Genomic DNA, 72,089 nt, shown 5'->3' on the forward strand with positions numbered 1-72,089 from the left:
GAGCTCAGGTTATGGTTTGAACGTGGGACTGGGATATCATCGGTATTATAGAAATATGACTCAGGGATGGATGTGACTGGCAGCTGTATGTTCCAGGGTATAGATGCTATAGGAAGGATAGAAAGGGGGACAAGAGAGGAGGACGAGTGGTGTTTTTGGTTAGGGATAGCATTAGAGTTGTGCTTGGGGACGATATTCATGGGAGTAAGTTCAGTGAAATTATTTGGACGGAACTGGGAAATAAGAAAGGATTGATCACCTTATTGTTAATATCTGCGTGTGTTTCATCTGATTGCTCTGGTTTCCTCCCACTATGTAAAGATGTGCAGGTTAGGTGGATTATCCAGGCTGAATTACCCACAGTGTTCAGGGATGTGCAGGTTGGGTGGATTATCCAGGCTGAATTACCCACAGTGTTCAGGGATGTGCAGGTTAGGTGGATTATCCAGGCTGAATTTCCCACAGTGTTCAGGGATGTGCAGGTTGGGTGGATTATCCATGGGAAAGGCAGCATTACATGGGTAGGGTGGGAGTCTCTGAGGGTCAGTGCGGATGTGATGGGCTGAATGACCTGCTTCCCCCACTGTCTGGATTCTCTGATAATTATAATAGTTTTAAAATAGTTCCAAAAAAGAATAGACCAGATCTAAAAGTTGCTGTTCTAAATTGGATAAAGGTGCATTGTGATTGAACAAGATAAAATCTTTCAATACTTCTTTGCTATTCCCAGGTAAAGGGACGGCTGAAAAGTGGGAACGTAACATAAGGAATAGGAGCAGGAGGAGGCCATCTGGCCCCTCCAGCCTGCTCTGCCATTCAATAAGATCAGGGCTGATCTCAGCTCCACTTTACTGCTCTCTCCCATAACCTTTAATTCCTTTCCTGTTCGTAAATCTACATTTTGACCTAAAGACATTCAAGATGAAAGTCTCAACTGTTTCAATCAGCTGGGAATTCCACAGATTCACAACCCTTTAGCTGAAGAAGTTTCTCCTGAACTCAGTCCTAAATCTGATACCCCCTTATTTTGTCGCTATGCACCATAGTTTGTCCAGTCCACAGTGGAAATGACCTCCCTGCTTCTATCTTATCTACTCCTTTCATAATTTTATATTTTTCCTATACAATCTCCCATTATTCTAAATTCCAATGAGGATCATGCCAGTTTTGTCAATCTCTGCTCAGAAGGCAACCCTTTCAACTCCAGACTCAAACTAGTGACCCTGCTCTGCACCCCCTCCAGCGCCATTACATCCTTCCTGAAGTAGGGGACGAAAACCTGTACACAGTACTCCAGGTGTGGCCTCCCCAGCCCCCTGTACAGCTGCAGCATAACCATCCCTCTAGCAATGAAGGACAATATTCCCTTCACTGCCTTAATTACCTGCTGTACCTGCAAACCAGCTTCCTGTGATTCATGCACAAGGACACCCAGCTCCCTCTGTACAGCAGCCTGCTGCATGTTTTCACCATTTCATCATCCAGTTTGTTGTTAGTCCGACCAAAATGGATGACCTCACATATCCCAACATTGTCCTCCATCTGCCAGACCCTTAACCACTCAATTAACCTCTCTGTATCCCTGTGCAGACTGACAGTGGCCTCTGCACACATTGCTCTACCACTCATCTTAGTGTCGTCCACTTTTCATGAATCCATGCTGTGTCTGCTCGATGAGACAATTTCTATCCACATAGCTCACTACTTCTTTCTTGAGAGATCAGACATTTCCCCACTACAGAAGTTATGCTAACACGTCCATTTTAAAATATTGGCATCACATTTGCAGCTTTCCAATCTGTTAGAACCGTCCCAGAGTCAGCAAATTTTAGTGAATTATCACGAGTGTATTTGCTATTTACCCACTGCCATTCCTTACAGTCCCCGGGGATGCATTCCATCACGGCCAGGAGACCCATCTACCTTTCGGCTGGTATCTTTCCCAGCACTGCCTCTTTACTGAGAATGATTGATTGTTTCTCTGTCTTCATCTGCCATTGCCCCCATAGGCCTGCGACAATGAGTATATAGACAGTATGTTCCTGTTAAGGCCGAGGCTGGGAGGTGTAAGGAATGCTGCTGTCAAGAGGAATTGTGGCTCTGGTCAAGAAAATGAAGGAGGGATATGGCAAGTCCAGACAGCTGGGTTTGTGTGAATACCTAGAGGTATATAGGGGCAGTAGAAGTATACTCGAGGGAAACTAAGAGGGCAAAAAGGGGACGAGAGAGCTTTGTGAAATGGGTTTGGGGAAAATCCAAAGAGATTCTAGAAATACACTAAGGACAAAAGAGTAACCAGGCAGAGAATAGGGACCCTCAAAGATCAACAAAATTGTCTATGGATCTGAAGGAGGCAGGAGAGATACTATCTGCGTATTTCATGTCCGCTTTTACTGAAGGAGGATATGGAAGTGAGAGAGTTTGGGAGAAATAAATAGGGATAACTTGACAAGTGTCCATATAAGTTATGAGGCACTGGAACTTGTATAATGCATCAAGATTGATAAATCCCTGATACATGATCAGGTGAATCCCAGAACTTTGTGGGAAGCTAGGGAAGTGATAGTTGGGTCCCTCGCTGAGATATTTGTATCACCGAGGTGTTGGAAGACTGGCGCCATTATTTGAGAAAGGTGATGAGGAAAAGTCAGGGAACAATACACTGGTGAGCCTGGAGTCAGGTAAGTTGTTGGAAGGGCTTCTCAGGGATAGGATTTAGATGTAATTGGAAAGGTAAGAAATGATTAGGGACAGTCAGCATGGCTTTGTGTATGGAAATCACTAACTTGGACTTCAGAAAGACATTCAAGGTGGAAGAACTAGCTATTTGGATATAAAATTGGCTGTAAGGTTGGAGACAGAGGGTAGTGGTGAAGGGTTGCCTTTCGGACTGGAAGCCTGTGATGAGCAATATGGTGTAAGGATCGGTGCAGGGTTCACTGCTTTTCATCATTTATATCAATGATTCCTATGGTTCGTGACTTTACATAGACACCAAATTGGATCTGGAGGAAGTGGATCGGGAAGAAGGTTACCTCAGAGTACAATGGGACTTCAATCAAATGGGCTGGGGAGTGGCAGGTGGAGTGAATTCAGATAAATGTGAGGTGCTGCATTTTGAAAAAACAAATCAGGGCAGGACTTATACATTTAATGGGAAGGTCCTGGGGAGTGTTGTTGAACAAAGAGACCTTGTCGTGCAGGTTGATAGTTCTTTGAAAGTGGAATCATGGATAGGCAGGGTAGTGAATGAGGCGTTTGGTGTACTTGGTGAGTGCATTGAGTATTGGAGTTGGGACATTGTTTTGCAGCTCTACAAGACATTGATTCAGCCACATCTGGAATTCTGCTTTCAGTCCTGGTCTCCCTGCTGTAGGAGTGATATTACAGAACATGAAAGGATTCTGAAAAGATGTGCAAAAGTGTTGCCAGGGTTGAGGATTTGAGCTATAGGGAGAGGCTGAATAGGCTGGGGCTGTTTTCCCTGGAGCATTGGATGCTGAGAGATGACCTTCGAGGTACATAAAATCGTGAAGGACATGGATAGGGTGAACAACCAGGGTCTTTTCCCAAGGTTAAGTGAGTACAAAACTAGAGGGCACAAGCCTAAGGTGTGAGGCAAGAGATTTTAAAGGGATCTTAGGGGCAATGTTTTCAAGCTGAATATGGAATGAGCTGCCAGAGGAAGTGTGGAGGCTGGTACAATTACAACATTTGAAGGCATCTGACTGGGTACGTGATTAAGAAAAGTTTAGAAGGATATGGGCAAAGTGCTGGCAAATGGGACAAGATTAATTTGGGATAAATGGGTGGCATGGATGAGTTGGATTGAATGGTCTGTTTCTGTGCTGTACATCTCGGAATTTAACTATTTGAGGACAAATTTGGAGTGCTACGGGTAAATGGGAGGGGAGGAAGGGCAGATTGGCAGCATGTCCAGAGGGAGAGAGTATAGCCGCAATGGGCTGAATAGCCCCCAACCCCTGTGCTCTGTGATACTGCCCCATTCACTGTGAATGATGAAGCTCATCCCAGGGCAGAGCCACAGACATATACAGCACGGAAACAGACCCTTCAGTCGAACTCGTCCGTGCCGACCAGATATCCTATCCTAATCTAGTACGATATGGCAGCAGTTGGCTCATATGCCTCTACACCCTTCCTATTCATACACATCCAGATGCCTTTCAAATGGTATAACTGTACTAGCTGCCACCACTTCCCCTGACAGTAGCTTCCATACACGCACCACCTCTACATGAAAAAAGTAGTCTCTTGGGTCCCTTTTATATCTTTCCCCTCTCACCTTAAACCTATGCTCTCTAGTTCTGGACTCCCCCACCCCAGGGAAAAGACCTTGTCTATTTATCTCATCAATGCCTCCCATGATTTTATAAACCTCTATGAGGTTACCCCTCAGCCTCCCACACTCCTGGGAGGATCCCACCACTCATGTCACAATGGGGCCTGGCTGATTGACGGCAGCTTCAGAACAATAGGAGACTAGATGTAATCCTCCAGCCAATGGGAGTGAATGAGGGGTGTTGCCAACAGGCCAGCATGTGACCATGAGCTGTGCAGGTGCAGTGTCACTGGGCAGGGGTGGGGAAGAGACCCAGTGAGTGTGAAGGGAGTGGGAGAGAAATGGAGTTAGTGTGGACTGGGAGGGTTTATAAACTCATGATGTAGGCTGCTAGACCTTAATTAGGAACTCCCAGTAAATGAAAACCAAAAGAACTGTGGATGCTTAAATCAGAAACAACAACCAGAAGGTACTGGAAAAGCTCAGCAGGTCTGGCAGCATCTGTGAAGAGAAATCAGAGTTAACATTTTGGATCCGCTGACCCTTCCTCAGAACTGATGTCACTGAGAAAAAATGTCAGTTTATATGCAGAAGGTAGGGGTTAAGGAGTAAATGATAGGTGGTGATATAGTCCAAAAAGAGATATAGCAGCAATTGGACAAAGGAATGAATAATGATCTGGCTGGGGGAGAGTGAATAGATGTTAATGGAGACTGTTAGTGACTAACCATAGGTAATGTGTAATGGCAGGCTATGTAATAACAAGGCCTGGTGTGTGGGGTGGGGCACTAGGGCGCAAGGACGTGGGAGACTTAGGACCTAAAATTAATGAATTCAGTTTTAAGGTCAGAGGCCTGAAGGGTCCCCCAAGTACAAAATGAGGTTTGTTCTTCCAGCTTACGTTAAAGTTTGGCGCAGGAGAAGTACAGCCGGTCAGACAGTATCCAAGGAGCAGGAGAATTGACATATTGGGCCTGAGCCCTTCAGCAGGATTCTGAGTGGGGAAGAGGGTTGACAGACAATAGGATGTGTGTGTGGGGCTGGCGAGAAGGTAGTTGGGAAGGCGATAGGAAGATGCTGGTGGAGGGTAATGGTGAGAGGGTGGAGTGGGTAATTAAGAAGGAAGATGGGCAGGTGGGACTGTTCAAGAGGGTGGTGCTGAGTTGGAGGGCTGGATCTGGGATATGGTGGGGGGAGGGGAAATGATGAAACATTGATTCTGTACTTAAAGGGTCCCAAGGTAGAAGATGAGGTATTCTTGCTCCAGGAGTCATGTAGCTAGGATTTTGTGGTGGAGGTGGCCCAGGACATGCATGTCCTTGGCAGAGTGAGAGGGTGGGTTGTAGAAATGGTTGACCACAGGACAGTGGGATTGATTGGTGCACGTCTCCCAGAAAGGTTCCCTGAAACATTCTGCAAGTTGGCGTCCTGTCTCCCCATTGTAGAGAGCAATGAACACAATAGATGAGGTTATTCAATGTACAGGAAAATCTCTGCTGGATGTGGAAGGGACCTCTGGTGTCTTGGATGGAGGTGAGGGGAAGGTGTGGGCACAGGTTTCACACCTCTTGCAATGGCAGGCAAAGGTGTTGGGAGTGGAGGATGGGTTGGTGGGGAGCATGGATCTAATGCGGAAGTCACAGGGAATGGTCTCTGAGGAATGCTGAAAGGGGTGTGGAGGGAAAGATATTTCTGTTGGTGGGGTCTGATTGTCGGTGGTGGAAATGGCAGAGGATGATGTGTTGTATCTGGCTGAAAAGCGAGGACTTGGGGGTTCTATCCTTGCTGCGGTTGGAGGGGTGGGGTTCAAGAGCAGAGGTGCAGGAAGTGGTGGAGATACACTGAAGGGTATTGTTGACCACATGGGAGGGGAAATTGCAGTCCTTGAAATACAGGGCCATTTGGTATGTTCTGGAGTGTTCTGCATCAAGCTTCCCTGGAACACTGCATTAAGAATGAGACAGATGTTGGCCAGGGAACAGGCTCGTGTGTTAAAGTGGCAGGCAACTGGAAGCTCGGTCTGTTTTGGTCTGAGAGGGAGCATAGATTTGTCCAGATTGCACTTCGTCTCTTTGTCGGGACTGTCAGATTTAGTCCCAATCACCCACTTCATGATGCTAACCTGTAAACTCCTTATTTTCAATTCCCTGCAGCTCCTTATAAACACAAATTCCAGTACCGTTTTAGGTGGAATGTTCCAGATTCTAACAACTGTTTGTTCACCCAGAAACTGCTGAGGTCCATGTTGACTCTGGGGCTACAAAGGATTGAATTGAAAGATGAGATGCTTTTCCTGAGCTCCCATTGAGATGTATTGGAACAGTACAGGAGGCTGAGGGCAGTGTAGGGGTGAGCAGACAATGAAAATGACAGGGCTGCACTGTGAGGGCTGCTTGGCTCAATGAGTATTTTGGAGTTGGGTGTAAACAGAGCGAGGTGGGACAGGGAGAAGGTGAAGCTGAAACTCCGTTTTGTTTCAGCCCATTCAGAAATTCACATGGTCCCAAAGGTAACAGCCAGTTTGTAAGCGATACCTGTGGAAATTTTGTAACAGTTTTTAAGGTATAACGTATCAACTTAAGTAAAGAATACGGGATTTTGATTACAATGTTTGAAGGGTAGGAAGATTGCTCGCTCATTTAAATTCTCTAAATGGGAGTAACTAGCTGAATCTAGAGAGCCTGTGTGACAGGAGACCTCAGACCCATGGTGTGCTCCTCTTGTACAATGTGGGAAAATTAGGGATGTTTCCAGTGTCCCTGACGGGCTATGTGTGCAGGAAATGTGCCCATCAGCAGCTACTGGGAAACTGCTTTTCAGACCTGGAGCTGTGAGTGGACTCACTGTGGAGCATCTGCAATACTGAGAATGTTATGGACAGCATGTTCAGTGAGTTAGTCACACTGCAGGTGAGGGTTACACAGGCAGAAAGGGAATGGGGGACCATCAGATCAAGTAAAAGGCTCAGGAAGGAAGTGCAGGAGTTCCCAGTGGTTATTCCCTTCCCAAACAGATACTGTATACCGCTTGGGATTCGTGTGGGTGTGTGCGTATGTGTTGGTCTCAGAGGCAATCAGCAACAGCCAATTTCATGACACCGTAGATAGCTCTGCTGCCCAGAACGGGAAGAAAGATAGTGACAGGGGATTCAATAGTCAGTAATACAGACAGGCACTTCTATGGCCACAGCCATGAATCCAGGATGGTATGTTATCTCCCTGGTGATAGGATCCGCGATATCATGGTGCAGCTACAGGACATTCTGGAGCTGGAGGGTAAACAGCCCGTGGTTGGAGAACACATCAATACCAACGACAGCATGAAACAAAGGGATGAGTGTTTGAAAGCTGGATATTGGGAGAGCAGGGACACATTATAATGCAGCTCCTGAAATGAAATGATGTCAGACTTGCTCCAGTGCCATGTGCTAGTGAGAGCAGGAATAAGAGGGTAGATCAGCCGGATATGTGGCTGGAGAAATGGTGTACCATGGAAGGGTTTAGATTCTTCAGGCATTGGGAGCGTTTCTGGGTTAGGTGGGAACTGTACCAGCCTGACCGGTTACCCCTGGGCAGAGCTGGGTCAAATCTCCTGGGGAGGGGGGGGGGCGCTATTGCCAGTTCCATTGGTGAGGTATTAACTAGTCTGGCAGGGGGGTGGGAGCTAAAGTGTCAGGTTAGATGGGTCAGATTCAGGACAGAGAGTGGGAGGTAGAATATTAGTGATGTAGTCAGCGGCTCCGAAAACCAAAGGAAAGGAGGATTAAACGAGGATTGAGTCCCTCTTCATCCATCAGTCCTGACATCCCAGGAATCAGAGTCGACAAAATCTGGAGCTGTACAGCTCTGTCTCCAGTGCTTCAGCAAAATGGTGGGAATCTGCAACAAACCCAAGAAGTGCTGGAGATCCCCAGCAGGTCGGGCAGCATCTGAAGCGGTGACACCTGCAGGAAACATTGCAGCCTTGGTCATCTTTTTCGCTGTCCACTAAACCTCCAATTTTGGCGTCATCTGCAAAATTACTAATACCTCCTGTGTTTACATTCAAATCATTGATATAAATGACGGAAAATAATAGATACAGCACCAATCCTTGTGACACTCCACAGGCCTCCTGTCTGAAAAGCATCCCTCCGCCACCACTCTCTGTCTTCTACTTTTGAGCCAGTTCTGTACTCAAATAGCTGGTTTCTGCTTTATTCCATGAGACCTAACCTTGCTAACCAGTCTCCATGAGAAAGCTTGCCGAATGCCTTACTAAAGTCCACGTTGATCATGTCGACCAGTCTGCCCTCATCAATCATTTTTGTTACTTCAAAAAACATTCTAACCCCTGGAAAACATAACAGTTACAGCACCAGAGTAATCAGCCCATCGTGTCTGTGCAGATCATAATGCCATCCCAAACTAATTCCATCTGCTTGTAACATGATCCATATCCCTGATAACCTATGCCTGCTTATGTGTCTGTCCGAATGCCTCTTAAACTGTGATTGTTTCTGCTTTTCCCATCTCCCAAGAGAATACATTCTAGTCACTGACCACCTTCTGCACAAGACACTTGTCTGACACAACTCCCTTTAAACTTGCACAGATGTTGTTGGAAATGCTCAGCAGGTCATGCAGCATCTGTGAAAAAAATCAGTTAAAGTTTCAGGTCTGGTCACCCTCAGAAACGTTATCGCTGATTTCTCTTCACAGATGCTGCTAGACCTGCTGAGCGTTTCCAGAAGCTTCTGTTTCTCTTCCTGGTTTACAACATCTGCAGTTGTTCCGGTTTTCATATCCTTTAAACTTGCTCCCTCTCTTAAATGTGTGGCTCTAGAATTTGTCATTTCCACCTTGGAAAAAAGATTTACGTTTTCGTTTGGTCTCCACTACCCTGGGAAAAAAGAAACCATGACTAGTCACCCTATCATTGATCCTCATAATTTGATAAAGTTCGATTAAAGCCACCTAACGTGTCCAGTGCTGCAGGGAAATAGCCTCAGCTTATTCACACTCTCCCTATGGTTCAAATGTTCCAATCTGGCAACACCCTTGTAAATCTTTTCTGAACTCTTTCAAGTTTCCCAACATCTTTCCTATCGCAGGGAGACTGGAATTGAAAGCAGCGGGCATTCCAAAAGTGGCCAAGCCAATAAACTGTACAACCGAAACATGATCTCCCAGCTCCTGTACCCAATGCACTGCCCAATAACAGCTAGCATACCGCACACCACCTTCACCGACCTGTCTACCTTCAACTACACTTTCAAGGAACTATTAACCTACACTGCACGGTCTGTTTGTTTGTCAATACTTCCCAAGAACTTGCCATTAAGAGGTTGAGTCATATACTGGTAACATCTTTCTGAAATCAGGGAGACTACAATTGAATGCAGTATTCTAACACTGGCCTGACCAATGCCCTACTCAGCCACAACGTGACCTCCTAACCCCTATACTCAGTGACAGAATCCCTGCAGTGTGGAAGCAGGCCTTTCGCCCCATGAGACCATACCAACCATCGGAACAGCATTCCACCCTAACTCTGTAACCTACCATTACCCAAAGCTAATCCACCTAACCTGCATGGCTTTGGATTTGTGGGAGGAAATTAAGAGCACCCAGAGGAAGCCCACGCAGACACACAGGGAGAATGTGCAAACACCACACAGACAGTGGAGTCGAACCAGAGTCCATTTATTGACCAGCACATTCCATTCAATGTTAGTGTCCCAAATTCCATGTTCAGCACCTGATCTCCCTGAAACTTTCCAGGAACTATGCAGTTGTTCTGAGCCCTTCAGAGGGAATTAAGGTGAGGAGGACAAAACACAAACAGGGTTGAGTTGTAGATCTATAAAATAACTCTCCATCTTCCTCCCCGTCTCCCCCCCCCCCGCTCTGTCTGTTCCCCCCCTCTTTGTCGTCGCCCCACCCCCTCATGGGTCGTCCTCCCCTCTGTCGGTCTGATCCCCCATCTGTCGCCCCCTCGGTCTGTCCCTCCTCTCTGTCGTTTGCCCCCTCCAGTGGGTTGCCCCTCTCCTGTCGGTCGCGCCCCCCACCCTGTCGGTCGCACCCCCCCCCGTCGGTTGCCCCCTCCTGTCAGTCGCCCACCGCGTCTCTTCCCCCCCCCACCATCAGTCGCCCCCTCTGTTCCCCTCCTCTCTAATCCTACTTTCTGTCCCCACCTGTTTCTGTGCCACCCCTCTCTATCCCCCCTCTCTTTCCCTACCCATTGCTGTCCCACCCCTGTCAATCCACCCACTCCCTGTCTGCCTACCCTCCCTCCCAAACCCCTAGTTCTGTACTCCCCCACTGGAGGGAAAATATCTTGTCTATTTACCCTATCCATGCCCGGCCTGATTTTTAAAATCTCTTTTAGATCACTGTCTAGCCTCTGAAGCTCCAGAGAAAACAGCCTATCCAACCCTGGCAACATGCTATACTTCTTTTCTGACCTCTTTCAGATGGATGTTCTTAAACATGATAGGAAGGAGAACAGAATTCGATGGAATATTGCAAAAGTTGCCGAATCAATGTCCAGTACAGCCGCAATATGACCTCCCAACCCCTATACTCAATGCTCTGACCAATAAAGACAAGCCGGCCAACCGCCGCCTTCACTATTCGATTTACTTGCTACTCTACTGTCAAGGAACTATGAACCTGCACTCCCAAGGGCTCTTTGTTTAGCAGCACTCCCCAGGAACTTACTATTAACTGTAAAGGCCTGCTAAAGTTTGCTTTTCCAAAATGCAGCACCTCACATTTTTCTAAACTGAACTCCTCAGCCCATCACCCATCTGATCTAGATCCCCTTGCACTCTGAGGTAATCTTTTTCCCTGTCTACCACACCTCCCATTTTGGTGTCATCCGCAAACTTACTTACAATACTTATGTTCTCATCCAAATCATGGATATAAATGGCGAAAAGTAGTGGATCCAGCACCGATCCTTGTGACACTCCACTGGTCACAGGCCTCCAGCCTGAAAAGCACCCTCTGCGTTCTACTTTTGGGCCAGTTCTGTACTCCATACGATCTAACCTTGCTGACCAGTCTCCAGTGAGGAACCGTGTCGAACGCCTTACTGAAGTCCATGTAGATCATGTCCATGCTCTGACCTCAGCAATCCTCTTTGTTACTTCTTCAAAAAAACTGAGTCAGATTCATGAGACATGATTTCCCATGCACAAAGCTGTTATTAATATCCAGGATTTAACTCTGTACATCGGGGTCTGCGTTACCCAGTTATAGGTGTTAATATTCGGGATGAAGTTCAAGTACACCAGCATTTTGTCAGTGACTGTGTATTGAGTCTTGTTAATGTCACCAACACAATTGAGTTCCTTTTTGAAAGGTGGTCCCCGTATCCCTTGCCCACCAGGAAATGGTGGCAGTGTCCTTACCTCTGGACCAGGAGGATCGGGCTCAGAGTTGAGGAACAGCATCTTTGAAGAGGCTGATTAGAAAACCTGCCCAAGCCACCAGGCCATACTGTCTCCCAGCTGTCCCTGCCTCAGCCTCTAAACAGAACCTTCCTGTAGTTTCTCTCCTGTCAGACTCTCCCATTGCTCAGTTTGTCCAGGATCCCCTCCTGCTGCTGCACTGCTCCTGTCCCTCACTGACCTGTCCATCCCCAGTGTCCTCCACATTCATTCATTGTTTACAATCTCATTACCCCAGTTCTCCAGCTCCGCCCCTTCCCGTCCATAGAGACGGCTCAATGATTAGCACTGCTGCCTCACAGCACCAGGTACCCGGTTTTGATTCCAGCCAAACCTGGAATTTGTGCATTCTCCCGTGTCTAAGCGGGTTTCCTCTGGGTGCTCCGGTTTCTGCCCACAATCCCAAAGATGTGCAGGACAGGTGAATTGGCCATTTTAAATTGCCCATAATATTAGTTACATTAGTCAGGGGTAAATATAGGGTAGGGGAATGGGCCTGTGCAAGTTACTGTTTGGAGGGTCGGTATGGACTTGTTTGGCCGAAGGGCCAGTTTCCATACTGTAGGGATTCTGATATATTGGGCAGCAGCTGCTCTCAATCACCCGGACTCCTGTATGATCGGGAGCACGTGCTGTAGGAGGGGAGACCAGTGTATGGGCACAGTGCTGGCCAATTGTGGGAATATGCACAGTACGGGTCAGTGCCTGGGAAGGAGGCTGTGGGTGTGAGGGATTAATCTGTCATTGGCATCTTCCTCCCTCTGGGAGCAGGACCCAGGGGAATGGCCCCTTTCCTGGTACCCTGCCATGTGATCAGACTATCAGTGGTGCAGCATTTTGCAGAAAGTTATCAGAACTCTTTTTTGTGAAGATTCAGGGTTTTTGTGGAAAGTGACAAGGATGGACCTGCAATTAGAGTTCTAATTTGGTTCATTTTAGTAAGACGGGTTTTGGCCAGAGTGTGCAGGAAGCAGTGTATGCAGGATGGTTGTCATCAGAGGATTCACCAACAACTCCCCTCACCCCCCCCCCCCCCCCCCCCGGTGGACTCAGAATCAGACTCATTGGTTTGGTTCTTAGTCCGCAGACAAGAGCTAGGAAACTGAATTCAAAGAGAGGAGAGAGAGTGTGAGAACCAGGTGTGGAGGAAAGGAGTGAGGGGTTGGTTTGGATTTCAGTTCACAGAAGAAAGAAATTGTTAGATTGAGAGTTAAAACTTTGGGAAACATGAAACTACAATTTAATACTATAATTATCTTATAAAGATCCATCCTGTATTAATATGGTGAGTTGTTTTCTCAGTTGTAGGGTACCGAAAGGGTGGATTTGTGGATGAGAAATTCAAATTGAACTTCATGTTCAGATCTGATAGTTACTTGATCCGTGCCGATCTGAATATTCATTGGCCTTTTCCTGTGGAAGGAAAGGTGTGTATTCTGTCCGTGGGCGAATATTCCAAATCTCAGTGTGACTGGAAAAACTACTGAGACACAGCCAAGTCCATGTTAGGGTGGTGACTGTGGAGAAAGAGTTCATTTGTTTTTAGAAGTCTGAAAAATCATGGCATGTTTCCCAGGAAAAATTAAGCCACAGCTTTGCTTTGTAGAAGGACAAGTCTTTAATTAACCATGCAACCAGAAAGACACAAGGATACCTGCACCATGGGAAATACTATGAAAATGGGATTGTTGTAAAGGAGTTCATTCTCGATCATGGACTGTAATCCATTGGCGTTGTCACGTTGGTTCCAGCGCCGTGGGGAAACACTGGAAATATGATGAATGCAGTGTAGGTTTCAGTTATTAAACTGTAAAAAGTGCAGAACAATTTTAAAGGATGTTGTCAGGGCTCAGGGGTCTGAGTTATAGGGAGAGGTTGGACAAGCGAGGATTGTTTTGTTTAGAGCAGAGGAAACTGAGTGGGTACTGTTCTAGAAGTGTGTAAGACCATGAGGGGCATGGATAAGGTGAATGCATTCAGTCTTTTTCCCAGGGAATCAAGGACTGGAGGGCATCAGTTGAAGGTTAGAGGGGAAAGAATAAAAGAGAAGTTGAGGGGCAACTGTTTTACCCAGAGGGTGGTATGTATATGGAATGAGCTGCCAGTGGAAGTGGTTGAGGCGGGTACATTAACAACAGGTAAAAGACATTTGGACAAATACATGGATAGGAAAGGTTCAGAAGCAGGTGGGCCAAGTGCAGGGAAATGGGGTTAGTGTGGATGGACATTCTGGTCGGCAGGGGCCAGTTGCACCAAAGGGCCTGTCTCTGCTGCAGGACCCTGACTCCAAGTATATTTACTATTTCTCCGACTATCTCTGGTAGCACCCTGGGATGTATTCCATCAGGGCAAAGAGACTTATCTAGCTTTAGCTCCATTAGCTTGCCCAGCTCTAATGCTTTGGTGATAATCGTTGTTTCATGGTCCTCACCTTCCTCAGTCTCCTTATCAATTACTGGCATGTTCTTCGTATCCTCCACTGTGAAGACTGACTGCGGTGTACTCATTCCTAAACCCTGCTGGATAAGAATAACTTGGTACAGAACTCTGAGAGGTCTTCTTTGAGTCTTTATTGATGAGATATGGCAGTTACCTGGATAGTGTACATGCAGAACACCTCCAGGCCGCATCAGGTAACTCCCCGCCTGTCCGATGTAAAGCTGCCATTCTTTATACCTTTTGTGGTTTGGGACTTTGAATAGAGAGTCTCTCTCAGTATTATCTCCATGGCAACGGTCAGTTAGAAAGTCTAGTTCAGTTTCGCACTTTGTGGTTAAAACATACACCCCTGCGGCTCCCTCAAGTATCTGACAGGCACTTCAGTTTCAGTGGGGCTGTCTATCAGGATTCTGATATGGAGGAGCCGGTGTTGGGGTGGGGTGGACAAACTTCTAAATCACACAACACTAGGTTATAGTCCAACAGGTTTATTTGGAAGTACAAGCTTTTGGAGTGTGCTGTGATTTGTAACTTGATCAGGATTATCTCTATGGTAACAGTTAAGTGCTTCAACAATTACAGAGACCATATGTTCCCCACACAACAGGTTCCCCTCTAGCAGTGTAAACTGCTATTCCGGCCCTGGGGACAGTTACTCATCACTTTTCTCCCCCAATCCCATCTAGCTTTCTGTTGATCTTTAAAGTTTCTCTAATCTCCTAGTTTCTCCGTAGTCTTTGCCAATTTGTATGCCTTCTATTACAATTTGATAGACTTCCTTATTTCCTGAGCCACTCATGGCAGATTACTCCTTTTTCCTACAGTCCTTCCTTTTCACTGATATATACTTTTGCTGAGCACTTCGAAAAATTCCCCCGTTGTCCGTCAACTTTCCCACGGTAAAGTCTTTGCTTCCAGTCTACATTAGCCAACTCCTGCCTCATCCTATTGTAGTCTCCTTTGTTTAAGCACTGGATCTTGGATTGGATTTAATCTTCCAGCTTTCCAGCTGTGTTCTAAGTTCAACCAGATTTATCAGAAGTCTTTTACCAGATTACGAGGTGAGGCGAAGTTTCCTGGGTGTTTTGTGTTACATTGTCCTATTAAAGTATAGGATGGATGTTCACAACAGAGTATTCTGGACGGTGTGAATGTCCTCACAGTCTAAAACCATAAATCACTGTCTCCCCTCAGTTTAAAATTGCAAAATCATATCTCCTACACGCTTCCTCACTATCTAAGTTTGGAATGCTAATCCACCTGACTAGCCTGCTTTTTCCAAAATCTCCTTTGGTGAATGTGGTGAGTTTTGGATGCAGCTTTCCAGTTATTACCATAAGAAGATGAGCACTGGGCACAGGAGAGGCAATGCAGCCCTTCGAACCAGCCCCACCATTTAATACGGTGATGATTGAGCTCACCTCGGTCTCAGCTGGGTTTTCCCGCCTGCTCTCTCTCACCCTTCATCTCATTGCAAATTCAACATCTGTATCTCTTCATTAAATCTGCTCATTGTCCTGGCATCCACCATATTTTGAATAGGGAATTCCACAGGTTCACAGCACATTGAGACAAGTACATTCTTCTTCATGAGAATAGAATAGATTCCCTAACGTGCAGAAACAGGGTATTCATCCATCGAGTCCACACCAGCCTATGATGAGCATCCCATTCAGACCCACCCTGTCCCTGTAACCCTGCATTTCCCATGGCTAATAGCCTAACCGGCACATACATGGACACTGTGGGCAATTTAGCATAGGCAATACACCTAACCTATACATCTTTGGACTGTGGGAGGAAGCTCGAGCACCCTAGGAAACCCACGCAGACATGGTGAGAACGTGTAAACTCCACACAGTCGCATATGGCTGAAATAAAACCTGGGTCCCTGACGCTGTGTGGCAGCAGTGCTCACCACTCAGTTACCTTTCAGTCTCAATTGCCAGTTCCAGTCCATGAAGCAGCCAGTTACATGCCCCAGTGAATTGAATTCTAACAGCAGCATTGCCCTGGTAGGAGAGATTGAGGAGCTTGAAGCTGTCTTCTCTGAAGTACCTAAACATGAAACACTTCAAATGAACAAAATCGTCAAGAGCTCGACAGGATAGATACAAGAAGGATGTGCTCCTAGGCGGGTGTGCCTGGAATACAATAAGCACTAACTACAGTATCTTTACCCAGCATCCCCTTTAGCTACATAAATGTTGAAGATTTATTTGCTGCTCTAATTCCAATCTCTCGATCACTCCCATTTTTCACTGCTGTAATGTTGATGACGGTGCAAATGTATAAAATTTAATTTAATCCATCCCAAAGCCTCTCTGTACCTGTGTCTCACTTGTGTTCACCGAGACACTCATTCAATCTGACCTCTTTACAAACCCTGCCCTGATATTTCCTTAGAGGGCTCAGAATTAATTATTCACAGAATTGTTACTGTACAAAAGGAGGCTGATTGGCTGATCAGCTCTCCAAAGGAACACCTCACTGAATGCCATTCTTCTCCCTTTACCCCATAAACATTCCAATAACACCAGCGAGTTCACAACTAACCACAGCGATTGGATTGTTTTGTTTGTTCATGGGATCACGGCATCACTTGCTGGGGCAGCATTTGTCATCCATTCTAACTGCCCAGGAGATGGTTCAGATTGTTAACTCAGACAAAAAGACAGAAAGAAAGCTGCACATTTAGATCGCACCTTTGATGACCTGGGGCAATGAAACATGAATCAAATCCAATGATTTCAACCTCAAATCTCTGAAAATACAGACACAAAGCTTCCTACTTGTACCAGGCAGTCTCTCCAGCGTCCTTTATTTCTTGAGAAAAGAGGTTTAAGCTGTGTACCCGTTCCTGGTGATTGTAACCTCTGTGTCCTTGTACGATGTATGACTGAACCTTTATTTTCCTGTTCCCTGTGAGCGACATCAGCAGCAGAAACAGGTCCTGACCTGTGCGGGTTTCGGTTGGAGTATTTGTATTGACAAATTCATTCTCACCCTCACATACAGTGTGAAATTGCTGTAAAACAGAAGGAAAGGATTGAGTGAGAACCAACAGAAACACAAAGGCAGTGTGTGTACCTGAGCTGAATGAACCTGGCATGAGGAAAACGTGTCGATAATCACAACTAGTTAGAATCACAGAATCCCTGAGGCGCACAAAGAAACTATTCGGTCCATCGAGTCTGCAATGACCCTACCTCCATAACCCCACATTTTCCATGGTTAGCCCAACCCACCTAACCTACACACTACAGGCCGTGTTAGCATGGCCAATCCAGCAAACCTGCACATCTGTGGGAGGGTCACATATTATGTCTAAGTGCTCAGGATTGTGGATGAAGGCTCACAAACACTTGACTCTGACACAAATGCTCTTTTTTTTTCCAAAATAAAATCTGGGGGCAACTGCAACCGGAAAGATTTCTGATTATCTCATGAGGAAGAGAATTCAAAACTCATGCCATTGACCCAGGGGGCGCAGTGAAAGTTACAGAGGTCTGGGAACCATCAGAAATGTAACAGGTTGTGAGCAAGGTGGGGGTGAGACAAGGACAAAAGGACAGTCTGTCACTTGGGGGAAGACCGGAGAGATTAAGCAGCAGAAATGTAATCCCTCAAGGCCACGGGGAATGGAGTTAGGGCTGGGAAAGAAACAAGGAAGCAAGGTGAGCAGCTGCCAAAGAAATACATTGAAAAAACAGATCATAATCACATAGAGGGCAGAGTACACAGTCTGAAATTGTTGCTGTCATTGGTGAGTACAGAACGCTGTAAAACCTGGATCGTTCTATTACAGCCAACACATACAGGATGGACAAAGTGGCCTCAATCTGTGCTGTAATTTACTGACAAATTTACTTGAGTTTAATATTCTGGAGAAGTGTCAAATAAATCGCAATGATCCCATTCTGCAGACTTTAGTCCATAGCCCTGCATGTTCCAGCGTTTCAGTTACATTCATGTCCTTTTATTCTAATGTGATGCTGGCTACTGCCTTTACAAGCCCATCAGTGAGTTCCTGCCCCCCACCATCCACTCCCCTTCTTTCTGAGAATTAGTTTCAATCTAAAACCTCCAGTTTCTGACCTCTCTGTTAATGAATAGCTCCTTCCTATTCACTCGATCTGGATTCCTCAGCATCTTATCACTTCAATTAAATCTCAGCTCATCCTCCTCTGAAAACATCCCCAACTTATCCAACCTTTCCTCAGAGCAGACATTCTCCAATCATGGAAACATTCTGATCAATCTCCTCTGTACCCTCTCTGGTGAGAACACATCAACGTGGGGACTCGGAGTGAGTGCAGTACCTTAATCATGGATTAACTTGTGTTCCTGACATTTCCAGTGTCACCTCCGTGTTCTTGTGGTTGTCGCTGATACAAGAAGTGTTCTGGTTTTCCCACATGGAACTGGATGTGCACTCCATGGGGCTGGGATTCCCTACCATTTGTTAACTAATCCTAAATTAACTTCAGATTAAAACAAGATTATCAGTTACCCAACAATCAACTTCTTTCGTTATTCTCAAGTTACTTTTTTAAAATTATTACTATCTAAACACAACAGGCTTTAATTTGCTGAACAAGTATTCAGGTATCTTCTCTGTTAGAATTACTTGAAGATTATTATCTTCAGCTACATTTGGTGAATTGAACACTGATTGTAAATATATGAATATCAAATGGATTTGAGTTTGATGATAATTAATTTAGTCTGACATTCGTGTTGATTAATATCAATATAAACAGCAATGAGGTTGATTCATACCTGCCCTCTGGGCAATTAGGGATGGGCAGGAAATGCTGCCGGGCCAGCGATACCCTCATCCTGTGAATGAATAAAGGAAAATAAAAGTCTCTACCCAGTGTGAATGTGTACATGTTCCACAATGCTGTGAACATTCCCAAAGCTAAGTTCTCTATACGCAAAATAACTTGAAGGACTGCCAATACCATTGTTCATTACTTGGTGTGAAAAGAGAAAAAAAAGTCCTTCAAGTTGTGTTTATGAGTAAATTCATTGGTGTCTCAGCAGGATGGCTGCCTGAGTGAATCCCTTACCCTCATCCCCCCCACACACCACACACACACACACACACACACACACACACAGCAGGTGAACAGCTTCTCCCCTGTCTGACTGGTTTGGCCCGTTTCCAGGTGGGAATGGGTAAAGAATTCCCTTCTGGCATTCCCCACATTTCCAGAGTCTGTCCCTAGTGTGGCTGCACTAGTGTTTTGATTTCAGATAAGTGCTGGCAGACTGTTATACACACCATTACGCACCCCACCCACCGCCCCCTCCCTTCCCCCCTCCCAGAACCCAGTATAAGGCAGTAAAACTTTATCTCCTGCTGAGGAAGGACAGCCTGTGTTAGACTGAGTAGGAACACTGAGCATATTTACCTCAATGACAATTTAATCGGTGACCAGAGCAAGTTAAGCAAGTCCACATAAAATGCATTATAGCACAGAGAGAGGCCCATCAAATCCAAGCTGGTGCTCTGTAGCAGAATCCAATATTCTCATTCCCCATACGTCCCCCAAACTCTGCAATTTTATTTCCCTCGGATCTGATCTAATTGTTTTTATCAATCATTCATCTTCTCTGCTTGCACTACCATAATAGGCAGCATGTTCTGCATATTTCCAGCCAATACAGTCAGCAGAAACACTTGCTCATCTCCCGCTGTATCAAAACTTTACATCTGATCTTAATTCTTGTGCGATCACCTATTGAATACAGATATTTTTTGTCTGCTATATCTAGGTGTGTTATAATCTTATATAGCTCTATCAAAAATATATTCAACTTGTTTAATTCAAAGAAAATACAAATTTCTTCAAATCAATTCACTGAGTGCATTTTCTTCATCAGTGAACCACACCAGTAAGTCTGTACTCCACACTCTGAAGATCACTCATATCATTCAATATTGATGTCTAATTTGTTCCACAAATCCAGACGAGACAAGTTTTCTGCACAACAGCAGTAGTTTTATTATTGGACAGCTGGCGGGAGTTTCAAAATGTCTCTAAAGTAGCCGAGTGTCTACTTGCAGAGACTGTTCTTCATGAATCTCTGCCTTACCCACAGAGACAGTATATTTAATAGGAATTAGACAAAGACATATCAGTCACATGGGCGATTGTCATTACATAGTTTAAAGCAGGTAATTATGACCTTACAAAGCTTGATGAATGGCGATGTCCTGTGATAAAGTGTGAATGGATTACAGAAACTGATTATCGTATTGTTCATGATTATGTGTTGATGGGAAGAGATTAAGGCAGAAGGGTTCTTCCTTCAGTAAATGGGGGATTCACTTACCTATGCTAATATGGAGGGGAGGTAAGACAATGGGAGCGGGAGGCAGTTTAACAGGGTTGTGCCCAGGGCTCTCAGTCTTGTCTGGAAAGGGCAAATTCCTCTGTCTGGGGTTACGGGGCAATCCCCATGTGTGGCTGCAATGCGTTCTATTTTGAAGGTACAGTCCGCCTCCCCCTACTGAGGTGTTCTGTCTGTATTGTAAGAGTACAGGCCTCGTACTGTTACAATGCAGCAGTAAGGCTTTTGGCAGGAGAATGTTTAACCCTTGAGTCGCCAATGCATCCTGAAAGAAAGCAAAGTATGGAACTGGCCCCTCTGTGGTATTTTAAATTCCCCATTCTGACCAGGAATCTGGTGACCAGAATTGGATGCAATGATTGACTGTGACCTAACTAGAGCTTTGTCAATGGTCAGCATCTATTCCATGAGTTTGTTATCATTCCCTCTATTAATGAAGCCCAGTATCCTATACGTTTACTCAAAACACTTTATGTTCTCTCTCCTTTAATGATTTGTACACATTGTCCCCCATCCTGCTGTCCTGCTCCCTGTGTCTGTTCCAATCAAATATATATTCCCTTTCTACACTGCTTCTCTCAAAATGCATCAACTTACTATGTGTTCTAATGAAGAGACATATTCCACTCAAAATATTATCTCTTGCTCGACACATTCTACACGCCCCGGAAAACAGAACAGGACAGCACTGGGATAATCGGCCCACTATGTCTGTACGGATCATGATACCATTCCAAACTAATTCCATCTGCCTGTATATGGTCCATATCCCTGCCAACCCATGCCTGCTTATGTGTCTGCCCAAATGCCTCTTAAACATTGTGATTGTTTCTGCTTTTACCAACTCTCAGGCAAGTACATTCTAGTCACTGACCACCTCCTGGAGAAGAAACTTGCCCGACATAACTTCCTTTAAACCTGCACAGACATTGTTGGAAATGCTCAGCAGGTCATGCAGCATCTGTGAAGAAAAATCAGTTAATGTTTCGGGTCTGGTCACACTTCCTCAGAAACGTTATCGCTGATTTCTCTTCACAGATGCTGGTAGACCTGCTGAACTTTTCACAAAAATGTTTTTGTTTTTGGTTTACAGCATCTGCAGTTGTTTTGGTTTTCATTTCCTTTAAACGTCCCCCCTCTCCCCTTAAACCTACGGCCTCTAGAATTTGTCGTTTCCACCTTGGAAAAAGAGTCAGATTATTCACTCTGTGCCTCTTGGTTCACCCCGCAGCCACTGACTTTCTAGTGACAACAACCCAAGATGTTCCAACCTCTCCCAATCCAGACAACATCCTGGTAAACCTGTTTTCAATCTCTCCAAAGCCTCCACACCCTCCTTATGTGGTGATCAAAACGGCACACAATACCCCAAAGGTGGCCTAATTACAGTTTTATATTCACTCCCCTGACAGAAGAAGGCAAGCCTGCCATCCACCTCCTTCACCACTTTCAGGGAGCTGTGAACGTGCACCTGAAGATCCCTCTGTATATCAATGCTGCTCAGGGCCCTTCCGTTTAGTGTATACATTCCTCTTGCAATGTGCCTCCCAAAATGCATCACCACACATTTGTCCAAATCAGATATATCTGTATTTTCTCCGTATAACCTTCTAACTGATCTTTCTTGCTGTGTCCTTTGACAACATTCTTCACTGTTCACAGCTTCATCAATTGTACCATCTACAAACTTGCTAATTCAGTTGTTTACATTTTCTTGCTAATCACTGATATATGTTGCAAACAACAGATGTCCCAGTTCTGATCCTTGTGGAACAGATGCACTGGCCACAGACCTCCAGCCAGCAACATGTCCCTGCACAACTGTTGCTGGGAGAAGTATCAAAGAGGAGCCTGAGTTTAGCAGCGCGGTGACCTTTATACAGCGCTCCTCATTTAAGCATGGTGGGAGAGTTCCCTCTCGAGAACTCTGTGGCTTCCCCAGCCAAGTACAGCTGGGTTTCCTTCATGCTTTCCGGTAATATTTTCACTCGACCTGATCTCCTGGGTTTGGAATGTTAGCTCGGATATTTCTGTGCTCCCTTTCCCAGTTTCTGATTCGCTGTCCCTCTGCAACTTCCCCTCTCAGCTCATGCAGTTGCTTTGCCAGTTCATTCAAGAATTGTTTGACCCTATCCTTGCCATTGGACATCTCGGGCACTCCCACTGCCACACCCTGTGGCACCTGCGTAGTCCGTCCGGTCACTAATACAAAGGGGGACTGCCTTGTTCCCTTTGCTGGGGTTGATGTTAATTTAATTAGGATGGTGGGGAGTACTCTAACCCATCTCTGCCTGTCTCTGGGAGGGCCTTAGTCAGACTAGCTTTCAGTGTCTGCTTCATTTCTTCTGCTGTACCTGAGCTCTGGGGGTGGGATGGGAGATGGGGTTTCTGTTCAGTACCAAACAGGCCACAGAGCTGTTTAACTATGTTCCCTGTAACATGTGTCCCTTGGTCAGAATCTGCAGGGGAATGCTTCCACCCACTGCGTAAACCTGTTTATTAAGACCCAGCAGGATTTCCTTCCCTGGGATTGGGATGGGTGTCTGTGTCAAATCCATCTGTAATTGTTCCCATGGGCCCCTGGGTCCCTGCTGCTGCCTCCATTTTATCCTGATTGCTTTCACTGGCTCACACTGTGAACACACTACACACCTTCGACAAAACCTTGCTTTATCTCTCCCTGTTCCAGGCCTCCCCCTGTAGCGGAGCATCTGATATTGCATTGTATCCTGCTAAATATGGGCTGACCCATGATATGGTTTTAATAATGTTTGCCTTATACAGCGTGGTGGCACTGCTGGATCATCCAGACTCTGTCTTGTCCTATTACTGCCCCACCTTTTTCCCATTCCTCTTTCTCCTGTTGTGGGACTGTTTCTGGGAATATCTTTAAACCTTCCTCTCTCACTTCTGCAGCTCCTGCCACTGCCATCTCCTCAAATGTCTGCACTGTTTCAGTCAGTATTTTACCTGCCTTATCCACATACTCACTGCCCTGTTGGTGTGGGGTTTCTACTTCCCTGTGAGCTCTAATCTTTATTATTGTTGCTTCATTGGGAAAGTTAGCTGCTTCCACTAACTCTCTGACCGGTTCCTCATGCTCCACGTGGCCCCCAGACAAGGTGATGTACCCTCACCGAGCCCAGACCAACACATGGTCATGAACAATACCAAAGGCATGCTGACTGTCTGTGTATATGCTGACTCCCTGACCCCTGGCTAATGTCCGTGCTTCTGTCAGGGCTTGTGATGGTTCTGCCAATCCTGGCCTCCACAAAAGGCCTCCAATAATTAAACAATCTAAAGTTTGCCTTACCCTTTCGCGATGTGCAGATGGATAGTTTTAAAATCATGGTCTTTTGTTCCAATGGGATTATCCCCTCTGCCTTCCTGATTTGATCTCCCTGATATGATGTCCCAGGTACGCCTCTACCTACCTTCCCAGTTGCACTCTCTGTGGGTTAATTTTAAGCCCGGCCTGCCTGAACTGACACAATACTATGTTTAATATTTGGATATGTTCTTTCTCACCAACTGAGGTAATGAGGTGTTGGTAAGATTAAATAGACTAACTCCATCAGCCTTACATCGGTGGGATATACTGGAATATTATGGGATCCCTGAGGTAACTGGATCCAGGTGTACTGTTTTCCTTTGATAGTAAACATCAGCTTATTCTGCCATTATGGACCAGAACCCATTCACAATATCAAGGGCTGAGACTATATCCTGTTGCGATTTCAATCCATTAAATACAGTGGTGTGGTTTGCTACTGTAGGATACTCTTTAGTGGCGGATTTACTGAGGGAGGTATAATCAATAGTGAGGTGGGATGAGCCGTCTGGATTCAGTGAATTAGTCTGGGATACTGTCGGTCTGACTGTTCCCTGCTTCTCTCAATCTGTTACTGTCACAATGACTGCCTCCTCAGCCCCAGCTTTAATGGGATCCTGTGTGTGTGGGGAGTGAGAGGGCCCTCGATCTTTACAGGATCCACAGATAATAACCCACATTCCTGTTTGAGTTCCCCGCACTGCTGTATGGGTCCTAGCTATAACTCCCCAGATTCCCTGACTGTTCCAGTCTCCCTGCAAGGTAACTACTCTGGAGATGTCGCCTCTCCTTTGCTTCCTGTCTCAGGCCTGTCCAGGTTGTTCCCATATTACAGTTCGGGTCTCTACGTCAATAGTTGCTCCGAACTGTTCTAAAATGGCAACTCCCAGAATGGTCCCTTCCTCAGTTTCACACTCCCATATCTGAGTATATTTTGCCATATCGGTGATCTGCATCGGGTTATTTCATCCAGCTTCCTCGATTCCCTCTCCAAATGCTCTCATTTTAGTAATTGAGAGGGTGGGGGCAAATCCATATCGGTAACTGATATAGCTGCTCCTGTATTAATATTTATTAATACAGCAAACACAGCATCAATAAATATTCATGGGCTCTGCATGTGCCTACGTGAGCACATGCCACACACAATGTGAACATCTATCTTCCTCTCTCTGCCTCCGTTCCTTGGCTATGTGCCCTTTCCTGCTTCCCTTGTAACATTGTGGGTCTGATTACCCTCCCTGTATTGAATCTATTCTTCTGTGTTTCTGCGTTTGCCTCAGCTCTCATGACCAATTCAGCATTTGATTAGAATTATCTCCCACTGGGAGTCCCATGTTTATAATTACAGTTAAATGGGGTCCCATGTCATCTTTTAAACACATCAAACCTATTTCATCATCACACTTTGGGGTTTGGTAATCCCCCGTGTTCCTTACACACCTCAGGCTTCCTCTCTGTATGATCCTCGATATTACCCTTGGCTCCATGAGTCACCAAGGTTATTTTAGCCCATTCAGCCTGTCTCCTCCCCAGTGTGTCCCTGCAATATCTGTAAATGCCTGGAGCCACTGATCGGCTGTGCACTGGGGGGAACCGGCTCACACCCCCATACCCTCATTGCAGGGACAGATTCTGCTGTACACGTCAGGGCATCTTGGCCTGAGAGATCTTGGCTGACACCATCTTCGGTGAGACTGTGTACCTCAATTAATTCATCCATATTGTCTCAATAAGGCCCATTATTACCATTTCTCTATCAGGCTGGGTGTTCATTCACCAACACCTGTCGTTCAGCCGGGTAAACGGTTCAGGTTTGGTTTCTGTCAGTTCCCTTTGTTGCTCCCTACTGTCTAGCCACGTTGGGCTTTGATGCCGAGCGGTGCCATGGACACGGCCTTCTGGGCCTTACAGGGCAGTGGGTCATCCCACCCATTGCCGTCCCTCTGTCGATACGTGGGCGCTTCACCATCTAACCTGTTCTACCCAGTGTCACCATCCTCACTGCCTTCTAAGGAGAGCGGGGCACTAGGTACATCCCCCACTGTAACTACCAGCTGGCCCTTTGGCTTTTAGGCCTCACGTCTGAGAGTCACCACCTTCACTTGTTCCTGTTTCCCATAATAATGTAACACATCCTGTCCTTCCTGGAATAAAACAGAACAAAATGTGAATTTGGTTTTACTTGAAATATTTATAACTTGACATTCACTTTACAGATCTATAGAGGTGAGAATTGTACTGTGATTATTTAAGTGAATTTAACATGATCATACAGTGAAAATAACTCTTAACATCAACGACAATGAACGAACTGAATAATATGTGATCATTTGTACCAGTTCTTGCAATGAAAATTCAATTTTATTTAATGCTTGTCACCCATTACACCATGGGCATTGTTATTAGGGAATAAAGTAATGGAAGGATATCAGAGAAAATAAATAGACTTTAATTTTAGCTTCACTGCAATAATGAACCAAAACAATATTTGGAAATATGGTTAAACTACATAACAAAGTTTCCAGTGTCATTATTGACATGAAAACTATTTTAGTTTGCAAGTTGTTTTGCTCTAAGAATAATTGGAAATGAATTGTGATTATGAATTGACCATTTAAAATGTACTTTGAAGAGAATAATTAGATATATTTTTGGAGGAAATTAGGGAAGGAAATAAATATGTATACATTGGTATTAATAGTTTAAAAATGTTTGGAGGTTGACTGGGATTATTTGATTGAGAGAGGCTGCATGATTATAAAGACTAATTCACCTTTTTCATTGCATTGTTGGTTTCACTAGAATCTGTTGTGGTCTAAGCTCTTGTTGTGTGCAATGGACTGTCACTAATAGCTTCATTAACCTGCGAGTCTCAGATCAGGTTTCCTTTGTCTGTAAGTCAGTCTGTAAGTGCGCGACACACCTGCTTTTCTGAGGGGAAACAGAGACTCTTTTCAAAGGAAATAAGTGGCAGTTCACACACCATCGGCAGGGAAGTGTTTTTCTGAAGAATTTCATTGTCTATCTATAAACCGATGGTATCTGTGTTTGTCAGTTTGTGGAGGATTCAGCCCCTTTGTTCTCAGCTGTTTTTATACAAGCAGTAGCTTCATTATGTCTTTGCCAAGAATGTTGTTTACTTTCCCCTTTTACTGTGATTGTGCAGGTTAGAATATTCTGTGAATCAATAATGTTCAGTAACTGAACATTGAATAGTTTAGACTCTAACAGAGCAGTTGCCTTGTTTTCAGCTAATTATTCATTTTTTTATTTCCTGGTTGTGTTGAATGTTACAGAAACAGGCTCTGAGCAATGTTTCCATTCACTTGTGTTGGAGACACTGACAGCCACGTGGTCAGTCAGTTTCAGGCTGAGGGATCAGTTTCTCTGTCCTATTAGATGGTGGTCACTTGCTCAGTTTCCGATGGCTCACCTCAGCGTCAGTCCATCAGCTGCTGAAACCCTGCATCCAGCATTTGTTCCCTCTCACCATGACTATTCCAATACAGTCCCAGCTTGTCTCCCACATTCTACCTCCATTACCTCATGATCACCTCAGATTCTACTGTCTGTGTCCTTGCAGCAAGTTGTGTCAGACACCTACCTCAGTTTTAACCTGATCTACATTATGTTCAGAAAGATATTTTCAAAATTTGGTTCACTGCTTTTAAACCTACCCGGGCCTTCACCCTGTCCTCCCTGTGTAGTTCCACACCTCCCTGGGGTATCTGCACTTATCCAATTCCAGCTGTGTGAGGGTTTCTTACTTTGTTCTCCTCCCTGTTGGTGGCTTTAGTTTCAGTTGCCTTGAACCTAAACTTGGTCATTCTCTTCCCCCATTCCCTTCAATGCTCCTTAATTCTCCCTGTTTGATCAAGGTTTTGGTTCCCACCCTTTGTAGCTCGGGAACAGTCCTGTGGTATCATTGCTGAACTGTTAATGCAGAGACCCAGCGAATATTCTGGGGTCCCTCATTCGAATCCCACCACGACAGATGTGGAACTTGAATTTAATAATCATCTAGCAATATGAGTCTATTGATGAAATTATTCTCGATTGTCAGGAAATACCCATCTGGTTCACTAATGTCCTTTAGGAAGGAAGCTGCCATCCTGACCTGGTCTGGCCTACATGTGACTCCTGACCCACAGCAATGTGGTTGGCTCTTACCTGCTCTCTGGGTAATAATGCTGCCCACAGCCAGTGGCACCTACATCCAGTGAATGAATTTTAAACAAAAATCTCAGTGTTGGGATCATGTGAGAGAAGCAGAAGGTGACCATTCGGCCCCTCGAGCCCAACCATTCAATAAGACCAGGCCTGATCTGTTCGTGATTTGTATTCCATCTCCCCTCAACGTCCCTTAACAAGAATCTATCAACTTGTGTCTTAAAAATACTCAGTGAGCCCACCTTCTGGGGCAGAGAGTTCCAAATTTGCACAGCCCTCTGATGGGAAACAAATATCATCATCGCTGTCCTGAAAGGGTGAACCCAATTTTAAAGCAGTTCCCTCTAGTTCAGGAATGACCCACAAGTGGAAACATCCTTTCCACATCCACCTTATCAAACCATTCAGGATGTTAGATACTTCAGTCATGTCACCCCTCACTCTCCCAAACTCTAACTGTAACAAACCTATCCTGTCCAACCGATCCACATTTTATTTCTGTCACGCCGGGTGTGAGTGGGGTTGAAATGTTATGTTATGTTTATTATGCAGTGAATGTGTTGCTTCACTGTGTGGGGTCTAAGAGTCAACATGAGCCATACTAGCTTCCCTGTCTCACTGTATTACATATATCTTACATCACTGTCGTGTTTCCATCCCTCCCTACCTCATTGAACTAAAAAGAATGACAGAGATCGAGAAAAGTTGTTAGAAAATTTGTTGTTGCATAAAAGGTATTTAATCTGTTTGTACAGATTGCATTGTAATTGTAGTAACCAGTTAATTAAAAGTTACTGACAAAATATTTTAAGAGGATCTACTGTTGGTGGTGGAAATGCTGCTGGTTCATATAAGAGAGGGCTGGGGTGAATACTGTACTTGGTTTTGATGAGAAAGTTGAGCAAGGTCAGATTCTTTTATCTTTTTCAATAAGGGGCAGAGATTGCAGCTAGGACAGCGTGGAGCTGTTTTGATCTTGCAGACATTATAATAATATTTATTTGATGTGATGTGGGTGTCACTGGCTGGGCCCAGCATTTATTGCCCGTCCCTAGTTGCCCTTGAGAAATTGGTGGTGAGCTGTCTTCTTGAGCCGCTGCATTCTACCTGCTGTGGGTATACAGCACAAAACTGTGAGGAAAGGTTGAGGCACTTGGGTCTGTTCTCATTGGAGAAAAGAAGGTTTAGGGGAGATTTGATAGAGGTGTACAAGATGATTAGGGGTTTAGATAGGGTTGACAGTGAGAACCTTTTTCCGCTAATGGAGTCAGCTGTTACTAGGGGACACAGCTTTAAATTAAGGGGTGGTAGGTATAGGACAGATGTTAGGGGTAGATTCTTTACTCAGCGGGTTGTGAGTTCATGGAATGCCCTGCCAGTAGCAGTGGTGGACTCTCCCTCTTTATGGTCATTTAAGCGGGCATTGGATAAGCATATGGAGGTTATTGGGCTAGTGTAGGTTAGGTAGGCTTTGGTCGGCGCAACATCAAGGGCCGAAGGGCCTGTACTGTGCTGTATTTTTCTATGTTCTATGTAATACCTTGGGGTGGGGATTTCCAGGATTTTGAACCAGCGACAGTGAAGGAACAGCTATATATTTCCAATTCAGGGTGATTAGTACCTTATCGGGGAACTTGAAGATAGTTGTCTTTCCATCTAGCTGCTGCTCTTGTCCTTCTCGATGGAAGTGGTCATGGGTTTGAAAGGTGCTGGTTAGTGAATTCCTACAGTGCATCTTGTAGATAGTATACACTGCTGCTACGGAGCATCAGTGGTGGTGGGGGGGTGGGGGGGGGGGGTGGATACTTGTGGATGCTGTGCCAATCAAGCGGGCTGCTTTGTTTCGTATGGTATCAAGTTTCTTGAGTGTTGTTAGGGTAGCACTATCCAGGCAAGTGGGGAGTATTCCATCACACTCCTGATTTGTGTCTGGTAGCTGTTGGACAGGCTTTCAGGAGACAGCAGTTGAATTACTCTTGTAGCCACTGTGTTTATGTGGTGAGACCAATTCAGTTTCTGATCAATGATTATTCCCAGGATGTTGATCGTGGGTGTTCAATGATGGCAACACCAGCGAATGTCAAGGGATGGTGGTTAGATTATTTCTTATACGTGATGGTCATTGCCTGCATTTGTGTGGGATGTATGTTACTTGCCCCTTGTCAGCCCAAACCTGGATATTGTCCAGATCTTGTTGTACTTGGACTTGGACTGCTTCAGTAGCTGCGGAGGGAATTAATTATTAACGTTCAATAACCATGGAATTATGCAAATTCCTTTTTCTATCAAATGTCATGGACTGTATCTTGTGGTCACTCTGATATTCACTTTGGTTATCTCCTTACTCTCTTCCTGATTCAGACACAAATGTTGGATCATCGATCAGGATAAAATTACATCAATTTCTCCTTCTTCACGGTGCACTGATAGATTTTGAAAATCTAACTGTTGCTAGCATCTAATTATTGTTCCGTTCAGTCGGGGGTATATTTATGCTCAGTAAATGCAATAATGGCTCAGTACATGAAGTAATGTGAAGATATGGCAGTGTACAAACTCACAATGATTGTGAATATCAATTTTTATTTTAACCATATAAACACAGTTGAATTGTTTTAATTATATTTGACTTCAATGCTCACATTCATTGTATTTCTGATCACAATAAGAGTGAACTATTTCTTGTGACAAAATTATTTAAAATTCATGTCACTTTTTTATGGACGCAAAATAGAATCAACACCCGTTTGTTCTCTCCTTTACCCATCGCAGTCAAGTTTGAATTGTACAATGCTAGCTTGATACAGCACGGAAACAGGCCATTCAGGCAGCCCGGCCAGGTTCCCTAAACTAAACTAGCCCCATTTTCCTGTGTTTGTTCCATATCCTTCTGGACGTTTTCTATCCATGTAACTGTCCAAAAGTCTTTTAGATGTTATAATTGTACCAGCCAACGCCTTTCCTCTCACATCTCATTCCGTGTGAGCCAAACACACTTTGTGAAAAAAGTTGCCCCTCAGATCCCTTTTTAATCTTTCCTCCTTACCTTAAATGTAATTTACACTGTAGAATCTTTATGACTGCAAAGTTATTAAAAGTTGAGAGGTACTTAGAAGCAGCATAATAACATTCATAGTTTAGTCAGTGAACGGAAGCAAATAAATTCAAGATATTGTGAACATTACAATGAACAACGGATACAAGTTGAGAAAATGTTGGATTGAAAAATAATTCAGTAGACACTTAGATATTTTCTAATCAACTCTGATGTGCTTTGACACATCTCTGTTGAAGGTTGGAGTTGAATCCATATCTCCTGGTCTTTCAGTACAGACATTACCAGAGCCCTTCCTATGCAAGAAGGGCAGGACTATAATCACATACTTACTGTGGTTACTCACAGGGAAAACTGCTCAAATATTTATTGTGATAATCAGACTGGGTTGTATTCGACAATTCCAGTGTGTAATGGACTGATAAAAGGAATTAGTAATTCATAAAAATGTTGGAACGAAGCGACAATGATCTTAAACAAATATAAATCTCATGATAATCAAGTAATTAAATATGTTTGAAGCAGTCATTTATGTACTCAAAATTAAACTGCTTTGTAATGCTCATGACTTGGAAGTAAAGCATTAGTCATTCAATGTGACTATTAATCGAAAGATAATTTCCCTCATTTTCACAAAATTGTGATTTCTAAGAATTCAAGATTTATTGTAAAAGAATAGAGCAAACATTTGTTAATTCTGGTTTGTATACACAAGAAACACGTGAAATTAATACAATGTTTAACATGAAAAATACTTAGCTCTTATTGTAATAATTAGAAATATAGAAATGTTAGCATTGAAATGAAATACAATTAATACAAGGACGCAAAAAACTGTGGATACTGGAAATCAGACACAAAAATAGCTGATAACAAATTTAAGAATGATGAGAAACCCTTACTGCAATGTAATTGTGCAATATGTTGGAAAGAACTGAAATATTGATGTGAAAACTAGTTAGTCATCTCTTAATTGATAAGACTGATTAATGATCATTTAATTAAAATGAGAATTCAAATGAAAGAGAATGAGATAGTTACTATGAGTGTTGGGTGAGAAAACTTTGCTTGATTGCAGGTGTGTTGACCTGAAACGAGTGTAAATATTTCATCATGATACTGGCACTAAGAAATAATAGATTCAACTCTCATGATGGTGTGATAATTGAAATTACAATTAAAGAATAATTAATGTTGGAACTAAACACTTAAAACGATTCAATATTTTCACAGCAGTTTGTACTAGATATTCAATAAGATCAGTAAACTGAGAATTAAAATATTGGGTTAATTTCAAAACAAAAATCACACCTTCAGAGATTATTCATCAGAATAGTTTTGTCATTGAAAGAAACCTCATTTATTCAAGAATTCTGCATTTTCCTCATTTTCTGTCTTTTTCCCACAGGGATCTGCACTGAAACCCTTCTGTTTGCGGGACAAATATATGTAAGTGACATGGATTAAAATCTAATTTGGTGAGTTAATAAGTTTGCAGATGATACAAAGTTCAGTGCAGTTGTGGATAATGTAGAGGGTTGTCAAAGAATGCAGCAGGAAAAAGATAAATTGCAGATATGGGCAGAGAAATTAAAGGCAAAGTTTAATCCATACAACTGTGAGGTGTCTCACTTTGGGAGCTCAACTATTAAGGAAAATTAGGTAATGGCAGGGCCCTGAACAGCTTTGTTGTTCAAAGGGATCTTGGCGTTCAAGACCATGGCTCCCTGAAAGTGACCATGCAAGTAGATAGGGTGGTCAGGAAGGCAAATGGCATGCTTGCCTTTATTGGTCAGGGAACTGGTTACACGAGTCAGGATGGCATGTTGCAACTTTATAAGACTTTGGTTAAGGCATACTTAAAGTATTGTATTCACTCCTATTCGCCACATTATAGGACGGGTATGGTGGCTTTGGAGAGGGTACAGAGGGCATTTACCAGGATGCTGCCTGGATTTGGAGACGTGAGAAAAACTCAGGTTGCTTTTTTGTGGAGTAGCGGAGGATGGAGGAAGAATTGATGCAAGTCTATTCAATCAGGAGATACTTAAATAGGGTTGACAGTCAAAATGGTTTTCCCAGAGTTGAAACGTCAAAAGTATGTGACATGCGTTTAAGGTTAGGGGAGACAGTTCAAGGGGCATGTGAGGGGCAATTTGTTTTTTACAAAGGGAGTGATAGGTGTCTGGAATGAACTTCCAGGGTTGGTGGTAGAGGCAGATACATTAGGGCTTTTTAAATGTTAATTTAGATAATTTGGAAGGATATGGACCAAGGGTAGACCGAAGGGGTGAGTTTATTTTGCATGATGTTCCGCACAACATTATGGGCCAAAGGGCCCATTCCTGTGTTGCACAGATCTTTGAGAGAAAACTCATGTCTAACACATATGACATTTAATCTAATCAATATTTAGTCACTGGTATCAAAAATAGGAATAAAATAAGTAGAGAATGAACTTGACTCTAATCTAAAGATATATTTTATCATTTGGTATTGCTTTGGTATTTTTTTCTGAATTATCAGATTTGATGGAGATGTGTTGAAAATGTTTGCAGTTACTGATCTGCTGAACCAAAATGACTCCTTTTAAACTGATGATTGGACTAGAAACCTTTGAGAAAACTTGAAAATATTCGGTAAGGTGAGATGCACATCATAATTTAATCCTATATTTCTTATTGACAATACTCCAATAAAACTTTTTTTTTACGTCTATACCAAAAAGAGCGATTTTCCATCCCATGCTCATTGGAAATATCTGAATGCCACTCATTTCAACAATCAAAGTAACCATAGCCTCATCGATTCAGAGATATCGAATGACATTTCACCAATAATTACTGTTTATTTTAGAACATTGTATATTCAAACAGCAATGTGAGATTTCTCTTTAATATTCAGTTCACTGACAGCATATTAATAATTTAGTTATTGCTAATATCTAATAACTGATCAATCCAGTAAGGGATATAAAAGTGGAATTATGGCTCAGTACATCAACTGATGGAAAGATATTGCAGTGTTCACTCTCCCAATTATTGTGAATATTGATGTATATTTTGATTTGATTTGATTACATTTTTCTTCAACGTGAAGGCTTATTGTATTTCTGATCTCAGCAAGGGTTAAATATTTTAAAGCTAAAAATATTCAAATTTGTGACTTTTTTTTGTAAACACGAGAAAAAAACGTACATGTGTTTGTTCTTCCCTTTATCAATCAGAGTACATTTTGAATTGTTGGAAGTTGTACATTTGTGTAAGGAAGGGGAGCTGCCTGCAGCTGAATAGTCACAGTGAATAATTTTTGTTTTGGTGATTCCACCTGGTGCTAAGCATTCTAATTATCTTTTCATTATCAGAAAAATTGCTTTAAACATATTCAGCAGTTGTATTTTTCATGAATTTACAATAAGCGCCTGATATGTCTATTTATTTGTCCTTCAATTGTCACGATAGTAATTTTTACCTAAGAGCCTATATACTTAGTACCATCATTATTGTGAATTACCATTTCATTCTCAGTCCATTGCATAGAAACAGTCGAATTAATTCCCAGCCCAATTATAGGAGTGGACACTGGTTAGTTTTCATTTGCGTAATCACAATTAATTATAATCCCACCCTTCCTTGGTGCGAACATAATGAAAGGAACCTGTGGAACTCCAGTAGAGTGTCTCCCACGAGACCAGGAAGTGTGCGTTGAGTTCCCATCTTCAACAGAGATGCACCAAAACAGCTTCGAATGGTGATTAGAAAATATCTAAGCAGAGTTTGAATTGCTTTTCAATCCAATTTTGGATTTGCTCTGTCTGTTGTTCATTCCAATAATCACAGATTCGGCAATTTATTATCTTCAGTCATTAATAAATGTATGTATCACATTACATTGTCTCTAAATTTTAGATTTGAGGACACTGTAGTTTTTCAAATTTAAAATATCTAACTAATGACATTCATTTTATTTAATCAAAATACCTTACTACTTCCACTTATCTCACTTTGTGTATGATGGCTTCAATGCATTTTGCTAAGCAATTCTACTCAACATAAAGATTTTGTTGACTTTGAATAGTATCTTTAGCACTCGCTTATCAATCTATTCCTAAATCAAAGAATCATAGAGTCATAGAAACCATACAGTGTTGAAACAGGATACTTGGCTCAACAAGTCCACACTGACCCACTGAAGAGTAACCCACCCAGACAGACACATTCCCTTACTCTATTACTCGACATTTCTCCTGACTAATGCACCTAACCTACACATCCGTGAACACTATGGGCAATTTAGCATGGCCAACTCACCTAACCTGTAGACTTGGATACTATGACAATGTTATTGAAATCAATGCTCACACAAAACACTATTCATAAAGCCAGACAATGGTCTCATGATCATTTAATTACTGTTCAGTGGAATAATCTGAGTAACTGTCTTATTGTTCCTGAGATCAATCACCACAGTAAGCATCTGATTATCATTCCCTCCAGTAAATACAATGAGTGTGTTCTGAAATTTCTGTTCTGTAATTATCCAAGATACGTATTGCGTACAGCAGTGTTTATTCTTCATTACGAGTGGCCAAGGATTCCAACAGCCATTGATCTTGATCTTATTGTTACTGAGTGCAGTAACCACAGTAAACATTTGGTTATAATTCTTGCCAATAAATACAAGAGCTATCCTCTTACTTTTCAGCCCAGCAATTACACATGATACTTGTTACTCAAAGTAGTATTTATTCTTTATTACGATTGGCCAAGAGCACTAACAGCAAGACTTGTCAATAGTCCTGGTTTGTACATGTTTTCAAACAGGTTTTCAGTCCAATCATTTCAAAAAAAAGAGTCATTTGACTTAGTCCAAATGTAGATGTAAACATTTTCGGATCATTTCCATTCAAAGTATTTATTTGCTTATTTGGACCAATCTTGAATTTGCTTCTGTAAATTCAATTTACTGTGTTTTCCATTCATGGAAGGACTCGTTAACTGGTCCTCATTTGCATCTTAAATCTGATGCAAATTTGAAATACTGATTACAGTGAAGATTATATGAATTGTGGGCGGCATGGTGGCACTGCTGCCTCACAGCGCCAGGGGCCCTGGTTCAATTTCCACCTCAGGCAACTGTCTGTGTGAAATTTGCACATCCCCCCCGTGTCTGTGTGGGTTTCTTCCGGGTGCTCCGGTTTCCTCCCGCAGTCCAAAAAATGTACAGGTTAGGTGAATTGACCATAGTGAAGGGGTAAATGTAGGGAAATGAGTCTGGGTGGGTTGCTTTTCGGAGGGTCAGTGTGGACTTGTTGAGCCAAAGGGCCCGTTTCCACACTGTAAGTAATCTAATCTAATCTAATCTATAAATGTGTGATCTCTAAAAGAAAGCCATGGAAGGCAAGATAGAATTCTTGAACAGCCTGTATATTTGAATGAAAATAACAATTCCTTCCAAAAAACAAAGTTAAATAATCACACAAAACCAGGTTATAGTCCAACAGGTTTATTTGGAAGCGCTAGCTTTCGGAGTGCTGCTCCTTCAACCAACTGATGAAGGAGCAGCGCTCCGAAAGCTAGTTCTTCAAAATAAACCTGTTGGTTCATAACCTGGTGGTGCTTGATTTTTTTAACTTTGTACAGCCCAATCCAACACTGGCCCCACCAAATCATTCCAAAAACACTCTACATATGTAGCTTTTAACAATTCAACAATCCTGCAACAGGACTACAATTCTCAGTTTATCTATTTTAATAAATATCTAATCAATATCTAACAACTACTGGAAAGCATAAATCATTTTATCTGTTAAAACACAAAATTTAATTATCAATTCATTGTTATCACGGTATGTGAACTATATTTTCACTCTCCAGTGATGTGAAGTGACCCTTGGACAGAAATTATACATTCTAAATTCACCTACAGCCAGATAAATCGGGACAAACACAAAATTAATCAAACTAAGTCAAACAGCAGCGAGAATCAATCAGTTCCAGGATGACCCAAATTTTCTTACACCTTGACTTCCAGCCAATGGCTGAGCATTATATATCTCTCTTGAAAATGTCAACAATGAAGGGTTTTGGCACCAACACATTGAATGCTTTGAATCCAGCTAATAACCACATGTAGACATTTGTCATAAAGTTATTAATCATTAGGCGGCGCGGTGGCACAGTGGTTAGCACTGCTGCCTCACAGTACCAGAGACCTGGGTTCAGTGCCCACCTCAGGTGACTGTCTGTGTGGAGTTTGCATATTCTCCCCGTGTCTGCGTGGGTGTGCTCCAGTTTCCTCCTACAGTCCAAAAATGTGCAGGTTAGGTGAATTGGCCATGTTAAATTGCCCGTAGTGTTAGGTGAAGAAGTAAATGTAAGGGAATGGGTCTGGGTGGGTTGCGCTTCAGTAGATCCGTGTGGACTTGTTGGGCCAAAGGGCCTGTTTCCACACTGTAAGTAATCTAATCATTTTCCAAATCATGGAAAATATATCAAAGGTCTTGAACTCAAAGTAATCACTGCACATAAAGCCATAAGATGGTCTTCAAGGCCACCTGATAATTGTTCAGTGAAAAACCTTTTGTCAGTTTCATATTGTTCTCAGGATAAGTAAACACATCAGACATCACGCTATCACATCATCCCAAAGATATGCAATAGATACCTTCTTATAATTTACACACCACATGTTCCCATGCCAATAATCATACTTCATTATTTGTGACTGAGGATGCTGATAGTAACATGTATCGGGATAAAGGAATTCCTAAATATAGGCGAGTTTTCTGATAAGTTCCCTCCAGTCATCATGTTAAGAAAATGTAATTGTGGCTAAGTACATTGTGAACAGATCCCCATTAAACCTTTTCACATGTTTACTCAGAGACACGATTGAAACATTTCCTCTATAAATGCTGTTGACTGTATTTCTCTATAATAACCATGTTCCTTATCGATTTATTTTCTTTGTAATGCTGACACAAATGTCTGAATATTGATGACATGGAAAATTGAATGGATTATATATTGTATTTCTACAGAAGAAACGCTGAGACAGCAAGTACAGGTTGCAGGAGTATCTGAGAATGTTGAATGACAAAACAGTTCTGATCAATAATCACTGCATATCGAATGTAATTTCCAAACCATCATGCCAGCATTCTAGTTCTCAGCTCACTGATACTAATTACTGTGTCATCGATATCAGAGCAAACTCGTTTGGAAATATTGAATCATTTAATGTGCCAGCATTCTAAAATAAATTACCAATTCATTGTTAGACCAACATCACACAATAATTCTGTTTACGTTTAGCAACAAATATCATGAGATTCACATTTCAATTTAAACCATTATTTCTTCGTGCCAATTTTACAAAGGAAAATGGATCTTTTTTACAGGTCAGCACATCCATGAACCAAGCAATGATGCCTCATCCAACACTCACAGGAAATATCTGATGCCTTCTCATTTGAATGTTCACAGAAATCATTGGATTAATATTTGGCATTAAAATGAAGATACGTCTAATTGTTTTAGACTCCAATAATTAATGTTCATATCTACATGTTACAGATCGCAATATGAAGTTTCTAATTATTTTAAGTTTGCAGTGACCTGTTTTAAGACAAATTTTTCCTTATATGTAATATTTAATCACTGATAAAATCCAGTATATTTGGCTTTAAGTGTGGAATTAAGTCTCAGTGACGTAGGCATATTGCACGGTATTGTTCCCTAATGGTAGCGAATGCAGATTTGTATTTTAATACTGAAATCCTGGTTGATTTGCTGTTGTAGGGGTGCCCTGCCCCATCTGGAATAGAATGGCCTGTGTTGGTTCATACAAAATGTCCGACACACAAAAAGATGCAACCTGCTTTAGAATTAGAATACAAGATGGCGGAGGAGAGATAAACTAACAGTTTGCTCCAATCTTGATGAAAGAAAATAATCTTTTGTAAAATCCTACTCCAAGTCCATCAGTATGCCAGTCCAGACAGTAATATTCCAGACAGTAATAAGAACATGCCAGATACAGAAAAACGACCAACCCTGACCTTCATGAATGAAAGAATAATTGTCCCAGTGAATGAATAAACACCAGCTGCAGGATACAGCCCAGTTAACATTCACAGCAGCTATCAGGGCAACAGACAGGGTTCATTTGTCAGAAACAGTTACTATTTTAAAGTTGCTCAGAACATTAAAAAACTTCTAATTGCAGATTCTTGAGAATTGTGGACAAGGCAGAGTGCGAGGCTGGAAGGAGTGTAATAATTAACTTTGTAAACTGAAGAAATAAGATACATTGAGAGATACCAATGCCAGGAGATTTTAGGAACTTTTAAACATCATGAAACGATACGAAGCTGGAGCTATCCATAACAATGTCCATCTGAGATTAGGTGTTCTACAGAATTGGGTGTCTGTATAAGGAGGGAAGGACTGTAACCAAATTGCATGTGGCCATTGTAATGCAGCAAGTGTGTAAAATTACTGCTTTTTACTGTACACGTTACAGTGTGTCAAGGACCTACATTCTGAGATTGGCCTTGGGGGATGATCCCTGCAAGGCATTCGATAAGGTCCCCCACAGTAGCCTGTTGTACAAAATGCAGAGAAATGGGATTGTGGGAGATACAGCAGTTTGGAACAGTAATTGGCTTGCTGAAAGAAGACAGAGGGTGGTGGTTGATGGGAAATGTTCATCCTGGAGTCCAGTTACCCGTGGTGTACTACAAGGGTCCACTGCTGTTCGTCATTTTTATAAACGACCTGGATGAGGGCTTTGAAGGATGGGTTAGTAAATTTGCAGATGACACTAAGGTCGGAGGAGTTGTGGATAGTGATTCGTCACGGATGTTGTAGGTTACAGACAGACATAGATAAGCTTCAGAGCTGGGCTGAGAGGTGGCAAATGGAATTTAATGTGGACAAGTCTGAGGTGATTCACTTTTGTTGGAGTAACTGTAATGCAAAGTACTGGGCTAATGGTAAGATTCTTGGTAGTGTAGATGAGCAGAGAGATCTCAGTGTCCAGGTACACAGATCCTTGAAATTTGCCACCTAGGTTGACAGGGTTGTTAAGAAGGCATACAGTGTTTTAGCTTTTATTAATAGAGGAATCAAGTTCTGGAACCATGCTGCAGCTGTTCAAAACTCTGGCGCGGCCGCACTTGGAGTATTGTATACAGTTCTGGTCAACGCATTATAAGAAGGATATGGAAGCTTTGGAAAGGGTGCAGAGGAGATTTACTAGGATGTTGCCTGGTATGGAGGGAAGGTCTTATGAGGAAAGGCTGAAGGACTTGAGACTGTTTTCGTTGGAGAGAAGAAGGTTGAGAGGTGACTTAATAGAGACATATAAGATAATCAGAGGGTTAGATAGGGTGGACAGGTAGAGCGTTTTCCAAGTATAGTGATGGGGAGCACAAGAGGACATAACTTTAAATTAAGGGGTGATAGATATAGGACAGATGTGAGAGGTAGTTTCTTTACTCAGAGCGTAGTAAGGGTATGGAATGCTTTGTTGCCACCTCCAAACGGACTCCACCACCAGGGATATATTTCCCTCCCCTTCCCTATCAGTGTACCGAAAAGACCAATCCCTCCGTGACTCCCTCGTCAGGTCCACACCCCCCACCAATCCAACCTCCACTCCCGGCACCTTCCCCTGAAACCGCAAGAAATGCAAAACGTGCGCCCACACCTCCTCCCTTACTTCTCTCCAAGGCCCAAAGGGATCCTTCCATATCTGCCACAAGTTCACCTGCACCTCCACATACATCATTTATTGCATCCGCTGCACCCAATGTGGCTTCCTCCATATTGGGGAGACAGGCCCCCTACTTGTGGAATGTTTCATAGAACACCTCTGGGACACCTGGACCAACCAACCCAACCACCCCGTGGCTCAAAACTTCAACTCCCCCTCCCACTCCACCATGGACATGCAGGTCCTTTGACTCCTCCATCGCCAGACCATAGCAACACAAGTGTTAGAGGAAGAGCGCCTCATCTTCCGCCTAGAAACTCTCCAACCACAAGGGATGAACTCAGATTTCTCTAGTTTCCTCATTTCCCCTCCCCCTACCTTGTCTCAGTCAAATCCCTCGAACTCAGCACCGCCTTCCTAATCTGCAATCTTTTCCTGACCTCTCCTCCCCCACCCCATTCCGGCCTTATACCCTCACCTTGACCTTGTTCCATCTATCGCATTTCCAACGCCCCTCCCCCAAGTCCCTCCTCCCTATCTTTTATCTTAGCCTGCTGGACACACTTTCCACATTTCTGAAGAAGGGCTTATGCCCAAAACGTCGATTCTCCTGTTCCTTGGATGCTGCCTGACCTGCTGCGCTTTGCCAGCAACACATTTTCAGCTCTAATCTCCAGCATCTGCAGTCCTCACTTACTCCCATGGAATGCTTTGCCTGCAACTGTAGTAGATTCGCCAACTTTAAGTACATTTAAGTTGTCATTGGACAAGCATATGGACGTATATGGAATAGTGTAGGTTGGATGGGCTTCAGATTGGTATGACAGGTTGGCGCAACATTGAGGGCCGGAGGGCCTGTACTGCGCTGTAATATTCTATGTTAACTGGTTGCAGCATAGATAAACATCTTCCAATTCCCAGAGTTCTGCCTGCCTTCTGAGTCTTAATTCAATGGAAAACACTTCTGCAGCTATGACACTTCAGTTCAATACACTTACTTTGTGTAAAATTATTACTTTCAGAGCAATATAATTTCCATGTTAAAATTGTTTTACTTTTATTGTGTGCAAGAAAACAATGTAGGTACATCCATTTGTTCTTTAGTTCAACTAACACTAAATTTTAATTTATTGGAAACACTACACTCGGGTGAAAAGAACGATTCTTCAGATCAAATCTCATATTAAATGGCTGTTTCTATTTTTCAAATCCTATGACCTCCAAAACAATATTTATTTAATTTCATAAGAAGAAAAGAAAACTGCTTTTGAAATGTTGAGATAGTTTCTTTTTCTTCCAACATGAGTTGTCAGTGAACAATAATCCCACAATTATCAGTCACTTGGTACAAAATGACTCCTGGGACCAAATGTCATTAACTCGACCTTTCCTTCACAATAATACTCACTTTCCTGGCCTAATTATTTCTTCATAATTCTGACATAAATGTCTAAACATTTATCATCGGAAAAATTGCATTAATTAAATAGACATGACTCTTCAAAAAAAATCAATTGTTGCTGAGTGTTTTTTAATGATTAAAGCCGCCTTTTACATTTTACTTTTCAGTTTATATGTATTAATGAATATACAATCAACATCAGAGCAAAGTGCATTCAAAATATTAAGTCAATTTATCTATCAGGATTTTAGAAACAATTATCAATTACAGTAATTACACAACACTTTAGCTTAGAATTTGTAACAAGCATGTGATTGTCGCCTTGCCCATTATGGTTGGGAACATTATGAAGGAATCTTGTGCAGCTCTGTTACTGTCTCTGCTACCACACCAGTAGGCACAGTTTCAATTCCCACCTTGTACAGAATTCTGATTTGAAAATATCTAAGAATCAATTGAATTGCCTTTCAAATCAATATTCGATATGCTTCCATCTGTTGTTAATTCCAATAATCACAGTATTTGTTATTTACTTTCTTCAGGTCACTAATAACAGAATGTATCTAATTCCATTCAATCAATATTCCTTGGAAAATATTTGAGAATGTTGCAGTCATGAAGATGAAATATACAAAGGAATTATTTTCATTGATTTTGTTTTGTTCTGAAGAGCTTAGTTCGGACAACACATAGAACTTGATGCTCCAGTGCTACAAATATTAGAAAATAATATTGTTCTTCTTCAGTAAAATAAACAAATGCCACTTGCTATCATTTATCAATTTTTAGTTATTGATCTGTTTGTGAATTGTGTGAAATGTTTAGTTTTCCACTCACCTATTTATGTTGAATGTAAGATTGAAATGCTGTGAAAATATCAGGGTGTGTTCGTTTGAAAATTGACTTTACATATTTCTCACTTACCTCATTTATTGCATGATGTCTTAAATGTGTTTGGCTCAGCAATTCTAGTAAATATTTAAAAATGTCTAATCTTAAATAAGATCCTTCACACCCAAATATCAGTCTGTTCCTAATTCATGTAAATGCCTCAATTTTATTGAAATCAATGTTAACACAAAACAGTGCTCATAAAGCAACACAAAGGTCCTTATCACCACCTGATTACTGAGTAAATACCTTATTGTTCCTGAGACTAATAACAACAGTAAGCATTTGTCTACCAATCCCTGCAGTAAGTGCAATTGATATCTTAGATTTCAGTCCAGTCGTCAACGATGATTTCTATTGTTTCAACCAATAATTCTACTTTATCATGGACATTGACTGGAATACAAGAACATTGGGAACAAAAGTTTTGTCATTCTAACAATTTTTAAGCTTTTTGTTGTGTGCAACAGACAATTGAAATTATAACCATTTTGTTGCAAGTTCAACAAAACCTTCATTTCAAATTTGTGAAATTCCTACATTTTTGCAAAAAGTTATGTTTCATATGAAAGGACTGCTTTTTCAAATCATGCATGGTACAAAATGATTATTGCTTTCATTTCATTGTCAGAAAAGAACAGCTTTGATCACGTCGATTGTTTTTTGCCGTTTCTATTCCGACGTTATTCATCATTGTACAATAATGACAAAATTATAAAAATTGCTTTATATGCCACATGTTGTTGACGACATTGTTTGTTCAATTTCCTGTTTACTTTCATGATCTACTAATTCTCTTCCTAATTCTGACACAAATGTTTAAACATTCATCATAATATTAATCATATAAATCAATGTAACACATCTCTACAAGGAGTTCAGTGGATGGAAATTCACAATTCTTGTAGAATGTATATTTTGTATAATGATGTGTTACATGGTCACAAATGGTTTTCAGTCCAAATATTGCAAAAAGAAAGTGTAAATTTGGTTTTGTTCAACTGCCGAGGCTAACATTTTCTGTTCATGTCCATTACAAATATTTGGAGAAAGTGAGGGAAAGCAGATGCTGGAGATCAGAGTCAAGCATGTGGTGCTGGAATAGCACAGTATGTCAGGCAGCATCTGAGGAGCAGCAGAAACCACGTTTCAGGCATAAACCTTCATCACCTTATTGAATTCTTTGAGGAGGTGACCGAGCATGTGGATGAGGGTAGAGCAGTGGATGTAGTGTATGCGGATTTTAGTCAGGCATTTGATAAGGTTCCCCCTGGTAGGCTTATGCGGAAAGTCAGGAGGCATGGGATAGTGGGAGATTTGGCCAATTGGATAGAAAACTGGCTAACCGGTTGAAGTCAGAGAGTGGTGGTAGATGGTAAATATTCAGCCTGGAGCCCAGTTACAAGTGGAGTTCCGCAGGGATCAGTTCTGGGTTCTCTGCTGTTTGTAATTTTTATTAATGACTTGGAAGAGGGAATCAAAAGGTGAGTCAGTAAATTTGCAGATGACACGAAGATTGGTGGAGTTGTGGAGAGTAAGGAGGGCTGTTGTCGGCTGCAAAGGGACTTAGATATGATGCAGAGCTGGGCTGAGGAGTGGCAGATGGAGTTCAACCCTGTCAAATGTGAGGTTGTCCATTTTGGAAGGACAAATAAGAATGCAGAATACAGGGTTAACAGTAGGGTTCTTAGTAAGGTGGAGGAGCAGAGGGATCTTGGAGTCTATGTTCATAGATCTTTGAAAGTTGCCACTCAGGTGGATAGAGCTTGTAAGAAGGCCTATGGTGTATTAGCGTTCATTAGCAGAGGGCTTGAATTCAAGAGTCGTGAAGTGATGTTGCAGCTGTACAGAACTTTGGTTAGGCCACATTTGGAGTACTGTGTGCAGTTCTAGTCGCCTCACTTTAGCAAAGATGTGGAAGCTTTGGAAAGGGTGCAGAGAAGATTTACCAGATGTTGCTGGAATGGAGAATAGGTCGTACGAGAATAGGTTGAGAGTGCTAAGCCTTTTCTCATTGGAACGGCGAAGGATGAGGGGTGACTTGATAGAGGTTTATAAGATGATCAGAGGAATAGATAGAGTAGACAGTCAGAGACTTTTTCCCCGGGTACAACAGAGTGTTATAAGGGGACATAAATTTAAGGTGAAGGGGGGAAGGTATAGGAGGGATGTCAGGGGTAGGTTCTTTACCCAGAGAGTGGTGGGGGCATGGAATGCGCTGCCTGTGGGAGCGGCAGAGTCAGAATCATTGGTGACCTTTAAGAAGCAATTGGATAGGCACATGGATAGGTGCTTAAGCTAGAAGAAATGTTTAGCACAACATCGTGGGCTGAAGGGCCTGTTCTGTGCTGTATTGTTCTATGTTCTATCGTGAATCCCCGGCTCCGTGGATGCTGCCTGGTCGGCTGTGCTTTTCCACCACCACACTTTCGATATAAAAAAATATTTGTCTGCTTATTTGGAGCAAATACTCTCTGTTTCCTCGGTAATATAAATTTACTGCGCTTTCTATTCACGCAAGTTCTCATTTTAATAGTTCCACGTTTTCTTCTTAATCTGATACAAATCTCAAAACTCCAGGCACAATAAAAGCGATATGAATTATAAATTAGCATCTGGACAAGAGAACCAATGAACAGCTACATAGACCTCTTGAACATCCGAGATATTTGAATGAAAAAGCAATGCCTTCCAAAAAAATCTCTGCACGTCTGTATCCTTTATCAATTCAATAATCCTGCAAACAGCTTATAATTGCCAGCTGATCTCTCTTAATGAGTATCGAATCAATGTCATTGTAAACCACTGAAAAAATTGAAACTTTTATTTGTTAAAATGCAAAGATTCATTCTCAATTCGTTATTAAAACAATGAGTGAACCATATCTTACCTGTCCACTAAGGTCAAGTGACCTGTCGCCTATAATTGAACTTTCTAGATATTCCTACAGCTTGAGAAATCAGAGCTAAAAAGGTCAAACTAAAGCAAGCATTAGACAAAATAACCAGTTCCAATAAATAGTGAAAAGCCCGGTTAAAAAGCTCACAACGTTTCTAGAGATCCAGTCACAACCAGCCCGACAATTGAGCTTTGGATATTTTTAAGTAGACTTCCTGGCACCTTAACTTGCAGCCAGTGCCTGAGCGTTAGACACCTCGCTTGAGAATGACAACAAGTGAAGGGTGTTTGCACGAAACCCATTGAATGCTTAGAATCCAGAATTATGGTAAAATGTTGTGAAACATTTCCCAGATCATGGAAATCAGCTCAACATTATTGAAATCAAAGTACTCTTAATGTTCTTCAAGACCACCTAACTACTGTTCGGTGAAAAACACTTTGTACGTGCCTTATTGTTCTCAGGATGAATAACCACAGCAAATATCACAGACTCACCGGATCCAAAGATATGTAACAGACACCTTATTATAATTTACACACTACATCTTTCCCAGACCAATGATGACACCTTATTACTTCTGACTGAGGATATTAATCGTAACATGTATCGAGATGAAGCAAGTCTTAAATATAGGAATCTTTTTCTGATAGGTTTCCAATCCAAAAATTATGATAAAAATGTAATTGTGGCTCATTACATTGTCAACAGATCCCCATTAAATGTATTTATCTGTTTATTCAGAGACAATATTGAAACAAATACCTTGATAAATGCTGTTGACTGTATGTTTCTGTGAAAATAAATCTTCCTTATTGACTTATTTTCTTTATAATTCTGACTCATATGTCTAAATATTGATGATATGAAAAATTGCATAAATTAAATACAATGCAGAATTTGTTCTTATTATATATTATATTTCTCCAGAAGAAAAGCTAAGAAACCAAGTACAGAAATCTTGAAGACCTGCGAATTTTGAATGACAAACCATTTCTGATCAACGTTCATTGAATGTCTAATGTCTTGCCACATCATCATGCCAGAATTTGTATTCTCAGCTGACAGATTAAGAAATAGCTAGTCAACATCAGAGCAAACCCGTTTGGAAATATTGAATCATTTACTTTTGCCAAAGTTCTAAAATTAATTATCAATTCATTGCCTCTGCAAAAATCTCACAGTAATTCAGTTTAGGTTTTGTAACAAACATCGTCTAATTGACATTTTAATTTAATCCATTATTTCTTAGTGCCAATATTAAAAAGGAATAATAGTTCTCTCATTCCAGGTCAACACAAACACAAACTAACTAATGATTCCCCTTCCAACACTCACAGGTAATATCTGTTCCTTTTTAATTTGAATGTTCACAGAAATCATTGGATTAATATTCGGCCTTACATATTAAGTGACGTCTGATTGTTTTTTTAGTTTAGATTACTTACAGTGTGGAAACAGGCTCTTCGGCCCAACAAGTCCACTCCGACCCGCCGAAGTGCAATACACCCAGACCCATTCCCCTACATTTACCCCTGCCCCTAACACTACGGGCAATTTAGCATAACCCATTGACCTAATCTGCACATTTTTGGACTGTGGGAGGAAACCCACGCAGACACGGGGAGAATGTGAAAATTCCACACAGTCAGTCGCCTGAGGCGGGAATTGAAGCCGAGTCTTTGGTGCTGTGAGGCAGCAGTGCTAACCGCTGTGCCACCGTGCCACCCATTACACTCCAACAAATGCTGTTCATTTTTACATATGACGGGCAGCTATATGAGATTTCTAATCAGCTGTTATGACAATAGAAGAGTTCGTTTGTCAGGAATAGTTATTATTTTAAAGTTACTAAGAATAGTAAACAAAGGTTCTAATTACAGATTCCTGAGAATCATAGGCGTAATTTGTAACATAATTAGATACATGTAACCAATGCCTACCAAAAAGACATTACAGAAAAGCATTTAGACTTAGATGTGCAGTTAGCTAGTTTTAGGAATTAACTGCCCGGTATGATGTTGACTGCCCATTAATTATAAAGTCCTGACAGTAAGAGTAGCTGGATAATTTCACACAATGTAACGAACATTATAACACAAGTCATCTTACTAATCTTATAGCAAGTAAGTTAAAACTAACTGTCTTTTGTATTTCTTTGTACATATATAATTAGGACAGTATGAGAACTAATTGACTTTGATAAAATAAAATCTAATGAATAGCAGAATTCAAAATGTCCCAACTGATAAGGCATCCTGAGAGGCCCGAGGGAGTGCAGGAATAACTTTGGAATCTGAATTAATAAGATGCGTGGAAAGATCGCAAAGCCTGGAGATTATTGTACCTGTTAAACAACATGACATGAAAGGAATTTGGGAATGTCCATTAGAATGTCCATCTGCGATTATGTGTTTGAATTGGGTGTCGGGATGAGGAGGAAAGAGCTGTAACCACATTGCATGTGCCAATCGTGATGCAGAAAGTCCATAACAATGCTGCTTGTTACTGTACATGTGACAGTGTGTCATGGATCTCCCTTCCGAGATTGGCCTCGGGGGATGATCCCTTCATTAACTGGTTGCTGCATGAGTAAACATCTTCCACATGCCTGAACTCAGCCTGCCTCCTGAGGCTTCATTCCCTGTCAGGAGAAAACACTTCTACAGCTATGATGATATTTCAATACGATACAAACATTTATTGTGTGGGAAATGATTACATTCAGAGTGATATAATGTTCATGATAAAATTGCTTTACATTTGCTTTTTTCGGTGTACAAGAAAACAATTTGATTATATCCATTTGTTCTTTAGTCCAACCAACAATAAGTTTTAAATTATTATGAAGACTACAATCGAGGAAACGGGAACTAGTCTTCAGCTCAAATGTCACATGATGTGACTATTTACTTTTTTCAAACCATGTGCCCTCCAAAATGATTTTTAATTTCATTTCATTATAAGAAAAAAATGCTTGGAAATGTTGACAATTTCCCTTTTCCTTCCATGTTATTAGGCAGTGAATAATAATCACACAATTATGAGAATTCCTTTCCGTACCAAATGTCATTGACGCTACAGTTTGTTCACAATAATAGTCATTTTCATGGTCTAAAACGTTTCCTCCTAATTCTGAAATAAATATTGAAACCTTTATTGTGATAAAAATTACATTAACAAAATTAACATGACTCTTCAATGAAGCTATTGGAAGCATATAACTCTTGCATTGCCTGCATTTTTGAACAAAATCTGGTTTTTTCAATTGTTGCTGAATGATTTTTTTCACACCAGCCAGCTTAGATTTATGCTTTATTTCTCAGTTTCTTACCTTTAATGAATATCCAATCAACATCAGAGCAAAGTGCTTTCAAAACATTAAGTCAATTTATCTGTCAGGATTATAAAGGCATTTATCAATTACAATAATTACACAGCAATTTAACTTAGACTTTGTAGAGATTTTTCAAAATTTCTTTAATTATTTCTTATTGTCAATGCTACTATATTAATACCTATTTGTTCAGGCCAATCTAAATACAAAACGACCAATAATATCCCTTGCAAAATTCTTTGTAAATATCTGATTTTTGCTCATTTGAAAGATTACAATTACCTCAACCTTTGAAATTCAGGGAGCTCCAATTATGTTTCCCTGCAATATTATTCTTCATTTCTATATATTACTCAGTCTAATATCAAGATGAGATATCTCATTATTCTCAAATTCACGAATATGATCTTTAAAATCCCTTTGTTGCTAATATATCTTATATATAATAATTGTGCCATCCAGTAAGGGCTATAAATGTGGAATTATGCTTCCGTACAATAAATACTGCAAGGACATTGCAAAGTGAAATCTCTCAATCATTGTGAATATTGTATTTATTTTAAACTTGGAAACATTTTTGAATTGATTTGATAATAACTTCCTTCGATGCTGACATTTACTGTATATCCAATCACAATATCAGTAGATTATAAGGAGGTATCATCGTTCATTCCAATAATCACAGTATCTGCTATATACTTTCTTCTGGTCACTAATAACAAGATCTAATTCCACTCAATCAATATTCCTCGGAAAATATTTTGAGAATGTTGCAGTCATAAAGCTGAAATATACAAAGTCATGATTGTCATTAATTTTCTCTTGTTCTGTAGATCTTAGTTAAAACAACACATAGAATTTTATGTTCCAGTGCTATAAATATGAGAAAAGATCAATTAATTCTTCAGTAAAATCAACAAATGTCACATGATATTATTTATCATTTTTTAAATTACTGGTCAGTTTATGAATTGTGTGAGATTTGATTTTAGCTTTCCAGTCATTTATTTATATTGAATGTGACATTGAAATGGTGTGAAAATATCAGGTTGTGTTCATTTGAAAGTTGGATTTGCCAACTCTCACTTATCCCATTGATTGCATGATGGTTTAAGAACGTTTCACTCAGCAATCATAGTAAATATAAAAAACTGTCAGATTTTAAATCAGATCATTTGCATCCAATTATCAATCTGTTCCTAATTCATGTAAATATCTCAATTTTATTGAAACCAATGTTCACGCTAAACAGTACACATAGAGCTGCACAAAGACTTCCATCACCATCTGATTAATGTTCAGTAGAATAACCTGAGTAAGTACCTGATTGCTCCTGAAACCAATGACAACAGGAAGCATTTATTTACTATTCCATGCAACGAGTGCAATTGATATCTTCTATTTCAGTTCAGGAGTTAAAGATGATTTATGTTGCTTAAAACAATGCTTCTACTTTATCACGGATATTGACTGTAATACAATCATGCAAACAACAAACGTTTTGTCATTCTAAAAATCTTTAAGTTTACTTATTTTACATTTGTGTGCAAGAGACATTTCACATTACAACAATTTTTGTTGTATAATTCAGCAAACCTAGACTTTGAGTTTGGAAAATTCTCAATGTTTGCAAAATGGAATTCGTTTTCAGTTTATATGACACAGTAAATGACTGTTTTTTTCCAGGCGCTCTACAAAATGAGTATTGGTTTCAGTTAATTGTAAGAAAAGAACTGGTTTGAACACGTTGATTCTTTTTGTCTTTTCTATTCCAACATTATTCATCACTGTACAGTAATGACACAATTATTATAATTCCTTTAGGTACCAAATATCTGCATCATTTCTTCACTTTCATGCTCACTTTCATTATCTATTAACTTTCTTCCAAATTTTGACACAAATGTCTGAAATCTGATCATAATATTAATCATCTAAATTAAAATAACATGTCTCTATGAGGAAACCATTTCATAGAAATTCATATTTCTTGTGTTACCTGTATTTAGTAAAGACAAAAAAAAGTTCTATAATCACTGAATGGCTCATTTTTTCTTCAATTCATAAAGCTAGTTATTATATTGTAGTCCACAATTCGCCAATTTTAATAAATATTCAATCAACATAACAGCAGTATTTTTGAAATATTGAATCATTTTAATTGCTCATATAACAACATTATCAAGTCATTGTCATGATAATAATTGGGCAATTATTTAAGAAAGTCTTTTGAACAAGTAAAGTGGGATTCACATTTTAATTTGACCAATTGTTTCTGAGTACCAACACAGCAATATGAAACTTTATTTTCAGGTCAAGTTTCCCACGATGGATCCAAGGGCTTCCCATCCAACATTAATTATGAATGTCTGATGTTTGCTTATTTGAATGATCTCCGTAATCACAGACTTTAAATTCACAGACCTGCAATTACTTTTCACTGCAATAATTCCTGTTTGCTCGCACATATTCCTCAGTCACATAGCAAAACAAGATTTCTCATTATTTCTAAATTCATTGATCGAATTTTATAATTCAGTTGTTGCTCATACCTAATAATCATTCAATCTAGGATTTGCTGTAAATGTGGAATTACAGCTCTTTACATAAATAACTAAATATATTGTCGTGTACAATCTCTCAATCATTGGTCATATTAATTCTTAATTTACCTGCGGAAACATAGTTGAATTCATTTAAATATATTTCACTTCGATGCAAACATTTATTGTACTTCTAATCACAATAAGATTTAAGTATTTTTCATGCAACAAAATCATGTAAAATTTCTGCCTTTTGTTAAGTCAAATGAAAAAGAATTAACATCTCTGTATTGTTTCATTGTGACAATGCATTTAGAATTTTTCGAAGTTGAGCATTTTTGCAAAGAAGGGATGTTGTCTTCAGCTGAATAATCGCATTGAATTACTAATTCACAGAATCTGCTGTTTATTCTCTTCGAGTTCCCAAGCAACCAAATTAACTAATTCTGCTGGTTCTAAAATTCCTGGAAAGTATTTGATAATGTTTGAGTCTTAAAGATGAAGAAGTCGATGTGATTGTACTGATTTCTTTTATTAGAAAGAGCTTAATTCAAACATTTCAGGCACATAAATTGCTATTCTGCAGTGTTACAAAGGTGAAAAGCAAGTCAATTTCTTCATCAGTGAAATAAACAAATGTCACTTCCCGTTATTCATTAGTTCGCTCATTCCTAAATTTGTAATTAAGAATGCAATTCACCTGAATATTGTTGTGTACTTTGATCATATTAATGTTTAAATTATTGTTCATTTCTGATTTGTTAGAGATTTTTATTTTTTTGTTTTGCACATCTCTTACTTATTTCACTTCTTGCATGGGGGCTGGGCATTGAGAACAGAGGATCAGTGGTTAGCACTTGTGTCTTACAGTGTAATGCAAATGTGTTTGATTCCATCCTCAGTCACATGTTTGTGTGGAGTTTGCATGTTCTGGTTTTCTGCCACAATCCAAAGATGTGCAGATTAGATAAATTGGCCATGCTAAACTGCACGTTCTGTTCAGGGATGTGTCGGTTAGGTGCATTAGTCAGGGGTAAATGTCCAATAATCTGAGAGCAGAATGGTGCTGAGTGGATTATTCTTTGGAACGTCAATGTGGACTTGTTGGGCCAATTGGCCTGTTTCTACACAGTACAGATTCAGTATAATTAGAATTGTGTTTCGCTAAACAAAACTGACATTTTTTTAAAAAAGTTGCCTTTAAAACTTATTTTTAACAGTCAATTGTCAATCTTGTAAAATATCTCAATGTTACTGAAATCAATGTTCAAACAAAACACTGCACATGAAGCCACACAAAGATCTTCATCACCATCTAATTACTGTTCAGTGGAATAATCACAGTAAATATCTTATTGTTTCTGAGATTAATCACCACTATCACAGTAAGGATCTGGTTATCATTCCCTCCAATAAATGCAATCGTTGTCCCTCTGGTATTTCAGTTCAGTAGTTATACACCACACTGGTTGTTCACCGCATGGTTATTCTTTATTGTGAATGGCCAAGGGTTCTAGCGGCAAGAGATGTTGTTCGATCTGATTTGTTGCATGTTCTCAAACTGGTTTTCTGTATAAATATTGCAAAAAAAAAGTGTTAACTTGGTCTTGTTCAAGTGCTGATGCTAACCTTTTTAGTCCACATTCATTAAACATATTTGGAGAAAGTGAGGAAAGCTGAAGCTGAAGATCAGAGCCAAGAGTGTGGCATTGGAAAAGGGCAGGCACATCCAAAGAGCAGGAGGATCAACCTGTCGGGCATTGAGCCATCATCAGAAAAGATTCCTGATGAAGGGCTTATGCCCAAAACGTTGATTCTGCTTCTCCTCGAATGCTGCCTGACCTGCTGCACTTTTCCTGCACCACGCTCTTGACATTAGAAAAATTTGACTGAATATTCAGAGATTATACTAAAAGTTGCCTCTGTCAATTTAATTTCCTTTGCTTTCTACTCACTAAAGTTTTCATGTTAATTGTTTCTCCTTTTCTTCTTAAATCTGATACAAATCTCAAAATACAGAACGCATTAAAATTCACATGAACTATAAATCTGCATTCTCGACAAGAAAACCAATGGAAGGCGAGATAGAATTCTTGAACAGCCTACACATTTAAATGAAAAAGCAATTCCTTCCAAAAAATGTTTGCACGTCTGTATCTTTGTTTCAATTCAATAATCCTGTAAATAGTTTATAATTGTTAATTGATCTCTCTGAATGAGTACCTAATCAATGTCAATGTAACCAGCTGAAACATTAACAACAGATTGATAACTGGGTGTTACAGATCTTATTTGAAGTCAACAAATGTTTGGAATTTACTCGAATTCCACCAGGAAACATTCTTGAATCATAATACAAGAAATGAGATATGTGAGAGACGTGCAAACCTTATTTTTAAATGAACAAACTCCAATATTTTCAAAACATTTCAATCTATTGGTCAAAATGAACAGGTGAATGGAAAAATAAAAACAAGTTTCTGACAATTCATAAACTGAACAACAATTACAAATTCACTTTCATCAAAGGACAGAGTAATATGTAGATGAATCACAACATTTAGTTACAAAGTAGGTAACCAGCTGACTGACATGTAATTAGTGGTTGCATTTGTTAGTTTACTGAAGAATATATCAACTTTATTTCAAATTTATAGCACGAGGGAATAATGTTTATTGTGTTTCAATTGTTTGGACTTGCCCCTTTGTAACAAAAAAAAATCAATCTCATTACTTAGATATTGTAATCTTTAATTCTGCAAAATTTTCAAATATAAGCAACAGAATTAGATACAGGTATCCCCACTATCCGAAAGTAGAGCGTTATTATGAAACCTCACATAAACTGAAAAGGGGCAAATCGAAGAAGCATTAATTTATATGGGAAACATTTCTCCTTTTTTTCATAAAAGTGAAAATCCTCTTCAGATTTCTTTCAGTTAGAGAAAACAGGGACAGATGTAAGTCTTTTGTAAAAGCAATGTGGCTAAAGTGAAGTTTCCAACAATATGTCTTGGTAACCTGACACAAATAAGGATCAGATTTTGTGATTATTGATATAATAGATAAAAGCAGATCTAATGTTGAATGGAAAAGCAGTTCAGTCTGTGCTTAGGTGCTCTCTATTCACCATTCAGATAGCTCTTGATATATATCTAGTGAAGGTGTGATTTGAAACCTTCCCTCGGGTCTAGTAATAAAGACACTGCCACAGCTCCACAAGCTCCTTTCATAATGTTCCCACTCAGGACGGGCAGGACTGCAATATTATGTTTAATGTGGTTACACAAATGAAAACTAATCAGCTGTTTATTGTAATAATTCGAATGGGAATTAATTTGGTAGTTCCTGTGTGTAATGGACTGGAAATTAAACAATATTTTACAATAACAACACAATGGTGGTCTTAAATAAACAGGAAGTGTCTCATGACAATTCTTTGAAAGACAAATTGATAAAACTGCATGATCATCGTACTTTGATTTTAAAAATGCAATTTCCCTTTCTTTCAAGAATGTACAACTTCCATAAATTCAAAATGAACAGTCATCGATAAAGAAAGGAACAAGCAGATATTAATTCTATTTTCTGTACATAAACGTGCGATGAATTTTAAGTAAGTTATATATATGTAAAAATGAAACTCTTATTATGAAACTCTTAAGTGAAATATAATCGAATCAATTCAACTGTGTTTTCTCAGTTAAAATACAGCTCAATATTCAAAGTAATCGAGTGATTGTACACTGCAATATCTTTACATTAATTAAGTGCTGAGATATAATTCCACATTAATACCCCTTATAGTGAAGCAAACTTGTGCCAGGAGTCAGAGAGGGTAGGGGAGGTCCTTAATGAGTACTTTGCTTCAGTATTCACGAGTGAGTGGGACCTTGTTCCTGTGAGGACAGCGTGAAACAGGTTGATATGGTCGAACAGCTTGATGTTAAGGTGGAGAATGTGCTGAAAATATTGAAAAATCACAGGGATAGATGTCCCCTGGGCCAGAAAGGATATAACTTAGGTTGTTATGGGAAGGGAGGCAAGGGATTACTGTGTTTTGGTGAAGATCTTTGCATCCTCACTGTCCACTGGAGTCACACCAGATGATTGGAGGGTGGCAAACATTATTCCCTTATTCAAGAAACGCAAATGAGATAATCCTGGGAATCATCGATGAGTCAGTCTTACATCAGTTGTGGGCAAATTATTGGAGAGGATTCTGAAAAACAGAATTTATGATTATTTGGAGAAGTATTGATTGATTAGAGATGGTCAGCATGGCTTTGTGAGCGGCAGGTTATGCCTCACAAAACTTATTGAATTATTTGAGGATGTGACAAACACATTGGTGAGGACAGAGCAGTGGATGTGGTGTATATGGATTTTAGCAAGGTGTTTGATAAGGTTCCCCAGGGTAGGCTCATTTAGAAAGTAATAAGGCATGGGATACAGGGAAACCTGCCTGGTTAGAGAATAAATTGGCTGGCCCATAGAAGACAGGGTGAGATTACATGGATAGTTTTCTGCTTGGAGCACGGTGACCAGTAGTATTCTGAAGGGATTAGTTCTGGGACCTCTGCTCTTTGTGACTTTTATAAATGACTTGTATGAGGAAGTGGAAGGGTGGGTTAGGAAGTTTGCCAATGACACGAGGGTTGGTGGAGTTGTCGATAGTGTGGAGGGCTTTTCTAGATTGCTAGAGGACATTGACAGAGCTGGGCTGAGAAGTGGTAGATGGAGTACATCCTGGGAAAGTGTGAAGTTATTTATTTTGGAATTTCAAATTTGAATGCATATTTTCGGATTAAATGCAGGATTCTTGACAATGTGGAGGAACAGAGGGATCGTGGGGTGCACGTCCATACATCCCTCATGGCTGACATCCAAGGTGATAGGTTTAATAAGACGGTGTATGCTGTGTTGGCTTTCATTCGCTGGGAAATTGAGTTTAAGAGCTACAAGATTATGCTGCAGCTCTATGGATCTCTGGTGAGACTACACTTAGTATATTGTGTTCGGTGCTGATCACCTCATTAGACATAGGATGTGGAAGCTTTAGAAAAGGTGCAGATGAGATTTACCAAGATGCTGCCTGGACTAGAAGGCATGTCTTATGAAAAAAAGGTTGAGGGAGCTGGGGCTTTGGTCATTGCAGTGAAAGAGGGTGAGAGTTTACTTGATAGATTTTTATAAGATGATGAAAGGCATAGATAGAATGGACAATGAAAGAGTTTTGCCCACAAAGTGGAATAATTTTAAGGTGAATGGGGGAAGTTGTGGGGAGATGTCAGAGATAGTTTCTTTATAGATAGTGGTGGGTGCATGGAATGCACTGCCAGTAGTGATAGTAGATTCAGATCCATCAACGACTCGAAGCGACTCTTGGATAGGCACATGGATGATAGTAAATGAAGGGCGTGTTGGTTAGTTTGATCTTAGAGTAGGTTCATTCAACTCAGATACATATGCTTCCTTTATGGTTCTGTGGGTGCTTACTCACTCATTTTCTTCAGTTTTACATCAATTTCACACTGAATGTGAGGGTGGGAATGGATTTGTAAATATAAATACTCCAACCGAAACCCCTCATAGGTCAGGAACTGTTCTTGCTACTTTCATCACTCACAAGGAACAGGAAAATAAAGGTTCAGTCACAAATCTTACAGGAACATAGCGGTTATAATCACCAGGAAAGGCTGAACAGCTCAATACGCTTTTCTCAAGAAAAGAGGAGGCTCAGAGACAACCTGTTACAAGTAGGAAGCTTTGTGTCTGTGTTTTCAGAGATTTGAGGTTGAAATCATTGGGTTGGAAGCATGTTTCATTGCCCCAGATCATCAAAGGTGCGATCTAAATGTGCATCTTTCTTTCTATCTGTCTGAGTCAACAATCAGATGGACAGGTCAATGTCTGAATGTCTTGCCAAATCCCTGATTGAATCTGTCTCCCCCCACAAACTCAGGTGCCTCACCACTCACTGGGTCACGGAGAAACTCTGCTGTTACAATGAGAACTGTCTTTGCTATCACCGCTCCTCGTGCTTCTGCCTAATCCCCACTTTCCTTCATTAAATCCCAGCTGCCTCTAGTCCACCCACATGGACATGTTGAAGAGCATGACAGGAGAATGGATTGAAACCGAGAGTTCAATCGGCAGAATGAAAGAGGAAGAAGGAAATAAACGGTGATTGTGGATCCCTGCGGATACAGACTCCAGGATTATTCCTTGTCGGCATTCCTGCAGTAATATGAGACAGCATTCCATGATGAGAGTTAAACCCGGGAGGCAGGAGAGGGAGCGACAGAACATTAGCAGGTTTAGGTCAAACACAAGAGGTTTGTTCAGCCAGTAACTGTGTGTGACATGGAGGTTAAGTGAGCAGTGAGGGGAAATGTTACCACAAGTTGCAGATGGACAACTTTCATTGGAACAGGAGGAGGGCATTCAGCCCCTCGACTTTGCTCTGTCATTCATGATGATCATAGCTGATATGTGACCTAATGTACAATTTTTAAAACTCTCTAATTTCATCAATAAACTCCTCTGCAACAGACAAGATGAGTATTGGAAAACTAAACATCTGCAAATGCTGGGAAATCAGAAATAAAAACAGAAATTGCTGGAAAAATTCAGTAGGTCTGGCAGCATCTGTGGAGAGTGAACCTTTCAGGACTAGTGACCGGTCAGGTGACCAGCTGCAGCTGACCATTCGGCCTGATCTGGAACCCTCTCTGGAACAGGTTCTGGTGTGGGGGGGATGAGATTGTCAATAACAACTGAGAGAAACAGGAGGACGGGCTCAATCAGAATAAGGAATTCGCTTACCCCTCCCAGTAGGACACTCACCGACACAGTCACACTGCGGAGAGGCCGCTCACCTGCCCCACGTATGGGGAGGGATTTACTCATCTTCCAACCTGCTGAGGCACCAGAGATGGCACAGTGGGTTTAAACCCTACACCTGCTCCATGTGTGAGAAAGGATTCATTCAAATCTCTCACCAGCTGAGACATCAGTGCATTCCCACCGGGGAGAGGCCATTCACCTGCTCAGTGTGTGGGAAAGCATTCACTCAGTCCTCTGACCTGCTTAAACATCAACAAGCTCACCCTGGGGAACAGTCATTCACTTGTTCCCAGTGTGGGGGGGAGATTCACTCAAATGCAGCACCTTCGGAGTCCCCAGTCAGTTCACACAGGGGGAGAGGGCAATCAGATGCTCAGTGTGAGAGAAGGGATTCAGTGATTCATCCTGCCCCACTGAGACCCCAGTGAGCCCACACAGGGGAGAGGCCATTCAGATACTCAGTGTGGGAGAAGGGATTCAGTGATTCATCCTGCCCACTGGGACCCCAGCGGGTTCACACTGGGTAGGAGCTGTTCATCCCTCTGTGTGACAAGGGATTTGCTGAGTCTTCAACATGATTGAGAGACCAGTGAGTGCTCACAGGGAAGTGGTCATCCACCTGCTCCGTGTGGACTGCAGGACTCTGTCTTTGATGTTACTGTTCATCAGAGTCAGGAGTGGCCCTTGTACACGATGACACTGTTGGAGTATTGATGTTGTTGTTGTTAACCACATTAACTGGGCTGGAGTTGACTGAACTTACATTGCCACTCTCTAAACCTCAGGATGTCTCTCTGGGCAGGATGTCTCTACAAACAGCAATGGGACAATGAGCAGGGATCATCTGTTTTGATTTAAATTGTGATTATAGCACTCCTGCTTCACAGCACCAGGTACTAGGTTGGAGTCCAGCCTTGGTCAATGTGGATTTCCCACATTCTCCCCATGATAGTGTGGGTGCCCTCCAGTTGCTCTGGTTTCCTCCCACAGTCCAAAATTCAGTCATGCTACCTTGTTCACAGTTTCCAGGATTGTGCAGACTAGGTGGATCAGCATTTGGAAATGCTGTGTTACAGGGATGGAGTGCAGTGGTCCGGATGTTCTTCAGATGGTCGTTGGGGTTTGACAGGCCAATGCTCTCCTTCCACATTGTAGGGATTCTATTCTATGATTGAGGATAAAGGCTACACAGCCGGGTGTCCGTGGAGAAGGAGGATGTGGTGTGCACCAATGCTCTCGGTGCCTTTAGATAGAGGTGGACAGCGCAGGGGATATAGAACTTTATCTCACCACTGCCCACCTCCACACAACTCTACTTTGATTTAGTCCCTGCTCACTCTGTCACTTGTAATGGTTTGCTTGGCCCGGAATGGGCTTTGTTTGGAAATATTCAATTGGTTTACAAATGGTTTACTGCTGGTGATGATATGTCTAGGTTAGAGTGGTGCTGGAAAAGCACAGCAGGTCAGGCAGGATCCGAGGAGCCGGAAAATCAACATTTTGGCTAAAGCCCTTTTTCCGCACCACTCTATTCTCGGCTCTGGTTTCCAGCATCTGCGGTCCTCACTTTTGCACTGCTGGTGATTATATGTTAACCAAAAACAAAATGGCGTAATGATGATGTTGATGGTGGGAAGGTTGTTGTGATAACATTTCTGGGTCGGAGAAATGGGGGGAAAAGAACGCTTCACAGCTCACAGAACCAGAACTGAAAAGCAATTAAATCAAATCAAAGGTTCAGACAGGGAGGGAATATTTCCCTGGAGTTTGAGTAGATGGAAAGTGATGGTGTCCAGGAATAGACAAGATTTTCCTTTACAGAGGTTGAAAGCTTTAAAAGTGTTATATTCAGACAGTTTATGTAATTTTCTTTAATATTATTTGCTGTGCAAAAAACTTTTACAACACTTTAAAACAAAAATTAATCCTTAACACAAGGTTTGTAAATATTAAATAAAATCCATCAAACCATCCCTCACTGAAAACTGATGTGGAAGTGCAACCTCCTGGAGAATCCCTGCCTATTTCTTCCTACCCGGACTCCATGGCTATATACATACCTGGGAGATAGTAGCAGGAGACCATTCAGCCTTTCAATCCTGCTCCACCATTCAATGGGAAACAGCTGACCATCCAGCACAGTCTCCTGTTCCTGCTGTGCTCCAACCCCCTTTCATGACTTTACCCCGAAGAACTATATCTAAGTCCTCCTTTGGTTTCACTGTCTTTTGTTCCAGTGACGTTGCTGTGTTACTGTGTGGGTGTAGGCAGGGGTAATGTGATGGTGCTGCCTCCTGGAGGATGCACTCAGCGTCCCTCACCATCCTGCAGTAACATCAACTGGGTTTCAGCAACTAGAGATAGAACCCATTTCCAGGATATGGGCATCACTGGCTCAGCCAGCATTTATTCCCCATCTCTAGTTACCCTTGAGAAGATGGGAGTGAGCTGATGTCTTGAACCATTCACAGTCCATTTGGTGCAGAGAGACTGACAACGCTGTGAAGGGAGTGTGTGCAGGATTTTGGCCAAGTGATTCTCTATCTTTGGTTCTTCAAATGCTGGTTAACTTAATCACAATCTGCACATGACTTTTGAGATTTCAGTCTGCAAATCTTCACCATCTAGCACCCTGTATAAAGGAATATGTACAGGTTAGAAATTCAGAGCAGACAATTCTTGTTTCTCTGGAATATCTTTTTCCCCTTTCTTCCCCCGAAGCTGTAACCCTCCAGCCCACTTACTCTCTCCCCCCATTCTGACTCTGCTGTTCCTAATGTACACCCTCCCCATTCTCATGGAGTTACTGATAAACAGATCCATGCCACCACTTCCCATCCCTGGTTAGACTCTACACCCTTTCTGGGTTCACTTCCTTTCCCTTCAGTTGCTGCAAGTCAATAATGTAACAGCAGAATGAAACAAAAGGGAACAGAAAGGGAGGTGGCAGATCCTGGACAGAAGGGGAACCTTCAGTCTGGGAGAATGGGTCAGATCCTTCTTTGTTTCCCATTGGTCGATGCCCAGTGTTATGACGAGTTGGGGATGGCCTTTGGCCCCACATAGGTGTAGTGACACTTTGACCCCCCCCCCCCCGCCTCCCAACCGATATGTTTGTCCTCCAGCCAATCCCAGTGTGAAGTACTTTCCGCTAGTTACCCCAAAGCACATGCTCCAAAACCCGCCCACATTCTATACATGCACAGTGCCAGGCTTCTCCACACACGTGTGGTCCCCACCTCAGGAATTGTGGGAGTTGTAGTCCCCATGAAGCCACTGGTAATGAGTTGAAGGGTGAGAGAGAGTGCAGGTGGGAAAACCCAGCTGAGACCGACGTGAGCTCAATCATTGATTCATACTGTCTCCGGAAAGTGAATGAAAAGTGTGGGGTGGAAGGTGTTGGGTATAGGATCCCCATTCAGACACACAGGACACACGGGCTGTCACTGGGTTTTACTGAGACACCTGCTTCCACAACCCGCTTTCTGATGTAAAGAACACAGATTCAGCCAATTGCAGGGCGGGGAGGTGAATAAGGGGAAGGAGATTTTAAGCAGAGGTGGCTCAGTGGCGAGCACCACTGCCTCACAGTGTCAGAGACCTGGGTGTGATTCCAGCCTTAGGAGACTGTGTGGAGTTTACACGTTCTCCCCATGTCTGCGTGGGTTTCCTCTGGGTGCTTCAGTTTCCTCCCACAGTCCAAATATGTGCAGGTTAGGTGGATTGGCCAAACTAAATTGCCCACAGTGCCCATGCATGTGCCAGTTAAGCCATTAGCCATGGGAAATGCAGGGTCACAGGGAATGGGTGGGTCTGAAGGGGAGGCTCATCATCGGGCTGGTGTGGACTCGATGGATGAATACCCTGTTTCTGCACTATAGGGACTCTATGCTATTCTCAGGAGGAAGAATGTACCTATCTCAATGTGCTGTGAATCTGTGGCATTCCCTATTCAACATGTGGTGGATGCCAGGACAATGAGCAGATTTAATGAAAAGATACTGATGTTGAAATTGTAATGAGTTGAAGGGTGAGAGAGAGTGCAGGTGGGAAAACCCAGCTGAGACCGACGTGAGCTCAATCATCATCAAAGGGCTGCATTGCCTCTCCTGTGCCCAGTGCTCATCTTCTTACGGTAATAACTGGAAAGCTGAATCCAAAAATCACCACCCTCACCCAAGGAGATTCTTGGAAAATGCAGGATAATCAGGTGGATTAGTGTTCCAAACTTAGATAGTGAGGAAGCATGTAGGAGATAATAATTTTGCAATTTTAAACTCAGGGGAGACAGTGATTTATGATTTTAGACTGTGTTGTCCATTCACACCGTCCAGAATACTCTGTTCTGAATATCCATCCTGTACTTTATTACAAAGTTAGGTCACTGACAATGAAAACCAAAACACCCGGCAAACATCCCCTCACCTTGTAATCTGATAAAGGACTAGTGATAAGTATGGATCAATGTAGAATACAGATGGAAAGCGGGAAGATTAAATCCAGTCTCAAGATCCTGTGCTTAAACAAAGGAGACTACAATAGGATGAGACAGGAGTTGGCTAATGTAAACTGGAAGCAAAGAGTTTACGATGGGGCAGTTGACGGCCAGTGGGGGAATATCAAAGCAATTTTTCAAAGTGCTGAGCAAAAGGATATATCAGGGAAAAGGAAGGACTGTAGGAAAAGGAGTAATCTGCCATGAGTGGCTCAGGAAATAAGGGAGTCTATCAAATTGTAATAGAAGGCATACAAATTGGCAGTGATCAGCGAGAAACTAGGAGATTAGAAAAACTTTAAAGATCAACAGAAAGCTAGATGGGATTGGGGATAAAAAGTGACGAGTAGCTAACCCGAGGGACAGAATAGCAGTTGATGCTGCTAGAGGGGAATATGTGGCCTCTGTAATTAGATTACTTACAGTGTGGAAACAGGCCCTTCGGCCCAACAAGTCCACACGGACCCGCCGAAGCGTAACGCACCCAGAAACATTCTCCTACATTTACCCCTTCACATAACGCACAGGGGCCAAAGGCGGGAATTGAACCCGGGTCTCTGGCGCTGTGAAGCAGCAGTGCTAACCACTGTGCCACCGTGCCGCCCACTGATTACTGAAGTACTTTGGCAAGTCAGTAGCTGCAGGGTAACCCGAGAGGCACAGAGTGAATAATGTGAATCTTTTTTCCAAGGTGGAAGTGACAAATTCTAGAGCCACACATTTAAGAGGAGAGGGGGCAGTTTAAAGGAAATGAAAATCAAAACAACTGCAGATGCTGGAAACCAGGAAGAGAAACAGACGTTTCTGAAACAGCTCAGCAGGTCCAGCAGCATCTGGGAAGAGAAATTAGAGTTACCGTATCTGAGGAAGGGGGACCAGTCCCGAAACATTAACTCATTTTTCTTCACAGATGCTGCATGACCTGCTGGGCATTTCCAACAATATCTGTGCAGGTTTAAAGGGAGTTATGTCAGGCAAGTTTCTTAAGCAGAAGGTGATAGTTGACTAGAATGTACTCTCCTGGGAGATGGTAAAAGCAGAAACAATCACAATGTTTTGAGGCGTTTGGGCAGACATAAGCAGGCATGGGGTGGCAGGGATATGGATCATGTACAGGCAGATGGAATTAGTTTGGAATGGCATCATGATCCACACAGACACGGTGGGCCGATTATTCTGGTGCTGTAACTGTTACGTTTTCCAAAGGGAAGAATGTCTTTTGAAGAAGTAACAAAAGATTGATGAGGGCAGAGCGGTGGACATGATCTACGTGGACTTCAGTAAGGTGTTCCGCAAGGCTCCTCAGGGGAAACTGGTTAGCAAGGTTAGGTCTCATGGAATACAGAGGAAACCATCCATTTGGATACAGAACCGACTCAAAGGTAGAAGACAGAGTGGTGGAGGGCTGCTTTGCAGACTTGAGGCCTGTGACCAGTGGAGTGTCACAACGATCGCTGTTTGATCCACTACTTTTCGTCATTTATATAAATGACTGGGATGCGAACATAGGAGGTATGGTTAGTAAGTTTGCAGATCACATCAACATTGGAGGAGTAGTGGACAGTGAAAAAGATTACCTCAGAGTACAACGAGAACGTGATCAGATGGGCGTATGGGCTGAGGAGTGGCAGATGGAGTTTAATTTAGAAAAATGTGAGGTGCTGCAGTAGGGACTTATCCACTTAATGATAAGGTCCTCGGGAGCATTGCTGAACAAAGACACCTTGGAGTGCAGATTCATAGCTTCTAGAAAGTGGAGTCGCAGGTAGATAGAATAGTGAAGGCAGCATTTGGTATGATTTCCCTTATTAGTCAGAGCGTTGAGTACAGGAGTTAGGAGATCATATTGCGGCTGCATGGTACATTATTGAGGCCATTGTTGGAATAATCCATACAATTCTGGTTTGTATGGATTATTCAAAACAATATTGTGAAACTTGAAAGGGGTCATAAAAGAACTTCAAGGATGTTGCCAGAACTGGAGGATTTGAGCTACCATGAGAAGTTGAGTAGGCTGTGTTCTCTGGAGCATCAGAGCCTGATGGGTGACCTTATAGAGGTTTGCAAAATCATGAGGGGTATGGATAGGGGAAATACACAAGTTCAGATGGTTGGCATAGTCTCATGGGCCGAATGGTCTGCTTCCACACTGTAGGGATTTGGTCACTGAGTATAGGAGTTAGCTACAGTTGTGACTGAACTGGGCATTTGTGAGGCCAGTTTTAGAATACTACATTCAATTCTATTCTCCCTGATTTCGGAAAAATGTTACCACAATAGGACTCAACCTCATAATTGAGGTTCCTGGGAAGTATGCACAAACAAATACATTGTGCAGTGTGGGTTGATAATGCCTTGAAAGTGGGGTTGAAGGTAGACAGGTTGGTGAAGGTGGTGTTTGGCATGCTCGCTGTTATTGGGCAGTGCATTGAGGATAGGAGTTGGGCGATCATGGTTCGATTGTACAGTATATTAGCTCGGCCACTTTTGGAATCCCCAGACTGCTTTCCATTCTGGTCTGCCTGCTCCAGGAAAGATGTTGGGAAACCTGAACAAGTTGAGCAAAGATTTACAAGGGTGTTCCCAGTATTGGGACATTTGAACCATAGGGAGAGGCTGAGGCTATTTTCCCTGGAGCAGGAGATGCTGTGGGATGGCTTTATACAACTTTATAAAGTTGGGAGGAGCAACAACAGGGTGACTAGTCAGTTTCTTTATTCCCAGGATAGGGGAGTACAAAAGCAGAGGGCATAGGTTTAACGTAAGAGGGGTAAGACGTCAAGGGGACCGTAGGGACAACTTGCTTGGTACATGTATAAATGAGCTGGGTGGCATGGACAATTAGGACAGAGGGTCTGTTTCCATTCCGTACATCTCTATGACTCTGTTTTACAAAACTTGTGGAGGGTTTCAGAAAATATCTGCAAGGTTATTGTTAGGACTGTGGAGTTAAATGGAAAGGCTGAATAAGCTGGGGCTTTTCCCCCAGAGCGTCAGAGACTGACTGGTTACATAACGGAGAAGCACAGACAGGGTGAAGAGCCAAGGTCTTTGTTTCCACCCAGTGTCGGGGAGTTCAAAACTACAGGGCATTGGGTTTTAGGTGATTTAAAATCTGATTGAAGATTTGTAGCTCGGGTGTCCGTTGTTGTGGTTCTGCTCGCCGAGCTGGAAGTTTTTGCTGCAAACGTTTCGTTCCCTGGCTAGGGAACATCATCAGTGCTGTTGGAGCCTCGTGTGAAGTGCTGCTTTGATGTTTCTTCCGGTATTTATAGTGGTTTGTTCTTGCCGCTTCCGGGTGTCAGTTTCAGCTGCAGTGATTTGTATGTGGGGTCCAGGTCGATGTGTCTGTTGATGGATGTTCTTGCCGTTTCCGGGTGTCAGTTTCAGCTGTAGTGGTTTGTATATGGTGTCCAGGTCAATGTGTCTGTTGATGGAGTTTGGGGATGAATGCCATGCCTCTAGGAATTCTCTGGCTGTTCTCTGTCTGGCTTGTCCTATGATAGTGGTGTTTTCCCAGTCAAATTCATGTTGCTGGTTGTCTGAGTGTATGGCTACTAGAGATAGCTGGTCGTGTCGTTTTGTGGCTAGTTGATGTTCATGTATGCGGATTGTTAGCTGTCTTCCTGTTTGTCCTATATAGTGTTTTGTGCAGTCCTTGCATGGTATTTTGTAAACTACGTTAGTTTGGCTCATGCTGGATATTGGGTCCTTTGTTCTAGTGAGTTGTTGTCTGAGCGTGGATGTTGGCTTGTGTGCTGTTATGAGTCCTAAGGGTCGCAGTAGTCTGGCTGTCAGTTCTGAGACGCTCCTGACGTATGGTAGAGTGGCTAGTCCTTTTGGTTGTGGCATGTCCTCGTTCCTCGGTCTATCTCTTAGGCATCTGGTGATAAAGTTGTGTGGGTATCCGTTTTTGGCGAATACCTTATATAGATGTTCCTCTTCCTCTTTTCGCAGTTCTGGTGTACTGCAGTGTGTTGTGGCCCTTTTGAATAGTGTCCTGATGCAGCTTCGTTTGTGTGTGTTGGGGTGGTTACTTTCATAGTTTAAGACTTGGTCTGTGTGTGTTGGTTTCCTGTGTACCCTTGTGGTGAATTCTCCGTTGGGTGTTCTCTCTACTAACACGTCTAGGAATGGGAGTTGGCTATCCTTTTCCTCTTCTCGTGTGAATCGGATTCCTGTGAGTGTGGCGTTGATGATTCGGTGTGTTTTTTCTATATCTGTGTTTTTGATGATTACAAAGGTGTCATCAACATATCTGATCCAGAGTTTGGGTTGGATTTGTGGTATGGCTGTATGTTCTAACCTTTGCATAACTGCCTCTACTACGAGTCCCGAGATTGGTGATCCCATGGGTGTTCCGTTGATTTGTTCGTATATCTGATTGTTGAATGTAAAGTGTGTGGTGAGGCACAGGTCCAGTAGTTTAAGTATGCCGTCCTTGTTGATAGGTTCGGCCTCCTGTGTTCTGTTATGTATGTCCAGTAGGTTGGCTATTGTTTCTCTGGCTAGGGTTTTGTCAATTGAAGTGAACAGTGCCGTCACGTCGAATGATACCATGGTTTCTTCTTTGTCTATGTGTGTGTCCCTGATGATGTCCAAGAATTCCTGTGTTGATTGTATGGAGTGTTTGGATCAGCTGACCAGGTGTTTCAGTTTTTGTTGTAGTTCTTTGGTCAGTTTGTATGCTGGTGTCCCTGGTAGTGATACCATGCCAGACAGAGAACAGCCAGAGAATTCCTAGAAGCATGGCATTCATCCCCAAACTCCATCAACAGACACATCGACCTGGACCCCACATACAAATCACTGCAGCTGAAACTGACACCCGGAAGCGGCAAGAACAAACCACTATAAATACCGGAAGAAACATCAAAGCAGCGCTTCACACGAGGCTCCAACAGCACTGATGATGTTCCCTAGCCAGGGAACGAAACGTTTGCAGCAAAAACTTCCAGCTCGGCGAGCAGAACCACAACAACGGTTTTAGGTGAGAGCGGAAAGGTTTCAAATGGACCTGAGGTCATAACTCAGAGGTTGGTGAGCGTATGGAATCAGATGCTATAGGAATGATGAACACAAGCCAAATTAAATTTAAAAGGCGTCTGGAGGGATACATGAATAGAAAGTGTTCAGAGTGATATAGAGCTGAAAATGTGTTGCTGGAAAAGCTCAGGTCAGGCAGCATCCAAGGAACAGGAAATTCTACGTTTCGGGCATAAGCCCTTCATCAGGAATGAGGAAAGTGTGTCCAGCAGGTTAAGATAAAAGGTAGGGAGGAGGGACGATGGAGATGTGATAGGTGGAAAGAGGTCAAGGTGAGGGTGATTGGCCGGAGTGGGGTGGGGGCGGAGAGGTCAGTAAGATGATCGCAAGTTAGGAAGGCGGTGCTGAGTTTGAGGGATTCGACTGAGACAACATGGGGGGAGGGGAAATGAGGAAACTGGAGAAATGTGAGTTCATCCCTTGTGGTTGGGGGTTCCCAGGTGGAAGATCAGTCACTCTTCCTCCAACCGTCATGTTGTTATTGTCTGGCAATGGAGGAGTCCAAGGACCTGCATGTCCTTGGTGGAGTGGGAGGGGGAGTCAAAGTGTTGAGCCACGGGGTGGTTGGGTTGGTTGGTCTGGGTGTCCCAGAGGTTTCCTCTGAAACGTTCCGCAAGTAGGCGGCCTGTCTCCCCAATATAGAGGAGGCCACATCGGGTGCAGCGGATGAAGTAAATGATGTGTGTGGAGGTGCAGGTGAATTTGTGGCGGATGTGGAACGATCCCTTGGGGCCTTGGAAGGAAGTAAGGGAGGAGGTGTGGGCGCAAGTTTTGCATTTCTTGCGGTTGCAGGGGAAGGTGCCGGAGTGGAGGTTGTGTTGGTGAGGGGTGTGGATCTGACGAGGGAGTCACGGAAGGAGTGGTCGTTTTGGAACGCTGATACGGGAGGGGAAGAAAATATATCCCTGGTGTGGGGTCAGTTTGGAGGTGGCGGAAATGGCGGATGATACGTTGTATACAGAGGTTGGTGGGGTGGTAGGTGAGAACCAGTGGGGTTCTGTCCTGGTGGCGGTTGGAGGGCGGGGCTCAAGGGCGGAGAAGCGGGAAGTGAAGGAGATGCGGTGGAAGGCATCGTCGATCACGTCTGGGGGGAATCTGCGGTCTTTGAAGGAGGCGGCCATCTGGGCTGTACGGTATTGGAACTGGTCCTCGTGGGAGCAGATGCGGTGGAGACGAAGGAATTGGGAACAGAGGCGGAGGACACGAAGGAATTGTGAGCAGATGCGGCCAGAGTGATATAGGCCAACTCTCCCAAATGGAGCTGGATCAGTTTAGGATATCTGGCCGACATGGACGAGTTTGACTGAAGGGTCTGTTTCCGTGCTGGATAACTCTCTGACACTAAGTGCCTCAGCAAAATGGTGGAAATCCACAAAAAAAAAACAAAAAGTGCCGGAGATCCTCAGCGGGTCAGGCAGCACCTGAAATGGTGACAGATGCAGGAAACATTGCAGCCTTGAAGTAGTGTTGAGATGATCACACCAAGCACTACAATATCGATTACACGCTGAGTGCCAGAACGTGGAACGAGAATAAATAAGTGTTTGATGACCAGCATGAATACGATGGGAATGGAAAGCTGACGTTCTAGGTCAGGACTATTCATCAGGACTGACAAAGTGTCCCGACCCAAAACATCAACTTCCCTGCTCCTCTGATACTGCCTGACCTGCTGCACTTCCCCAGGTCCACATTGTATAGACTCTGACTTCCAGAAAAGCCCACATCTTATCCACCCTGGTCACTGTGTTCAGGCCAGGCAGCATCAGTATTGCTTGGCGTGATCATCTCAACACTTCTTCAAGTGCACTATCTACCTGCGCCTCTACTTTCGAGGAATTATGAATCTGCACTGCAAGGTCTCTTTGTTCAGCAACACTCCCCAGGACCTGACCATTATGTGTATCAGTCCTGATAAGCTTTGCTTTTCCAAAATGCAGCACCTTGCATTTATCTAAATTAAACTCCATTTGTCACTCCTCAGCCCATTTGCCCATCTGATCAATATCCCATTGTAATCCGAGGTAACATTCTCCATTGTCCGCTATGACTACAATTTTGGTTTCATCTGCCAACTTACTAACTATATCTCCTTTCTTCCCATCCAAATCATTGATATAAATGACAAAAAGCAGAGGGCCCAGCACCGATCCTTGTGGCACTGCACTGATCACAGGCCTCCAGTCCAAAAAACAATCTTCCTCCACCACCCTCTGTCTTCTAACTTTGAGCCAGTTCTGTATCCAAATGGCTAGTTCTCCCGGTATTCTGTGAGATCTCATCTTGCTAACCAGTGTACCATGGGGAACCTAACCAAACGCCTTACTGAAGTGCATAGAGATCACATCTACCACTCTGCCCTCATCAATCCTCCGTGATAATTCTTCAAAAACAACTCAATCAAGTACAAGACACGTGATTTCCCACACACAAAGCCATGCCGACTATCCCTAATCATAGAACATAGACAAGTACAGCACAGAACAGGCTCTTACGTCCACGATGTTATACCGAGATTTAATCCTATGTAAAACATTGTAACTTAACCTAGGCACCCCTCAACTCACTGCTATCCATGTGCATGTCTTGTCCCCAGTGACTTCGCTTCCACCACCACTGGTAACGCATTGCATGCATTCACAACTCTGTAAACAACCTACCTTGGACGCGTCCTTTATACCTTCCTCTTAATGTCCTCATTGTATGACTTCTCAAACAAGTCAATCCTGCCCTGGGGAAAAGTCTCTGTACACCTCTATCAGGTCTCCTCTCTTCCTCTTTTTCTCCAGAGAGAAAAGTCCGAGCTTATTCAAACTTTCTTCATACATGAAGCCTTCCAGTCCAGGACGCATGCTAGTAAACCTTGTTTGCACCCTCTTCAAAGCCTCTGTACATTTCCTACAGTATTGAGACCAAGACTGGCCACAAAATTCCAAGTGTGGTCTCACCTGGGACTTGTAGAGCTGTAGGAAAACCTCACGGCTCTTAAACTCTATCCCCCTGTTAACGAAAGCCAAAAAAACCATTTGCTTTGTTGACAACCCTATCCACTTGGTTGGCAACTTTGAGGGATTTATGTACTTGCACACCCAGATCCATCTGTTCCTCCACACTGCCAAGAATCCTGTCTTTAATCCTATACTCAGCATTCAAGTTCGCATTTATCCAGGTTGAACTCCATCTGCCATTTCTCAGCCCAGCCCTGCATCCTGTCTATGTTACGCTGCAGCCAGCAGTAGCCCTCTATACTATCGACAACACTTCCAATCTTTGTGTCATCAGCAAATTTACTAACATAACCATCAACCTCCTCATCCAATTCATTTATAAAACCTACAGAGGCCCAACAACAGAGCTCTGCGGGACCCCACTCAACACTGTCTTCCAGACAGAATACTTTCCATCTACAACCACTCTCTGCCTTCTGTCAGCCAGCCAATTCTGAATCCGGATAGTCAAATCTTCCTGTGTCCCATACTTCCTGATTTTATGGATGAGCCTACCATGGGGAACACTAACAAAAGCCTTGCTGAAATCCATTTATAACACATCCACTGCTCTACAGTCATCGACCTGTCTTGACACCTCCTCAAAAGAACTCAATAATCACACTATGCTTTGACAAACTGTCATAAATTCTATCGTTCAGAATTATTTCCACAACTTTGCTGACAACAGACGTAAGACTGACTGGTCTGTAACTGCCACCAATTTCCCTATTTCCCTTCTTGAAAAGAGGAAAAACATTCACCTCCTTCAAATTCTCTGGTACGACTCCTGTAGACTGAGGAGGCAAATATCCTCG

Source organism: Hemiscyllium ocellatum, unplaced genomic scaffold, assembly GCF_020745735.1.
Source record: "Hemiscyllium ocellatum isolate sHemOce1 unplaced genomic scaffold, sHemOce1.pat.X.cur. scaffold_649_pat_ctg1, whole genome shotgun sequence".
Taxonomy (NCBI): Eukaryota; Metazoa; Chordata; class Chondrichthyes; order Orectolobiformes; family Hemiscylliidae; genus Hemiscyllium; species Hemiscyllium ocellatum.